The sequence below is a fragment of the Syzygium oleosum genome, unplaced genomic scaffold (assembly GCF_021117445.2).
Source record: "Syzygium oleosum isolate NSW1041296 unplaced genomic scaffold, Sole_v2.1 Sole_v2.01, whole genome shotgun sequence".
In the NCBI taxonomy this organism is placed as follows: domain Eukaryota; kingdom Viridiplantae; phylum Streptophyta; class Magnoliopsida; order Myrtales; family Myrtaceae; genus Syzygium; species Syzygium oleosum.
The window spans coordinates 19,961,867-20,033,955 of record NW_026607485.1 but is presented as its reverse complement, the minus strand read 5'-3'; the positions used below and the strand labels follow the sequence as shown (position 1 = coordinate 20,033,955).

General features: G+C 40.1%; 2 protein-coding genes, 1 non-coding gene and 2 pseudogenes across 3 annotated transcripts; 4 read left to right on the top strand and 1 right to left on the bottom strand.

Moving 5' to 3' along the window:
- Positions 1–2,113, top strand: part of LOC130135596 (uncharacterized) — a 5,300-nt pseudogene extending 3,187 nt beyond the window's left edge.
- A 16,499-nt stretch (positions 2,114–18,612) lies between these two features.
- On the top strand, positions 18,613–20,688 carry LOC115669709 (chalcone synthase 2-like). The gene is made up of 3 exons (XM_056309595.1): positions 18,613–18,761; positions 18,858–19,037; positions 19,418–20,688. The coding sequence occupies exons 2-3, from the start codon at positions 18,860–18,862 to the stop codon at positions 20,413–20,415; spliced, it is 1,176 nt and encodes a 391-aa protein (XP_056165570.1). The 5' UTR covers positions 18,613–18,761; positions 18,858–18,859; the 3' UTR covers positions 20,416–20,688.
- Positions 20,689–47,115: 26,427 nt separating this feature from the next.
- Positions 47,116–49,118, top strand: LOC115669763 (chalcone synthase 2-like). The gene is made up of 3 exons (XM_056309600.1): positions 47,116–47,264; positions 47,359–47,538; positions 47,920–49,118. Exons 2-3 carry the CDS (start codon positions 47,361–47,363, stop codon positions 48,915–48,917), a joined length of 1,176 nt encoding a protein of 391 aa, XP_056165575.1. The 5' UTR covers positions 47,116–47,264; positions 47,359–47,360; the 3' UTR covers positions 48,918–49,118.
- An 8,180-nt stretch (positions 49,119–57,298) lies between these two features.
- On the top strand, positions 57,299–62,501 carry LOC115668201 (uncharacterized; annotated as a pseudogene).
- On the bottom strand, positions 57,701–57,807 carry LOC115664481 (small nucleolar RNA R71). The gene has a single exon (XR_004003595.2). It is a non-coding gene; the product is annotated as a small nucleolar RNA R71 (small nucleolar RNA).
- Positions 62,502–72,089: the final 9,588 nt, after the last annotated feature.

Sequence of the window (72,089 nt, the reverse complement as noted above, 5' to 3'; positions counted from 1 at the left end):
CGGGCATAAGATTTCTAGAAATGGAATAGAAGTTGATCGAGCCAAAGTGGAGGTTATTGCAAAATTGCCTCCACCAACATCTGTGAAACTTGTCAGAGGATTTTTGGGGCATGCAGGATTCTACAGGCGGTTTATAAAAGATTTTTCAAAAATTGCTAGACCCCTCTCTAATCTTTTGGTAAAAGATGCACTATTTAATTTTACTGATGAATGCGTGCAGGCTTTTAACACTTTAAAGGAGAAGTTAATATTAGCACCAATTATGGCAGCACCAGAATGGGATTTACCTTTTGAGCTAATGTGTGATACTAGCGATTCTACAGTGGGAGCTGTTTTGGGATAGAAGAAGAATAGAATTTTTCAAACCATTTACTATGCCAGTCGAACCTTGTCAGGTGCACAATTGAATTATTCAACAACAGAAAAGGAACTTTTGGCAGTGGTTTTTGCTTTTGATAAATTTTGTTCTTATTTAATTGGCTCAAAAGTTATAGTTTATTCTGACCACTCTGCTCTTAAGTATCTGCTTGAAAAGAAAGAATCAAAACCACGTTTAATCAGGTGGATTCTATTGCTGCAAGAATTTGATTTGGAAATCAAAGATAAGAAGGGGACTGAAAATCTAGTTGCAGATCACTTGTCAAGAATTCCGAATTTAAAGGAAGAGGTAAGTCCAATTATGGAAGAGTTCCCTAATGAGAAAATTTTTTCCATCAAATCCACAAAAATTCCTTGGTATGCTGATTTTGTGAATTATTTGGTAAGTAATATTCTTCCTCCTGAATTGTCATATCAACAGAAGAAAAAATTCTTTTCTGATGTTAAAAATTATTTTTGGGAAGAACCTTTTTTTTTTAAGGTATGTGCAGACCAGGGCATAAGGAGATGTGTTCCAGACGAAGAAAAGGCAAATATTCTGCATCATTGTCATGACAGAGAGGCAGGTGGTCATTTAGGTGCCACCAAAACTGCAACTAAGGTTTTACAATCTGGATTTTATTGGCCCACACTTTTTAAAGATGCTTACTCCTTTGTAGCTTCGTGTGACCGGTGTCAGAGAACTGGAAATATTTCTAGAAAAAATGAGATGCCTTTAAACAACATTATTGTGTGTGAATTATTTGATATTTGGGGTATTGATTTCATGGGACCCTTTACATATTCTTGTGGTAATTTCTACATTTTAGTGGCTGTGGAGTATGTGTCTAAGTGGGTAGAAGCTGTAGCATTGCCAAAAAATGATGCTAAGGCTATTGTCAAATTCTTGAAGAAAAATATTTTTACGCGATTTGGCACTCCTAGGGCAATCATAAGTGATAGGGGGACACACTTTTGCAACAAACAGTTTGAAGCACTTTTGAGTAAGTATGGAGTCACACATAAGGTTGCAACCCCTTATCATCCTCAGACTAGTGGTCAAGTAGAGGTTTCAAATAGGGAAATCAAGAGAATTTTAGAAAAAACAGTGAATGCCTCTAGGAAAGATTGGTCAATGAAACTTGATGATGCACTTTGGGCCTATAGGACAGCATTCAAAACCCCAATTGGGATGTCTCCTTTTAGGCTAGTGTTTGGGAAGGCTTGCCATCTACCGGTGGAATTAGAGCACAAAGCATATTGGGCATTGAAATTTCTGAATTTTGACATGCAGTCTGCAGGTGAAAGAAGATTGTTGCAACTAAATGAATTGGAGGAATTTCGCAATGAGGCCTATGAAAATGCTAAGATGTACAAGGAGCGTACCAAAAGATGGCATGATAAACACATATTCAGAAGAGAGTTCGAAATTGGCCAAAAATTTTACTTTATAACTCTCGTCTTAAACTTTTTCCAGGAAAGTTACGTTCTCGATGGTCTGGTCCTTATACAGTCACACGGGTATTTCCATACGGAGCAGTTGAAGTTGCACATGACACCGAAGGCACATTTAAGGTGAACGGTCAACGTTTGAAGCCCTACTTCGAAGGTGGTTACAACAAGCAGAAGACCACTATTGAACTTCATCCTCCAGAATAGCGACATCTAAGATAGTTTGGCTGAAAACTATAAAGCAAGAGCTTCTTGGGAGGCAACCCAAGCATTTTTATTATGTTTCTTCATTAATTTTTACGTTCATTTGTTTTCAAAAAAAAACATGATTAATATTTTTTTTTATCCAGGTTAATTTTCTTTCTTGAAGGATCACCTTTTTGGAGTTTAGTCATCAAGACCATCCATGGACACATCCGACAGCAAGGGGAGTTTTCTTGTTCCTATTTTTCTTTTGTTTCTTTTGTTTTTCGCATTGAGGACAATGCTTCATTCAAGTTTGGGGGGAGACAAAATTTTGGCTCAAAATTTTTTTGCTAAATCTGAATTTGTTTTTTTGGTTGCATTCCTTGTTGTGAATTTTTGCGATTCTTAGGAAAATTTAAATTTTGTTCAAACTTGCGAATGATATGTGAGTTAATTTTGATTCTAATGATGTCGATCCACTTACTGAGCACTAGAAGTCCTTAATTTTTGAGTAGTGTGTACATCTAGAGAACATTCATGTGAAGTATGTGCTTTTCTTAGATCTCACCCAAATCTTAGAATTTGTTTGATTTTCTCTTGAGGCGAAATCCTAGGCTACATCTAACTGAAAAAATGATTTAGGCAATTTTTTGATCGATTGAACCTTTCAAGCCAACCCTATTTATTTATCCATAGTCACCCCGTTGAGCCTTAATTATTATCCAATCTTTTATTGGCACCCACGTACTTTTTAGCTTACCTTTTGCCAAATTATATCATTGTCCCACGCCCCATGAACATGTTGATTTTTTTTAGGATAAAAGTTTATTTGAGCATAATAGCAATTTGGAGGAAGGGTGGAGCATGGAAATAATTTGATTGCTATGGTTGTTTGGGGTGTATCTTCTTCAAAAAAAAAAAGAAGAAAAAGAAAAAAAAAAGAGAAAAAGAAAAAATTGCTTTTATGGTTCCCTATCCAACTTTCAATTGAGTGAGCCTTTTGGATACTCAATGGGTTGGGAATGTTCACGTTATATTAGGAGGGACTTAGGGAGGAACTCCACTATAAAGCAATGAAAAAAAAAACGAAAAAAAAAGGAGAAAGCATGATGATACGTGGTGGCAGAAAGATTATTTTGAAGATGTGAAATTGGGGATAGTGGCATATGCTCCAATTAGATCCTAGAAATCAATGTGTTCATGGGTGATTTGAGCTTAAATTTAACATTATCTCACCGTTAGCCCAGCCTTACATTACAACCTGAGGAAAGTCCTATTGATTTTTGGTTGGATGATTAGCTTACATTAGTGGAGAGAGGAATGAAAAGCAAACCTATGAGATTTGGTTATAATTATAAAGAGTTTTTGAGAGGTTGCATACCAATGTGAACTTATCTGGATTGCATATAATTCGAAAAGATGAGGACTCACACACACACTTGGATCACATAGTTAGAATTGGTTTTAACTTATTAATCTATTTCAATGTTTGGATGAAATTTTTGTATGTCTTTGAATTGTGATTTCGAGCAATTATGGAAGGAAGTCATGGAGGGGGTTGTTAGCTTAAGTATGTCTTATATCTTGCTTTTGCTCGAGGACTAGCAAAATGTTAAGTTTGGGGGTTTGATAACTCTATAAAAATAGAGTTATTTTATCTACTATAGGCAATAAATAATGCAATATTTGTTAGAATATATTTGGATTTCCTTTTATTTACTTAATTTTTCCTTGTTTATGCAGAATATTGAGATATGGAGAAAATAAGGACAATATGGCAAAAAGAAGGAAAGGAATATGCAATCCAGAGAAGAGTTAGAAGGTGGATATCACATTGAGAATTCTGCGATTTATTCCCTAATTTTATACGAAAAAGAAGCAATTGCCTTGTGAGAGGAGTCTTGGATGTTATCATATAAATATGATAACTTGGGGGAACATGGAGTTTTTTTTTTTTAGATCGTTTTTGTTTTCAGTGTTCTGAGAGTTTTTCAAGTATTTTGAAGAGAAGACAAAAGTGGTGACAAAATTGTTGTTCTTTGATTCAAGATGTTTGGTTTAATTTATATTTTCATTTTTTCTTCTATTATGTTTTAATTTTCTTTGTTAGAGCTACGATGTAGCCTAACCTTGATGATATGAATTTCATACTTTCTATGCTTTGCAAGTAATTTCATTCATGTGAGTTATATATTATTGTGCTTAATGCGTTTAGGTGACTAGCCACCACTTGAATGATCTGATGTGCATGTTTGAGACTGAGAAGTGATAATATGCAATTGCTCCTTATAATATATAACCATGATTTAAATGTGGATAGAAATATATCATGTTATTTGTGTAGCTTTCGGTGATAAGGTGGTCCAAAAGATTCATTGTAAACCGGGAATATTCACAAATTTTAATGCGCTTATGTTTATTTAAATTCACATAGAAATATAGTGAATTGATAAACTGAGTAGGTTTGCTATACCTAGAGATAGGATAGTAAATAGACTAGGAAATTCCGCTATCACATGTTTGATATTGTTCTTGTATGCATAATGATCCGAAATTCATATCTAGTGGTTATGGTGAAATCGGATGCTCTAACATATTTTACCTGATTGATTATCTACCTTTAGTTTATAAAATTTCGTTTTTAAAAATTGTCAATTTTTATTTGTTCTCAATTATATTTTGATCAGTTAGATAAATTTTAGAATTAGTCCATTTTTAATATTTAATTGGTTTATTATCATCAATCTCTGTGGGACGATACTCTTCTCATCATTATATTACTTGTTCAACACGTTCGTTGACATGTGCAGAATTTTACGAACAGCGACGACGACGACGGCGGGCTGGCAGTTTGGCGATGGGGACAACGCACGGCGGCTGGGCAATGTCGGGTCGCGGCGGACATGGCGGCGAGCGAGCTGCTTGCTTGCTCGCGCAGAGGAGGGGGAAGGCAAAAGCGATCAGCGAGGGGGCACGGCGGCGGATGGGCGGCGCAGGCGGGCGGAGGCGGATGGTCGGACGGCGACGCGACGGCCGGACGAGCGGCGCAAGGTGGACGGCGAACTGCAGATGGCAGCAAGCGGTAGCTCGTCAAAGCACCTTCGGCTGGGCAGCGACTAGACGAGCGGAGGCGGCGACGCACGAAGGCAGCTGGTCCAGGCGGAGGGCTGCACTCGCGTGCAGCTCGGGCGGACCGGCGACGAGCGGTCGTGTGGCTCGGTTGGGGTGGAGTCGAGATGGTGGCGGCTTGTTGGCGAGAAGGCGGCGTGCGGCGGCGGGTCGAACGGCGTGCGAAAATATGGATAATGACACAAATGATCTTTGAACTTTGCTTCAATATGCAATGTGGTCCATTAATTTTAGTTTAATGTGTAATGTGGTCCCCGGATTTTTTATACATGTTCAATTTAATCCCTAAATTATTTGAAAATATTCAATGCTGTCATTCCATTAATTCAAGTTCATAAATAATATTGAACATTTTCATATAGTTCAGGGACTAAATTGAACATGTACCAAAAGTTCATAGACCACATTACACATTTGGCTACGGTGTAGGGACCACATTTAACAAATTAAAAGTTTATGGACCAAATTGCACATTCAATCAAAGTTTATGAATTATTTGTGTCATTTTCCGCGAAAATATTAACATATAGAGATATGGCATCATAGGCCTAGCCACTCGAGCTAGACATAGGCGGCTTCCGCCTCTCCTCCTCCTAACTATATGCTCAAACAAATTGATGAAAGGGTTGTCATGTGTCGCAAGTTCTTTGTGAGTGTCTTGATCCGGACTTATCCAAAGCGCATTGTCCATTGTCGCTTGGGTCGAGCGCGCGTCTACGGAGCCTAGGGTTATCTTAGACTTTTTGTAATTTTCTTATTTTTCGTCATATACTTAAATGGCACCATTTCAAGCACCTGTAATGTATTCACGTGTTCAAATAAATGATGTCTGTAAAGCATTTTTTAGGGGTTCGACTACTCAACTCTCCAATTTCGATAGGGCAAAAGTACACTAGAAGTGCCATAACTTGTGTACGGCGATCACTTTGGTGCCATAACTTTTTTTCGGATTGCTTTGGTGCCAAGTCGGAGGAAAATCGATCACTTTAGTGACTCCGGCCAAAAAACTGACCTGGCATTTATACTTAAAAAAATGATCTGACTTGTACACGGTGAAAATTACGTGGCTTTTTTCGAATTTTTTAATTTTAAAAAAAAAATTGAAGCAGCGGCGAGGGAGCCCTCGTTGCTTCTTGCCAAACCCACCGCCGGGAAGGGCCGACGGTGGTGGGCGCAAGTGGTCGGTGAGGGTCGCCGGCCCTGCCGGGCCCGGCGACCCTCGCCGAGCCCAACGAAGGCCGGATTCGGCAAGGTCTCGCCTCGCCTCGCCTTGGCTGGGTGAGGCGAGACCTCGCCCAGCGAAGGCGAGGCCGCGCCTCGCCGTCGCGACCCAGGCGACGGCGAGGTCTTGCCTCGCCCAGCAAAGGCGACGGCAAGGTCTCGCCTCGCCCGGCAAAGCGACGGCGAGGTCCGCCTCGCCTTTCTTGGCGAGCGAGACTCGCCGTCGCCGGTCGCGACACGAGGTCTCGCCTCGCCGGATCCGGCCCTTGGTGGGCTCGGCGAGGGTCGCAGCCCCGGCCGGGGCCCGCGACCTCGCCGACCACTTGCACCCACCACCGCCGCCCTTCGCGGGTGGGGTGAGCAGCGGCGGCGGCGAGGCTCCCACCACGTGCGTTTTTTTAATATAATTTAATTTTTTTAAAAAATACACGTCGATGGGCTAAACGGCGTCGTTTTGGTTTTTAATGCTTGATTGGACCTCTCCGTGAGCCGTGTCGGCGTCACATCGGATTTCCGGCGAGCCACGTCAGCATTGGCACTAAAGTGATCGATTTTCAAAAAAGTTGGCACCAAAATGATCCGAAAAAAAGTTATAAATTGAGAATGCGATGCTTTTGCTCGACTTCCTAGCGCCTTGGCCCGAGTCTACAGAGGCCGGGCCTCTAAGCATCGAGGACCCGGCCCTGTTGCCAAAGGCCCAGGAATAAGAGTTGGAGTGTGCCCAAGCATAGAGTTTCTGGTCCAAGCACTGATAACTAGTTATATTTTAGAAAATGATTTCTGATTTTTTTAAAGAGGAAATTGTTTTCCTAAATTTAAACTTTGGTAGAAAAACATCTTCTGTTGACTAGGAAAACATTTTTTGTTGACTGATTTTCTTAAGTGATCGAAACACCAGAAAATGAGGAAAATATTTTCCGCAAAACAAAAGGAGTCTAAAACTACAATTGTATGATTCCATTTGCCTTTCAATCAAAATTGGCATAATCAAGATTAGAATGCTTCAATGATTAGAAGGACCACTCAAGCAAAAAGGGTTATTATCACTAAAAATTCAAAACTAGTATATATGTGCCACATTTACTCCAAATTAAATCGTATCATAAAAAATCTCAAACCGGTATATCAGTGCCACATTTACCCAAAACTAATTTTCACATCGCAAAAAATCTTTAACTGATACATCTATGTTTCATTTACCCCAAACTAATTGTCATGTCATTAAAACCCTCAAATTGATACTTGTGACAAATCTATTAAATTTATAGCAAAGTTGGCTATTTTAGTGGATTTCCGAAACGTGAGGGAGCTCTCAAGGAAAAATTAGCCGATTTTAACAATTTCCCAAATTCGGATTCATTCTCTTCAAATCTGTCTTCCCAAACAACGTTGGTTAGAAGACCCATTTATATTGAATTTCCACGTTGGATCTGATGAAACTAGCAAATATCAACTAGAGAAGGGTGAATAGGTGATTTGAATGCTAATTGATCGATTTTAATGCGGAAGTAATTGATCTCAGGTAATGTCTGAATAATGTTCAGATTTTAATCAGACTTTGAATGGCAAACAAATAAATGCGCAAAAAAAGGAGTTTTAGGGAAGAGAAAATATGCACACAGATGTATAGTGGTTCGGCTTAGATCAAGCTTACGTCCACTCTCCCACGCCGACGGTTCTGAGCTGGATTTCACTATATGATCGATCAAAAAATTACAAGTTCTGAGTGATATTCAGATGGATCACTCTATCTATCTTACAACAAGTCTCTCAAGATCACAGATTTTAGCTCGGGAAAGATAAGTAAAAACTGGTCAGAGTTTGCTCAGACTTTGGAATAGATGATTCTGGATTTCGTCTCTCTTCTTATGCTCTTCAACAATTTGTTTCCTTTTATACTCCTCCACTTCCAAACTAGCTGTTGGACAGACTTCAGAGGATCATCTTCCAATCTTCTCCTTGGACAGATTTGTATAAGAAGGATTGAGTAGCCGTTAAGTGACAGTCTAAATCTCGCTGATTCTGATTACTCATACAATCAGAACTTGGTTTTCATAAGCAAAGCTTCTCCATTTGAAAATAAACTTGTCGTGGAATTGACTGTCAATCAATTAAGGATATCCCGCAATATTAATGTTCCTTGCAAAATAGCCTTTTAAGATCGAATCAATCAAGACTTTCCATTTGTGAAACCCAAGCCAGATTACTGATTGTTGCGTTCATTCTGAGTTAGCGATAAAATCTGGATAAGGTTTGATTCTTAACTCCCTTTCAAAATTTAAGTCAAGGTGGGTTGTCCTTTCGTTTCCAATCATAGACTAAAATTCTTCAACTGCTGTATACAAAGTCTAAACTTTGTTTGTTACTATGTAGACCTTAGACTTTTCCTTCTGATCATTGTCAAGTCGGGACATCCAGAAAGTGACTTCCTGAACTTAGAAAAATTTCAAAAGTATTTGTTAGACTTACGATAACTCTTGGACAGTTTTATCAACTTCAAAATTTATAAGGAGGTTTTCTCAACAGGATCCACATCAAACTTCGATCATGTGATTTGCTTGCCACGTGTATTTCCACGTTAGTAACATAATAGGGATATTGAATGGTCGCTAACGGAGCGTAGATTTGTAACAAATGTACCGGTTTAGAAATTTTTTGTAGCAAAAAAATTAGTTTTGAGTAAATGTGAAACGAGCGTACCAGTTTGAGATTTTTGGTAATATTAACCCTTGAAAAGTGAGGTATGTTATGTTAGAATATATATTAAATTGGCCTTCGTTGACAAGTTTAAGTTTTTTAGGTTTGACATTTTAGCATGGCATTGTAATCACATTCTGCCTCAGTTTATTTCGCTTCTGCATCCACCTCGCAAATTCCACGTGCTATTCTTAATCCGGCTTGCATATGAGAGAAGGTATTGAAATATCCTATGTCATTTGACTATAAGGATTATATACTCTTTATATACATGTGATTTTCTCCAGTTATGAATTTAAGCAAAATTTCACATGATATCAGAGTAAGAGATCATGAATTCAAATCTTTCAAAGCTCCTCATTTGTCTTACCTCCCCATTATATATTTCCACGCCCTAGTACTTGGTCAAGGTTTTGGAAAAGGACATACAATTGTCATAACTTTCATATAACGTTTGTTTAAGCGCCATAACTTTTTTTATTGCATACTTGAATGTCATAACTTTCGTATGAGTTTGAGCGTCATAACTTTTTTAAAATGTTCACCACAAGTGCCGCATCACGTTGAATTTTCAACACTTGGGTGAACTTTTTTTTAAAGTTATATAGCACTCAAATAATCGATTGAAAGTTATGACATTCAAGTGAACGTTTTTTAGAAGTCATGGCACTCAAGTGATCGAAAAAAAAGTTATGCCACTCAAGTGAGTGCCATGCAAAGTTACGATTGAATTTTCTAATATTGTTGTCCTACATGCAAAAGTTCTTGTGTTTTTCGGGGATTTGGCCATAAAAAATAAGACGAGAAAAGCGTGCTTGAGATGGTTCAATCACATTAAAAGAAGACCTTCACAAACCATTAGGCTCTTAGCCTAGTGAGGCTTTCACTTGGGATCCAAATACTCAGCTCTCCTTGCCCTCGAACGAATTGATACGTGTGAGGAGATGTTGCTTCAATCGCACATTTGGATGCTTGTTTGAATTCTCCCTCAGGTACTTAGTTGGACTTATGTAGTGCCGAGGTAAGGGCCTTCCTGGCGCTTCGAGAGGGTTTACTCGTCGCAATCGACACAAACAGGACGACACAGATTTCCCTCACGCTCATAAGAAAACATGGGAGGAGACAATAGGCTCTCGCTTCGGAAAATAGCGAAGGCTATTATGCCTTCAAAGTTAACAAATGACTTGACGTAGAATAATGCCACCACTCATTTCCCTTCCATCTCAGGTAGGTTAACCCCAATCCATGAAATACCTCACTAATTTCATGGACTTAGTAAGACGTGAGCTAGAGCTCAAATCACTTACCACAAGCGGATCTAGAATTTTTTTTAGTAAGGCAAACATGATCCTCGGGAAAAGTGTCAGAAAAGTTCTAAACCTATTGTATTTGTACCAATTTAGTCCTAAACCTTTTCACGTCGTGTCAATTTAGTTCTTCCAGTTAATTTTAGTCGGATATTGTTGACATGGAAGCCGGCCGGCCTATGTGGTATGACCGGCTCTAACGTGAATACTTTTTAATAATATTTTAATATTTTTTTGATTTATTTTTTATTTTTTATTTTTCTTTTCTTTTCTTTTCTTTTCTTTTCCTTTCTTCTTCCTCCAGTCGTCGACCTCACTGGCCATGGGCAAGGCCCGATCTTGCCAGAGGCGCGAGGTCAAAGGCCGCAACCTCGCAGCCTCTATCAAGGGCTCGAGCCTCTAGCGACCGAGCAAGGCTCCACCTTGGTGGATCTGGCGAGGTCGAGCCTCGCCCAGCCATGGCGAGCCTTGTCGGCCACCTCGACCTCATCGGCCCTTGCCTTTGGCCAATCGCTGGCTCTGGCGACCAGTTGGAGGAAGATGAAAGGAAAGGGAAACAAATAAAAGAAAAGAAAGGAAAAAGAAAAAGAAATCGAAAAAAAATTAAAAAATCGAAAAAAAATATTAAAATATTATTTAAAATTGTTAACATCAATGCCGGCGGTGCCATGCAGGCTAGCCGATGTTCATGTCAGTAATATCTACCCAAAATTAGCCGAAAGGGCTGAATTGGCACTATATCAAAAAGTTTTTGACTAAATTGCTACCAAAAAAATGTTTAGGACTAAATTGGAACAAATGCAATAAGTTTAAAACTTTTATGACACTTTTCCCCATGATCCTTAATTGCCAAGAAATCACTTATCTTATATATGTCATACAAATAAAAGCAACGTTCTTACGCCTAAAACGTCCGATAAAAATTAATATTTTGTTAATCCATAACGATTATGTTCTAGGATTGGTTATTAACTTTTATCGGTCCATTTCAAGGTCGATATAGCTTAACATTACTTGAAATACTAAAAGACCTTTCAAACTAGAACTTTTATCACAACTTCGAGAGAAGCGAGTGGGGATAAGAGCCCTAGCTACTCAAAACATAAATCCGTCCTTATTGATGATCCGAACAACAGGGAAATCGAATTTATGTTGCGCGCTTAAAACCGTAAACAAATTTGTCCGTCAATCACTAAGCAACTCCATTGATTTGTCAATGAATAATATCACTAACCCTAGCTTGATAATTCATGTATTCACCTATTCAAGAACATTTTATGTTCGGGCCTGGTCGGACTAGCCCAACGGGCAACAAGCTTTGCTCATCCTCGCCCGAAAGATCTTCAAGCCTCTCGAGCCCTTCGAGTCAATCAATTCCAATATACTCTATTCTTTCATCTTTTGATTATTAAGGTTTTGGTTTTTAAATACGTGGTAATATAGACAGGGAAATTATATTTTACCAACCAATATAACATTTCTCCACAGCCCTTTTGAAAAATTCTATTTTGATATGATTGATTTGCCCTTAAAGCTCATCCACAATTACTTTCCATAAAGATTCCTAATAATTATAAAGACAAAAGTCGCCCTGCTGCCCAATTGTGCATGTTATCCAAAGAGTATAGACCTATTTTTGTTTGTCGAATCCGTGACAAAAAACCTTAGCAACTTTCCTTTTTCATCGTAAAGTGTCTTCTTTTCTTAACTTAATTGTCACTTTTGCTTTATTTGTGTGTTTTTTTGCACTCAATCATGTGATAGTATGAGGCAACCACGAAGTGATCAAGGCACATAGCTTGTCGCAAATAAAGCAATAGATTTTGATAATTACTTGAATAATTTATGTTTAAATTAGAGTCAAATGACTAATGCCTATCTTTTCCTTAGTACAATAAACTTTCCTTAATTTTGGCTATAACAATCGAATTTGCTAATGGAGAAAAGGTTAGAAATGTGTATATTACTAGAGTGAAATTGCAAATAAAGCAAAAACTTATCTTATTCCCAAATCATTTATTTATAATTTTATGTATGACTTACTCGATTAAGTGACAAGATTGTACTTAATAAATTTTTTTCTTATCAATTGCTAAAATGCATTACTTTTAATATAACCATTCAAATGACTTATTGTCGCGACCTACCCGCCGTCCCAAAGATCGGGGTTTAGGCCAAGAGGTATTTATCGATTGATGTGAACAACGATTGATTCATTTGAAAGATAAACCAAATGGTTCATTAATCCAAAGACCGAGGCACTCCCAAGCCTCACACCTCGCGCGACGAGAATTTATTTTTTATTTACGCATTTGATTGGAGTCGCCACTAGCCATGATCAAGGGTCGGCTAGAAACCCTGATCGAGACGCGGGAGTGTCGTCTCGATACGCGCGAAAATCAGAAATTCTAAAATTCGGGGACTTGATTACACTAGCGATTTAACTAGTACCCTTTCGGTACCTAAACTTGAATTTCCGCAAACTAACGTACAGGCGCCTAATCGAAAAAAACTAAGATTCCACCTAACCGTTCTAAAAACAGAAAATAACAATCAATGTATTAAAAGTGCGCAACCAGATAATCATGAAGAAAATAAACAATCAGCAACCTAGCATCGTCTCTAAAAAAAAAGACAATCAAAAGCCCTAAAGTAAAGCCCTAGTGGCTTATCCGATTTTTGAGAATTTTTTTTCATAGGGTTTTTCTCATTTTTCATTTTTTTTGAGTTTTTAACCTAAAATCTAGTGAACCCAAAACTGATTTCTGAACATTTCCTAATTTTCTGATTTTTTTTTTTGGAATTTTCCCGAATTTTTTTAATTTTTTTGGAAATTTCTGAATTTTTTAATGTTTTTTCAGATTTTTAATATTTTTTTGGATTTTTAAACATTTTCGAATTTTTTGGAATTTTTAGTATTTTTTGAATTTTTAAATATTTTTTTTAATGTTTTTATTAATAAAATAAGGATTTGGACCGGATCCCTGACCCGATCCGCCCGACCTCTGACCCGGCATTCCGACCCGCCCGGAACCCATTTTTTCCATTTCCTTTTCTTTTCTCTTTTTTCTTTTTCTTTTGTTTCTTTTTCTATTATTTTTTTTCTCTTTTGTCTTTTCTGGTCTCTTTTCCCACGAGCATTTCTGGTGTTCTCCTTCCAGAACGCTTTCTTGTTCTTCACCGAGAGCTCACCGCGAACGTCCCCTTCTTAGTGAATCGCCGGCGACCCAAACTCCGAACCGAAATCGGCTCCTTCGACTGGCGTCGATGACGAATCTGCTCGGACCGAAATCGCAACCCCACCATCACCGAACCAAAGTCCCTAAACCAGCACCATCGGCCACTAAATCGCTAACATTGGTGACACACTTTCGTTTCCTGACCATCAAACTTTCGACCTCAACAACAGACGCTAGGTATGGACAAACAGGCATGAATGCCCGGGTTGCCGCGGGCATCACCCGGCAAGGGGAATAGAGCTTCCGGCGAGGGAATGTGTACGCGCGGCCGACTCGGACGATGTGCGAATCACGAAAAAACCACATGAAAGACAGAGAAAACTTGAAGTCAGTGACAATATTGGAGCAAACCATGCGTATAGCGAAGTTTTAGAGTGCCGGTTTTGCAAAAACAGATTCGGAGTTTCATTTCGACATTTTGCCGAACAGGTGGTAGGCGGGTCGGGGAATGGAGCTACAGGACTGATTTTAACGAGATTCATGGCCTTCTTAACGTACGACGTTTAAAAAGACTAGTTTGAGTGCGAAGCAAATGTAAGCCTCCATTGACGGGGCCGGGCGGCCACCGAATAAGTTCAGTGTGCCCGGCACCCGAGAGGCAGGGGGGGAGGGAGGCAGCAAAATTAGACCGGGGCCTACCTGGTTCGGGGCTGACCGTGATGAAGCGCGGCGGCTTGAGGCTCGACAGGAGCCGGCGGCAACTAAGACGGACAACCGGTCAAAGAGGAAAAATCTTTCTTTTATGGTTCTCTCGGTCGAGCGTTTTTTTCCCCCTTTCTCGTTCGGATCCTCGTCTTCAGGAATGTCAGGATCTAGGAGTGATAAGACACGAGAAGGGTGAGTGCTGCCGGCTAGAGGACGCCGAACGGCGACGGTGGTGGTGGTTGTTCGGAGGAGATGAAGGATGAGGGGTTTGCAAGGAAGGTTCTTCCTTTTCGGAGTCCCTTCTCTGGATCTCTCTCGAGCTCACTCTCTCTCTCTCTCGATTTTCTCTCGGTTTCGGCTCCCCCTTCCCACCTGTTCTCCCCGGAGCTCTTCAAAGCTCTCCTCTCTGAAAAAGATGGCCTTCCCCCTCTCTCTCTCTCTCTCTCTCTCTCTCTCTCCCTCTCTATGCAGACTCCATTTTCCTTTTTATGAGTGCATGTACGAAGGCAACAAGAGAAAGAAAGTGTGAGAGAGCCCCTTTTTGTGTTTATTTTGACCTTTCTGCAATGGACATCCCTCCCTCTCTCTAATTTTGTGATGATGCTTCTTTTGTCCTTTCTTATCTTTGCTGCTTTTGTGAAAACGTGGATTTGAGAGAGAGAGAGAAGAAATACTCTCGTATCAGCCCAGGGAAGAGCTCTCCTTTTGTCTTTTACGTTTCTCTTTTTTTTTTACTGATTCTTTTTAATAAGAAAAATATGTCTAACAGACCCCATTAATGTCAATGCATCTAATGTCTATATGCCATGTGATTAAATGAAAATTATTCATGTTTAGGCGTCAAAATTTACCCCCCCTTAGTTTATGTGATTAACCTAAAACGGATAAGCAAAAATTAGGTGTCAACACTTATCTAATTAATTTACATGGAAAAATGGAAAAGACAAAATAAATATTATTCATAACACGTTCTTTATAGTTTAAAGAATAGCTTATTTAATTTAAGTGATAAACGGCCATTAGTAAAGATATTCCCTTTATTTTCAGGTAAATTCGATAAAAAAGAAATACAATAGATTTTGATATATACTTGAATAATTTATGTTTAAATTAGAGTGAAATTGAAAAACACGGGCTTCTTTATGCTTTTTAAAGAATAACTTCTGATAGAAGTATTCAGACAGACATATATTGTTTAAATAAGCAAAAAGCGAACAATAAAAAACGGTAGAAACGGGAAAAGTAAGGGTTGTAGCTAAATCCACCCAAACTTTGGCTCCATACACACCTTAAGAAGTTAGAATGAGAAATATACCCTCTCTATCCGTCTTTCTTTCTGCTCGCACCTCCCCATGCTTATGGATGGACGGTATTGCCGAGCACTCACCAACTCGGATCAAGCTCGATTTAGGTGACTACATCTATTGACCTTGATCCCAGCAATCACGGTTAGGGATGTGCATCGGTCCGGTCCATTCGGAAACCGGACCGAACCGCCTGATTCTGGGTGATTTCCGAAGGGGATCGGTCCGGTTCCCGATTCCACATAAGGGACCGGACCGCCCGGACGGCTAATATTTCTTAATTTTTTTTATATTTTTTATTCTGAAGCAAACTTTAATTAGTAAATTGTTTTTCTTTTATTGTTGGAAACTTCCACTTATTGGGAATAGAAGAAATGATAAAAAAAAGAAGATAAGAAATCACTGGTTCCGAGACCAACCCTGAAACTGGACGAGACCAGTCGGTACGGTCCGATCCAATTCTAGGACCGGGTGGGCAGATTCCCGGTTCGACAAACTAGGAATCAACCTTGCCTGATTCAGTTCTAGGTTCCTAGGTGGGAACCAATCCACCCAGGAACCGATCATCCCTAATCACGATGGTGCGAGCTTGAAACTTGACGCTGTAGGGGTAGAGATGGGAAAGCAGCCCAAAAACAACCATCTCCAAGTCGCGAGGAGAGAGAAATGCAGGGTCTATGCATGTAAAATGTGTTAAATAAAGAAATGAGACGGTGGGACTTATAATTCGGATACATTTTCATTTTCATTTCATAGAGTATGTATGCAGCCAAAATATGGGTGGATTTAGCGCGACCTAAGAAGTAACTGTAGACTTCTTTTAACTGTTCACTCGATTTGGTATAAGGGCATTTTTATCTTTATAATTTTCAAGAGTATTCATGAAGAATATGCATGAGTTTCAAGGGCAAATCAATCCAATCAAAATAGAGATTTCCACAAAGTTGTGTCACAATATTATTTAGTTGTGGAAAGTTAGATAGGATGCTAATAGAATGGAAAGTTCACGAGTCACCTAGCGATAATCAGTTGCTTGCTAGATCTAATCAACCTTAAGCTAGACTTGCTCAACCAAATTGGCTGAATTGGCAGTGATTGTACATACATGAGACATCCGAGGAAAGTTCAACCAGAACTTGAGAAAGGCAACGGCTATGTGACCGTGAATTGTACGGCTATAGATGAGCTCGTTGCAATTTTAGCACAAATCATCAGTGTTCTGGTTGAGGGCATTGTATCCACACCGACGTCATTAAGATTACATTACTGCATCAATATAGCATTCCATAATTTCAATCTATGTTTCAATTTCAAATATGCTCCTTTGCACTTCATTTTTTTGGGGGGTTTCTGAACTAATGTTTGAGAAGCTCGACTTTAATCATAATGCAAAATGGTGGTCTGCAACATTTCCATCTTTTTGTTTCACCAACTCGTGTAGAATAGGGAAGGAGAGTCTGCTCAGTGGTGAGTAGATTGGCAGAAGTCAAATCAAGAGATTTTGGACCCCTCTCCTCCGGGACCAACTCTCTCCAATAGCTTAATTAGGTTGGTAGTTACCGGCCTTACCATTATCACACCATAAGTCCTAGCCCGAAAGTACCAGCCAACTCTCTTCCCATCGTCGCGCCATATTCGAGTTTTCCCTCCCTAGTTTGTATTTTACTTCTCATTATGCAAATGAATCGTGTCTTGCATCGCCGGACCTGAACTCCGAGAGACTATCAAGGTAAGCACCCGATATCATCTAAATGGCTTTTGATAAATTAATCGAAATAACAGACTTAACCAATTTTATTTATAGAAACATCTGATATTAGTTTATGTTGTCGACATCTGTTGTTGTCAAGATAATTGGAAGATACCGGCACAAAGGGGTGCGGCATATAGACCTTCATTTACCAAATCCATCTTGGGGACTTGTATGAACCAACTCCATATTCATGTATCATGCATGCTAATGGACTTAAAGATAAACTCCTAATTTGTCTTAATCAACTGAAAATGCAAGTCAAAACACACATTCCCTTGGTGTTTAGTCCAAATTTCGGGTCACGACAAACATTACCAGCCTGCTCATAGATTTAGCATCTGCACGTAACCATCTACACTCAATTTGAAGTGATCTATGCAAGTCGTTCTCTAAAATAATGAGCAAAGGTGGAAGTTCCTGTTCATGATGCTTTTTCCTCTTCCTAATGACTAGGAAACTGCCCTAGCTTAAGTCAGGTGATACCTCCCTAGATCCTCATTGGGCTTCCCTCGCCGACCTCTACTAGCCGGGAGTGTCCATACTTTTCTACACCCTAGGCTCTGATACCAACCAACTTGAAGTTGCACGCGCAGCAGCTAAAACTAAGAGCTTAAACTATCATAATATAACGTGCGCCGTGAGTTTAATATCTTAGCAAGACCAAGAGTATCATCTAACCTCGGACATACCTATTAAGTATATCAATAGAGGGAAAAAAGTCAAAGACAGGTGATAGCACGATTCTTATCACAGCCGAATCATGTGTATAGGTGTATAATCGAGCTGATTCGGGTTGATGCACTACCAAATTCGAGCTCGACTCAACTCAACTCACATACTTGGTGCTCGAAGCTAGATTCGAGCTCGATTGAGTATTAATTATCCTACTCGAGCTTGATTCAATTAGAGAATCCAGGTGCTCGAACTCGACCCGATTGAATTTAATTGGAATCAACTTATAAAGTTTTATAAGCTCGAATGTAATTTCAAGTATCTTGCCCCTTTTTTTATAATAATTTAAAATTTCAATAAAATAGTGAAAACTCGATTAGGGTCGTGGGCCTACCTAGTTGAATGTCAACAAGCTCGTGCTCACCTATACAAGATACTCGAGTGGCTCGAACTCGATCTCAACTCGAAATCAAGTGAGTCGATCTCTAGTAGACATCGGGCCGAGCCGGAGCTGTCGCTGAGTAATTTGACTCGATTTCACTCTTGTGCATGGAGCTGACAATGAGTAGTGTATCGTTATGAACTTTATGTTCACAGAATCAGATTAAAATGGCATTTGTGATGGACAAGTGATTACGAGCACGCGCGTGTCACGTGACAATAAGGTCCCGAAGTCATATCACGAGACACGCACGTGAAGCCCAACCACCACCCCTCAGCCTCTCTTGAATATAAATCCCACCCCTCTCCCAAAGTTCACCTGTGCCACCACACGCCCAAAGAGAATCACTTGCAGCAACCCGGTCCACCACCGCCTCCTCCGTCGTGACCGCTCCACCGACCCTCGCCGTCTCTCGCTCTCTCGAAACCACCCCCCTCCCTGGGAAGAAAAGAAAAATGGTGAGCGTCGAGGAATTCTGCCGTGCCCAGAAATCACAAGGCCCTGCCACGATCCTGGCCATCGGAACGGCGAACCCCCCAAACGTTTACGAGCAGAGCACGTTCCCAGATTATTTTTTTCGAATCACCAAGTCCGAACACATGACACAGCTGAAAAGCAAGTTCAAGCGCATGTGTACGTATAGTTTAAAGCATACCTACATTGATGCACTTTTAAACAAATTTTTTTTTTTGTGGTGCCCTCGTCATTTACCATCATATAAGAATTTGGGCGGCTTCACCTTTTTGTGCATGGCACTTACTAACACCGTAGATAGCAGGGACTAGAGATTAGTGGATACATACATGCTTAGATACGAAATTAGGGAACGAAAGTCGAAGCAAATCAACCATTGTTTTGATGGAACTTTTTTGATGCCGGGATCGGTTTTTTCTTTCTTTTCCAGTAATAACTTGTGGGGATTGCGTCTTTCACCGTCGTGTATGAATAATTTGATCGGTCCATAAAGAAGAAGACCACCATGACGTCGATCTGTGTTCGGTGTATATGTTTAGGTGAAGGGTCCAAGATCAAGAAGAGGTACCTGCACTTGACGGAGGAGATGGTGAAAGAGCACTCGAACATGTGTTCGTCCACGGAACCCTCCTTGGATGTAAGGCAAGACATTTTGGCGGTGGAAGTGCCGAAGCTAGGGAAAGAAGCAGCAGCCAAGGCCATCAAGGAATGGGGGCAGCCCAAGTCCGAGATCACCCACCTGGTGTTCTGCACCTACGGCGGCAACGACATGCCGGGCTGCGACTACCAGCTCACCAAGCTCTTGGGCCTCCGCCCAACCGTCAAGCGGTTCATGATGTACCAGGTGGGTTGCTACGGTGGCGGCATGGTCGTCCGCCTCGCCAAGGACCTCGCCGAGAACAACAAGGGGGCTCGCGTCCTCGTCGTGTGCGCCGAGATCACCATGGCCGCCTTCCACGGGCCCAACGAGGCCTTCATGGACAACCTCCTGGGCCACGCCCTGTTCGGCGACGGCGCCTCCGCGCTCATCGTGGGCTCAGACCCCGTCCCGGAAATCGAGAGGCCCCTGTACGAGATTATCTCCGCGTCCCAGACCCTCATCCCCAACAGCGAGGGCGCCATCAGCGGACACGTCCGCCAGATCGGGCTCACCATCAACCTCCTAAAGGACGTTCCGACCTTTATCTCTAAGAACGTTGAGAAGTGCATGACGGACGCATTCCACCCTCTGGGCATCACGGACTGGAACTCGCTCTTCTACGTCGCGCACCCCGGCGGGCCCGCGATCCTCAACGAAGTCGAGGCCAAGTTGAAGCTCAAGCCCGAGAAGATGGACCGGTCGAGGTACGTGCTCGGTGAGTATGGCAACATGTCTAGCGCGTGCGTCTTCTTCGTATTGGACGAGATGAGGAAGAAATCGGTTAAGGAAGGGCTCAAGACCACCGGAGACGGGCTCGAATGGGGGGTGCTCTTCGGATTTGGTCCTGGCGTCACCGTCGAGACCGTCGTCCTCCGCAGCGTGGGCTTGTCCGCTTAGGGCTTCGCGTTGGATCCAGCCTCGCCTGCCTGCCTGCCTCTTCCATCTATCCCTATTTCCACTTACGATATGTTGTTAATCATGTCTTTTCGATGTTATTCCAAAACCTTTTCGGTGTATGTTTTGGATCGTGATGCGATGGGGAGTGACCGTTCAATGTTGTAAGTTGCACCCCATCTTTAACTATCAATGCACTTATGTTATGTATCAACCAAGAGTCCATATTCGCCTCGAAATTAATAATACATTTCCATATGAAACAAGGACTTTCTTCGACCGCATGGCAAGCATGATTCTAGTGTTTTCCACGACTCGATAGATTCCTATTGAAAGAAAAAGATATCATTATTAAGAAAATGTTTTCTAGACCGTTAATTTCTCACGAAACAAACCGACCTTTAATCCTCCTCAACCGTTTGACATCTTCTATATTGTCTTCTCAATCGCGTCTCTCTACTTTGTTTTATGCTATAGACTACAGATTGATCGATGCAGTCTACTTCCATACTCAGGTTTATCGACTCCCTAATATACAATACAATGAAGCAATATCCTTTAGTTCCCCGCACAAGAAGGAGCTGGTAAACGACTAGTAAAGTTATGGAATTAGTTACATTAATAGAGATTACGTCTAATTGATCTCTCATTAACCTAACAAGCTGAGTTGGCAAAACCTCATGCACGTAGTTGGCAAAATAGGACTTCAACGCACGTGAAACTTGAGAAGTCATCGGTAAAATCGGTTGCCTTTGTCTCTATTTGTTTCACAAAAAATAAATGATTTGGAAAACAATTTCCTAAAAATAATCGCTTAAAACAATTAGTCTATGGAAAATATTTTCATTATCGATAACAATTTATGTCTAAATAATTTCGCGAACAATGAAAATATTTTTCATTTATTCATTTTTTGTATTCCTTGAAAGGATAAACATACTCCTTGAAATTTCAGAGCTATTGAAATTAGAATAAAAATGTGCTTATGCTTTACATAATGATCAATAATATGTGGAATTTCTCATTCTTGAATGAGTCTTTAACTCTGCTAGAGTCAGAGCTGTTGAGATTACCAAATTCATCTATATGAGTTGAATTAAGATCCCATAATGCCACATGATTATATCCTCCAATTTATCATCTTTGTTTTGAGCAGGAGAAGGGATATTATAATATTATAGATTTTGATAGGAACCCTAGTTACGAGCTCCATTTTGTTATTATTTTTTCAAATATTAAGAAATATGTTGGTATTCATGTTGAAGCATCAAATATTAACAAAAAAATTGTTATTGTGATTGTCAACGAATATGTAAAATGAATGTGGCCATTCAAATTAATATTCTCGGCCTATGTTTTTCTTAGAACCGAGTACGGAGGTACTTACCTTTGAGATGCAGATGTTAATTGTAAATGATGGTCAATTGCTGACACTACAAAAAAACAAGGGATTAGTGACGAATTTTGCGACGAAAAATTTGGCAAAATCCGTCGCTAATCGAATTTGCGACGAAATTAGCGACGGAAAAAATTCTGTCGCTAATTTGGCGTCGAAAAATTTTGCGACGGAAAAAAATTCGTCGCAAATTAGCCACGAACTTTATAAGTCGCAAATTAGCCACGAACTTTATCCGTCGCAAAATTCGTCGCAAATTAGCCACGAACTTTATTCGTCGCAAAATTCGTCGGAAATTTCGTCGCAAAATTCGTCACAAATTTCGTCACAAATTAGCCACAAACTTTATTCGTCGCAAATTAGCCACGAACTTTATCCGTCGCAAAATTCATCGCAAATTAGCAACGAACTTTATTCGTCAGAAAATTCGTCGCAAATTAGCCACGAACTTTATTCGTCGCAAAATTTATTCGTCGCAAAATTCGTCGAAAAATTGGTCGCAAAATTGGTCGCTACTTATTCGTCGCAAAATTCATCGCAAATTAGCCACAAACTGTATTGGTCGCAAAATTCGTCGCTAAATATTCGTCGCAAATTATACGCCATTTGGGCCATCAAATCTTGTCCATAGCAATAGCTACGCTTTTAATGAACATCATGTAATACATTCAAAACAATCAAAGGACACGAGACAACCATAGATTCCGCTTCAGAAACAGAAAACGAACAAACCAGACACAATGCCATATAATTGAAAAATATAACTGAAGGAAAGATGCTAGTCCGCAAAAAATAATGATATATGCAAAGTTGCAAAGTCTGACATGATTCTATTTGATATCCAATCTTATAATACATTCAAAACATTCAAAGGAGGCGGGACAACCATAGATTCTGCTTCAAAAACGAAAAATTGACAAACCAGACACAAGATTGGGCAACTTTGGTACTCGGCAGGACACCAGAAGCAGTCACTTTTGTCGACACTTGATGAAATGTGGAACTAGGTATAAAAAAACAAGTAGGAGGGTTAACAAAAAAAACATTTCAGGACGAACATCAATATTCTTACATATGAATATGAGTCAACTTTGATATCCACTATAGTTTTTTCACCCTTGTAAACCGTATTTCTGTCACCTATGAAAAATTAGATCCTTCTCCAAACAGCATTCAACAGTTTAATGACTTAGAGAGGTGAATTTTTTTTGGTAAGGTATTAGAGAGGTGAATTACCAACACCAATTCCCAGAAAGAGAGGACTCAAAGTCAATTAAGGCATGTATTTCTACAATGTTCAAATATCATGATTTTTTGTAACAAGCATGTCATCCTGGGATCTCTAAATTTTCAGTTTTTCGCAAGCAAAGAACCTAGTTGTAAGAAAGTTGTGCACAAAAAGTAATTGTAGGGCAGGAACATATTGGGCAAACTGCACTTATGACATAAAAGATTGTGAAGCAAGCTTACCCCCGATTTTGGGAATTTTAACTAGAAATGACGGAGAAAATCATCATCATCATCATCAATCTCAGCATCATTGTGTCGCTGATCATTGTGCCCATCACCTATTGGATTGGTGAGAGGTACAGGAGGAACCTCATTGTGATCGAGGTTGAGGTGTCGCATAACGATTTGCATTTGTTGTTTCAAGTCATTTATTTCTTTGTCCTTCTGATGCGGTTGCATCCGAAAACCCCCAACATGTAGAAAACCCCCAAGCTGGTGAGAACTCAACTTCAAGCCTAGCTTTATTAATTGGAGAATGCAGCTTGAAGAATGGGTACTATGTACTTCATTGGGTCAAAGAAAGTGATTGAATTGAAGCCCAATAGGAGTTGTATCAATGGGAGGTCGAGTGGAGCTGTTCTCGTGCACTTTGGATACCTTTTGGTAATTTTACTTGGTGGCTACGGTTGAAGTACGAGATTGCACAACGAGATTGCACAAGATTCATTCTAGTTTCCTATTTTGAAGATTTTATTTAGATTCCTATTTTAAGAGTTATGTTGATTCCCTTTTGGTTGTTTCCTATTTTGAAGTCTTATCTTGGGTTATTTCCTATTCTGGGATTTCCTCTTAGGTTTGTTTCCTAATTTGTTGTTTCCTATCTTAAGTCCTAGTTTCTCTTTAAATAAGGGTTCGGCCTACATTGTAAGGCGTTGGTGAATGAATAAGAATTCCTCTGAGTGAGTTGATTCAAATTTTTAGGCATCTTTATCCTAAGAAAGTGGTTTCTCTTTGGTGGTGAGCCGAAGGTCCTTTATCCTTGAGTTGGTGGCGTTGCCTTTATGCTCTCGGTGGTGAACCTATTCAAACTCAATCGAATCTGTGGTTGGTGGTGCGCCTTTAGACCGTGGTGAAGATTGTTCTATCCCTCTCAGTGAAGATCCTTGGTTGGTGGTCTAATCTTTACGCCTTGGTTCCTAATCGAATCTTTACTTTATTTGCTGTTTGGATGCTTTGTGGAATCACTCGCCCACGCACGCATCAAATTGGTATCAAAGCACAGGTTAGTTCATCTTGAGTGATTCCTTTGCTGTTTCACACATCAATTCGCAACATGGAAGGTGATGTTCCAAGAGGCATGACCTTGGAGCAAGCGCACGACGAAAGGAGAGATCGTGCCATCGAGGGTCTCCAAAGACAGATGGAGCGCTTATTTGAGCGCCTAGACCGACCCGCAAGAAATCCTTTCGCCCGTCAACACCGAGATGAGTCCGAGTCTCGAAGTGCCCATGGAGATTCAGAATCCGATGAAGAAGATTCAAGTGCTTCAGAACCTCAAGCACGGAGGAGAAGAGGACGGCATACACGAGATGACCGTGACATCAAAGTTGAACTTCCTGAATTTGCCGGTAATCTTAATCCTGATGAATTTGTTGAGTGGATGCACGCTATTGAGCGAATGTTCGAATTCAAGTCCTACTCGGATGAGAAGAAGTGCAAGGTTGCTATCTTGAAGTTAACAAAGTATGCTTCACTATGGTGGGAGAATGTGAAGAACCAGCGAGTTAGGGAAGGCAAGAGCAAAATCCGTTCTTGGGAAAAACTCAAGAAACTCATGAAGAAGAGATTTTTGCCCGATCATTATAGTCAAGATCTTTTCCTCAAGATGAATACTCTCAAACAAGAAGGATTGAGCGTTGAAGAATACATCCGGGAATTTGAACAAATCATGATGAGATGTGATATTCCAGAATTGCCAGAACAAAGCATTGCTCGGTTCCTTGGTGGCTTGAACAAAGATATTGCTGATTTGGTTGAACTTCAACCTTATTGGGCCTTTGAAGATGTTTGCAAATTAGCCATGAAGGTTGAAAAGCAACAAAAGCGCAACAAGGCCTCAACAACCAGATTTGCGCCAAAAGGAACATCCTTCTTTAAGGGTGCTTCTTCTACCAAGCCGGAAGGACCAACAAAGAACAAGGGCAGAGAGAAAGCAATTTCGGAACCTACTAAAGGGTTCTCGGCCAGAACTGAAGGTGACAAAAGAAAGTGCTTCAAGTGCCAAGGCTATGGACACTTCCAAGCTAATTGCCCAAATCGGCGAGTTATGACTCTTCAAGAAATTGATGAGATCAATTCATCACTTCAAGAAGCTGAAGATGATGCTGAATCCGATGGAATTGAAGAGAACGTTATGGAGGTTGCTGATGATGGTGAACTATTGGTGATCCGGAGAGCTTTGCACGCCATAATTTCTCCTAAGGATGATGGACAAAGGGAGAACATCTTTCACACCCGTTGCACCATTAACGGGAAGGTGTGTTCAACCATCATTGATGGAGGGAGCTGCACCAATGTTGCGTCGACTACCTTGGTTGACAAATTGAAGTTGCCAACGTCCAAACATCCTGAGCCATATAAACTTCAATGGCTTAGCAAAGGAAGCGATCTCAAGGTAACCAAACAAGCCTTAATTTCGTTATCAATTGGAAAGAACTATCAAGATCAGGTTTTGTGTGATGTTATCCCTATGGATGCATGCCACTTATTGTTGGGTAGACCATGGCAATATGATAGGAAGGCTGTTCATGATGGACATAAAAATACTTATTCGTTTAACAAGGATAAGAAGTGCATTACTCTCACACCTTTGCATCCGACTCATATACTTAAATCTCAACCTGGGGAGGGAAACACTAGTAAGGAAAATCTGTTCTTGAGTGAAACACGGGTTGAGAGAGCTATTAGCAAGCAGAAGAATGTGTTTGCTTTGCTAGTGGTTGAAAAGAGTGAGTTAGAGCGTCCCATACACCCCAAAATACGTTCTTTGTTAAGAGACTATGCAGATGTGTTCCCGGAGGATCTACCACCCGGATTACCTCCAATTAGAGGCATTGAACATCACATCGACTTGCTGCCCGGTGCCACTTTACCAAACAAGGCGGCTTATCGATGCAATCCGGAGGAAACCAAAGAGCTGCAAAGACAAGTGGGTGAGCTCATCAAGAAAGGGTATGTTCGAGAAAGCATGAGCCCATGTTCCGTCCCGGCTCTACTTGTCCCCAAGAAGGATGGTACATACCGCATGTGCGTTGATAGCCGAGCAATCAACAACATTACCATTAAATATAGGTATCCTATTCCTAGACTTGATGATATGCTTGATGAGCTATATGGTTCTATTATCTTTTCAAAGATAGATTTGCGAAGTGGATATCACCAGATTCGAATGAGAGATGGTGATGAATGGAAGACGGCCTTTAAAACCAAGGGAGGACTTTATGAGTGGATGGTTATGCCATTCGGACTATCTAATGCCCCTAGTACTTTCATGAGGTTGATGAATGAAGTTCTTCGACCTTATATTGGTCACTTTGTTGTTGTTTACTTTGATGACATTCTTGTGTACAGCAAAAGCGAAAAGGAACATGTTTCTCACTTGAAACAGATTTTTGAAGTCTTAAGGCAACAAAAGCTCTATGGAAAGATGGAGAAGTGCCAATTCTTTTCTTCTAGCCTTGTCTTCCTTGGATATGTTGTTTCAGGAGATGGAATTTCCGTTGATCAATCAAAGGTGGAAGCAATCAAGTCTTGGCCAATTCCTAAGTCAATTTCTGATGTGAGGAGCTTCCATGGACTTGCTTCATTCTATCGTAGGTTTGTGAAGAACTTCAGCACTATTTTGGCCCCTCTCACGGAGTGCTTGAAGAATAAATCATTTGAATGGACAAAGGCTGCTCATAATGCTTTTGAAGCAATCAAACAGAAGTTATGTGAGTCTCCTATACTTGCTCTCCCTGATTTTAACAAGGTGTTTGAAGTTGAATGTGATGCAAGTGGAGTTGGAGTTGGAGCTGTCCTAGTCCAAGAACAAAGGCCATTAGCTTACTTTAGTGAAAAGTTGGCGGATTCAAAGAAGAACTACTCAACTTATGATAAGGAGTTCTATGCCATTGTTAGAGCTCTTGATCATTGGAGTCATTATTTGAGGCCAAAACAATTTGTTCTTCATTCTGATCATGAGGCATTGAAATACATTAGTGGTCAACACAAGTTGAATTCGAGACATGCTAAATGGGTAGAATTTCTTCAATCCTTCTCATTTGTTTCTAAATATAAACCTGGCCATACTAATGTTGTTGCGGATGCTTTGTCAAGAAAATATGCTATGCTTGCTGTATTGGACTCTAGAATCCTTGGATTTCAATCAATGAAGGGATTATATTCTGAGGATGAAGACTTCTCTCCAATCCTTGAGAATTGCAAGCATGGAGCTCAAGGTACATATTCTGTCCAAGATGGTTTTCTTTTTAAAGGAAATCGCCTATGTATACCAAAGAGTTCTTTTAGAGAGCTCTTGATCCGAGAAGCGCATGGAGGAGGCCTAGCTGGTCACTTTGGTATCAACAAGACACTTGAGGTCCTCCAAGAGCACTTCTATTGGCCAAAGATGAATGGAGATGTACATGCTGTCATCTCGAGGTGCGCAACTTGTCAAAGAGCCAAAAGTCACTTTCATCAAGGCTTGTACACACCACTTCCTGTCCCACTTCAGCCTTGGGAAGATGTGAGCATGGACTTCATTGTTGCTCTTCCACGCACTCAAAGAGGGAAAGATGCGGTCATGGTGGTGGTTGATAGGTTCTCTAAGATGGCTCATTTTGTACCATGCCACAAGGCCGATGATGCATCTCATATTGCTGATTTGTACTTCAAAGAGGTTATCCGTCTTCATGGAGTACCTAAGACTATTGTTTCTGATCGTGACTCCAAGTTCTTAAGTTACTTTTGGAAGACATTGTGGGGAAAGCTTGGAACAAGACTCTTATTCAGCACGGCTTGTCATCCCCAAACCGATGGTCAAACGGAGGTAACCAACCGTACTTTAACCACTCTACTTCGTGGTTTGGTGAGTAAGTCTTTAAAGGATTGGGATTTGAAGCTTGCGCATGCTGAATTTGCTTATAATCGATCTCCTAGTTATACTACGGGACGATCACCATTTGAAGTTGTTTATGGCATTAATCCTCTCACTCCAATTGATTTGATTCCTATTCCATCTAACTCTCAAGTGAATTTTGATGGAAAAGAAAGGGCTGAATCTATGAAGAAGCTCCATGAACAAATTCGTGCAAAGATTGAAAAGGCTAATGAGACTTATAAGAGGAAAGCAAATCAGCATCGCAAAGGAATCCATTTCAATCCAGGTGACCTTGTGTGGTTACACTTAAGGAAGGAAAGATTTCCTTCTCGCCGCAAGAACAAGCTCATGTCAAGGTCAGATGGTCCATTTAAAGTTCTTGAACGTGTTGGCAATAATGCATACAAGATTGAGCTTCCTGGAGATTATGGAGTCTCGGCCACTTTCAATGTGGGGGACCTTGCACCATATTTAGAAGATGAAGACCTTGGAAGATTTGAGGGCAAATCTTTTCAACCTGGGGAGAATGATGCGGTTGCATCCGAAAACCCCCAACATGTAGAAAACCCCCAAGCTGGTGAGAACTCAACTTCAAGCCTAGCTTTATTAATTGGAGAATGCAGCTTGAAGAATGGGTACTATGTACTTCATTGGGTCAAAGAAAGTGGTTGAATTGAAGCCCAATAGGAGTTGTATCAATGGGAGGTCGAGTGGAGCTGTTCTCGTGCACTTTGGATACCTTTTGGTAATTTTACTTGGTGGCTACGGTTGAAGTACGAGATTGCACAACGAGATTGCACAAGATTCATTCTAGTTTCCTATTTTGAAGATTTTATTTAGATTCCTATTTTAAGAGTTATGTTGATTCCCTTTTGGTTGTTTCCTATTTTGAAGTCTTATCTTGGGTTATTTCCTATTCTGGGATTTCCTCTTAGGTTTGTTTCCTAATTTGTTGTTTCCTATCTTAAGTCCTAGTTTCTCTTTAAATAAGGGTTCGGCCTACATTGTAAGGCGTTGGTGAATGAATAAGAATTCCTCTGAGTGAGTTGATTCAAATTTTTAGGCATCTTTATCCTAAGAAAGTGGTTTCTCTTTGGTGGTGAGCCGAAGGTCCTTTATCCTTGAGTTGGTGGCGTTGCCTTTATGCTCTCGATGGTGAACCTATTCAAACTCAATCGAATCTGTGGCTGGTGGTGCGCCTTTAGGCCGTGGTGAAGATTGTTCTATCCCTCTCAGTGAAGATCCTTGGTTGGTGGTCTAATCTTTACGCCTTGGTTCCTAATCGAATCTTTACTTTATTTGCTGTTTGGATGCTTTGTGGAATCACTCGCCCACGCACGCATCACCTTCTCTACGAGTATATTTTTCAATTGGTTCAATTCTTGGGTCATTTGCTCCTCAAGTCGTGTCCTACTTGGAACAGCCGCATTGGAGGATGAAGTTGCAGCATGATTCGTCGTGTATACTCTTGACAAGGATCCCATCCCAAATATTTTTCCTTTTTTCATCCCACCCGTTGCCTCCACCCATAATGCCATACTGTCAATTGATGGCTCAGACGCAGCAACACCATCAGCACCACTAGCATTGCTCATTAAAAGTTCATCATATTTTTCCTACATTAACAATATAGATGAAAATAAAATAACTTCATATATATAACTACCATAAATATTAAAAGCATTCATGGTTTTCATTCTAGTTTCCATAAAGTCCAAAGTATAACCTTACATGCCTTAATAGCTTTTGCTCGATCGCCAGTCCATGTCTTATCTTTTTTTTGAAATGTGCGTTCAAATGTAGCTGCAAATGTCGGTTCCATCCCCAATTCATGTCCCTACAAAATGTAAACATGAGTAATTGAATTAAATTAACTTATAACTTATTTAACAGACTTACCATTCGTTTTCGATGCTCCCTAATGTTGATAGAGCCCCCAGCATATGTGGCAGACCCTTCACTAGAACTAGAAGATCGATTCTTTTTATTCTGCTCACTGATTTGCTTATTCTTTTCAGTTTGCCAAATTCTGTTAATTTCCGTCCAATTGTCAGCTGTAATGAAAGCCGGCTTGACTTGCTTGATCTTCGCTCTATTCATCACATTTCGTATGTGATCACTAACTTTTTTCTTAAAGATTCTTCTCACTTCATTCTCTTCCTCTTCATCCCACCTGAACTTCCGCTGCAATCAATACAAAAACAACTGAAAGTTATTATAATGATCACATATCCATTACCATGCACCAGACAATTCGGCGATAGATTTTGTAAAGTTCATCTCGGGGAAAATATCCGGTCCCTTTAGTACCGAAAACTAAAGAGTTGTTCTGGTCCCTTTACATCATTCTTGACCATCAATATACTACATCGAACTTAGTTGGTGAGAAAATAGAATATCTAAAACTTACCTTGAACTCATTCCACCATAAATCTTTCACTTCTTGTAGAGCACTGGTGTAATTAATATACTGCCCCATCCAATAGTTTTTGACTATTTTATTCAGTTCCCTCACAACAAACGTAGCATCCGTGAATCTGCAAACATACGGATATTGTGCAACATCGACAATTCAGTTGACATCCATATCTAAAATCATAAATATTACATATCCTTAAAAAAATGAAGTACTGACGAATCTCCAAATGGGCATATCATGAATCGGTTATCTTCTTCACCTGTGTTTCCCTCATTATTCGATTGTTGCGTTGAATAATAAGGTGGAACGGAATGAGATAGATTTGAAGGAGATGGAACTGAAGGAGATTCAGTTCGCATGTGTCCAAGTCCCCTGACATATTCTTGAGTGTTTGAGGGAGGGCCAACGTGTCCATATTGTCCATCAGCATATAGTGGTTGAGGGTTAGATGAAAGGGCAGGGGAAAAGGAAAGGGACGGGGACGAGGACGAGGAAGGGGTTGGTCTTCTATGCATGTGACCTCCACGTTTATACTGACAAGTAGGAAGGTTGGACAAATATGTAAAAAAATATGAATACGTATTACGGACACATAATGACGAACATGACGAAGCTTACCATTTTGTTTCAGAAGCAGAAAATGTATCTTCTTAATTAGCCAATGCCGAGTGTTTATGACGTACAATTTCCTACGAACAAATATACTATAAATCGCACTCATTTTGATATCAAACATCAATATATGATCATGATATGCCATGCTAAGCCAACAATAGCCATAATTACCCACACGATCCACTTTCAAACCACACGATCATTCAACAAGTACAAGATCAACCATGAAACATCAATTTTCAGCCACATGATCTTCGTTCTCGGCCACACCATTATCAATCAACCCACATGATCGCGCCATAGTTAACCAATCAGCCACAATTAAGAAAATCAACCACGCGATTAAACTAATTAACCATACGACTGGCATTAAACAACTAAGGGTGCGAATGGTAACCATTCTGCTCCAGAAAGCAAATTCTTGCCAGAAATTGATTTCTGGAATTCTTGCCAGAAATTGATTTATGGAGGAGAAATCTGTTTGGTAAAATATGACTAATTTTGCTCAAGAAATTGATTTCTAGAACAGAAATCTGTTTTGATTTGTTGATTTTTTTTGCACCTAAAAAAATTAAAATTTTACTCAAAGTGGGTGGCCACAGGTATTATAAGCCATTCTGTGAAGTTTTGAAATTTGTTATTTTTTTAATTTTTTTTGGGCACCTAAAAAAATTTAAATTTTACTCAAAGTGGGTGGCCACAGGTATTCTAAGCCATTTTGTGAAGTTTTGAAATTTTTTATTTTTTTAAATTTTTAATTTTTTTGGGCATCTCAAAAAATTTAAATTTTACTCAAAGTGGGTGGCCACAGGTATTATAAGCCATTATGTGAAGTTTTAAAATTTTTGATTTTTTCAATTTTTTTGAGCACCTAAAAAAATTTAAATTTCACTCAAAGTGGGTGGCCACAGGTATTCTAAGCCATTTTCTGAATTTTTTAAATTTTTAAATTTTTTTATTTTTTTTGTCACCTCAAAAAATTTAAATTTTACTCAAAGTGGGTGGCTACAGATATTCTAAGCCATTTTGTGAAGTTTTGCAATTTTTTATTTTATTTTTATTTTTTTGGGCAGCTCAAAAAATTTAAATTTCACTCAAAGTGGGTGCCCACAGGTATTTTAAACCATTTTGTGAAGTTTTGAAAATTTAGATTTTTTTATTATTTTTTTTGGGCACCTCAATAAATTTAAATTTCACTCAAAGTGGGTGGCCACATGTGTTCTAAGCCATTCTGTGAAGTTTTGAAATTTTTGAATTTTTTTTATTTTTTTTAAAAAAAATTCACCAAATTTCATATTTTCCCGAAACCTGACTTTTTTTTTATTTTCCGGAAATTTTTATGAATTTTTCAATTTTTATGCAATTTCTGAAAAAAAAACACTTAATCAATCACACGATCGTCATTCTGTTCCGGAATGCATTCCATGCGCACCCTAATCAACCACACGATCGTCATTGAACGCTTAATCGGCCACATGATCGACAAATTAACCAGGCGAACATCGATCAAAGCCACATGCAATCTTGAAATCAGCCCCTCACTTAGCCAACCAATCCGACACTAAACAATCCCTAAACAAGTCCGATTAATACATATTATACTAAGTAGGGTTTAGGGAGTCGCTTACTTGGTTCAAGGCCAAGAAAAACCAAACGATGGGACAAAATGGCCGATCGGCCAGTGGCGGGCTCGGCGCGGGCGCGGGCGCAAGTGGCGACTAGTCGGCCAAGCGCTCGGCACGGCCGGGCGAGCGGCTGGGCAAGAGGCTAAGCCACAGGCGAAGGCTCGGCCACGGCGAGCCGCTGAGTGCGCAGCGACGGCGGCGGCTCGGGCGGCGACGGGCGACGGCTCGCGCGGCGACGAGCGAGCGAGCGAGGAGGCTCGGCCAGAACAGGGGAACTCGGCGCGACGGCATTGGGTGGTCAGGCTGGGCGGCGACGGCGTCGGGCGGCTGGCGGGCGGGCGGTGGGCGGCGACGGCTACAAGCTCCGGCGAGGCGCGCGCGCGAGCCGGGTGGCGGCGAGCTCGGCCGGGCAAGCGGCGAGCACGCGGGCGGAGCGTCGACACTCGCGGCTGCGAGCTGCCGGGCGCGCAGGCGACGACGACGACGGCGGGCTGGCGGTTTGGCGATGGGGACAACGCACGACGGCTTGGCAGAGTCGGGTCGCGGCGGACACTGCGGCGAGCAAACTGCTACTTGCTCACGGAGGGGAGGGGGAAGGCAGTCGGCAGAGGGGGGCACGGCGGCGGACGGGCGGCGCAGCTGGGCGGAGGCGGACGGTCGGATAGCGACGCGACGACCGGACGAACGGCGGCACAAGGTGGACGGCGAACGGCAGATGGCAACAAGCAGTAGCTCGTCAGCGCCTTCGAGCTGGGGCAGCGACTAGACGAGCGGAGGCGGCGACGCACGGCGATGGCGGCTGGTCCAGGCGGAGGGCTGCACTCGCGTGCAGCTCGGGCGGACCGGCGACGGGCGGTCGCGTGGCTCGGTTGGGGTGGAGTTGAGATGGTGGCGGCTTGTTGGCGAGAAGGCGGCGTGCTGCGGCGGGTCGAACGGCGTGCGAAAATATGGATAATGACACAAATGATCCTTGAACTTTGCTTCAATATGCAATGTGGTCCATTAATTTTAGTTTAATGTGTAATGTGGTCCCTGGATTTTTTATACATGTTCAATTTAATCCCTAAATTATATGAAAATATTCAATGCTGTCATTCCATTAATTCAAGTTCATAAATAATATTGAACATTTTTCATATAGTTCAGGGACTAAATTGAACATGTACCAAAAGTTCATAGACCACATTACACATTTAACAAATTAAAAGTTTATGGACCAAATTGCACATTCGATCAAAGTTTATGAATTATTTGTGTCATTTTCCCGCGAAAATATTAACATATAGAGATATGGCATCATAGGCCTAGCCACTCGAGCTAGACACAGGCGGGCTTCCGCCCTCTCCTCCTAAATATATGCTCAAACAAATTTATGAAAGGGTTGTCATGTGTCGCAAGTTCTTCGTGAGTGTCTTGATCCGGACTTATCCAAAGCGCATTGTCCATTGTCGCTTGGGTCGAGCGCGCGTCTACGGAGCCTAGGGTTATCTTAGACTTTTTGTAATTTTCTTATTTTTCATATACTTAAATGGCACCATTTCAAGCACTTGTAATGTATTCTCGTGTTCAAATAAATGATGTCTGTAAAGCATTTTTTAGGGGTTCGACTACTCAACTCTCCAATTCTGATAGTCCCTTAATGTATGCGAACTTACAGATTAATGGCACAATCACATGGGCTATGGTTAATTCAGGTGCAACCCACAACTTTGTGGATGCAATTTCTATATGGTGTTATCTCAAACATTTGTAATGTCTAGTCGTGCTAGTATGGATGATATCTGTAAAGCTTTTTAGGGGTTTAACTAGTCAAATTCTCCTATGCAAATAGTCCTTTAATGTGAATTATATAAATCATTGATTGATACAATTGAGTGGCATATTTTCTTACTGACTCGTCTTAGTTCATTGCTTTCTTACGAATGATCCTGCCAACTGTATGTGTGCCTTAGCATCGGAACATCTTGCGCTTGATTTTGCTGGTGTGCTACTCATGACCGAAGGAATAGTACATGCGGAACAGTCCTTTATATTGGCCAATGGCCCAAATCATAACATAATGCTCTGTTATAGCCAATTGAGTCCTGACCTTTTAAAAGGGTTGTAATGAAATCCTAATCCCACCTTTGACGATGATTTGGTTGCCTGAAAATGCCATATCCAAATTTTATCTTCACAAATTCAACTGTGATTGATAACAGTCCAAGAATGATATGTATCTGAATTTGGTTGATTATTGAATGGTGATGAGGACATTTAAAATCGACCTAGAACTAAGGCTTCCTTTGTTTCGTAGAAAATGTGACAATTCTGGAAACGTTTTTCGAGAAATCATTTTTTTGGAAAATAATAATATTTTTTAGTGTTTGGCTAAAATCTGCAAATGAATTGGAAAATATTTTCTGTCGTTTGGTAAAGAAAATCTCATTTGATTTCTTAAATAGACATACACTATTCGGGTACTAGTGACTTATGCATGAGTGGTCAAGGTATTCGACATGAGCACTAGGGTCTCAAGCCCAGATCCCCAACTCCCCGGTACAAGCACGGCACAGGTCTTAGGTCCACTGGAACTGAGCTTGAGAATGCGGTGCTTTTGCTCGACTTCCTAGCGCCTTGGCCCGAGTCTACAGAGGCCGGGCCTCTAAGCGTCGAGGACCCGACCCCGTTGCCAAAGGCCCAGGAATAAGAGTTGGAGTGTGCCCAAGCATAGAGTTTCTGGTCCAAGCACTGATACCTAGTTATATTTTAGAAAATGATTTCTGATTTTTTAAAGAGGAAATCGTTTTCCTAAATTTAAACTTTGGTAGAAAAACCTCTTCTGTTGACTAGGAAAACATTTTCTGTTGACTGATTTTCTTAAGTGATCCAAACACCAGAAAATGAGGAAAATGTTTTCCGCAAAACAAAAGGAGCCTAAAACTACAATTGTATGATTCCATTTGCCTTTCAAACAAAATTGGCATAATCAAGATTAGAATGCTTCAATGATTAGAAGGACCACTCAAGCAAAAAGGGTTATTATCACAAAAAATTCAAAACTAGTATATATGTGCCACATTTACTCCAAATTAAATCGTATCATAAAAAATCTCAAACCGGTATATTAGTGCCACATTTACCCAAAACTATTTTTCACATCGCAAAAAATCTTTAACTGATACATCTATGTTTCATTTACCCCAAACTAATTGTCATGTCATAAAAACCCTCAAATTAATACTTGTGACAAATCTATTAAATTTATAGCAAAGTTGGCTATTTTAGTGGATTTCCGAAACGTGATGGAGCTCTTAAGGAAAAATTAGCCGATTTTAACAATTTCCCAAATTCGGATTCATTCTCTTCAAATCTGTCTTCCCAAACAACGTTGGTTAGAAGACCCATTTATATTGAATTTCCACGTTGGATCTGATGAAACTAGCAAATATCAGCTAGAGAAGGGTGAATAGGTGATTTGAATGCTAATTGATCAATTTTAATGCGGAAGTAATTGATCTCAGGTAATGTCTGAACAATGTTCAGATTTTAATCAGACTTTGAATGGCAAACAAATAAATGCGCAAAAAAAGGAGTTTTAGGGAAGAGAAAATATGCACACAGATGTATAGTGGTTCGGCTTAGATCAAGCTTACGTCCACTCTCCCACGCTGACAGTTTACGGGCTGGATTTCACTATATGATCGATCAAAAAATTACAAGTTCTGAGTGATATTCAGATGGATCACTCTATCTCTCTTACAACAAGTCTCTCAAGATCACAGATTTTAGTTCAGGAAAGATAAGTAAAAACTGGTCAGAGTTTGCTCAGACTTTAGAATAGATGATTCTGGATTTCGTCTCTCTTCTTCTGCTCTTCAACAATTTGTTTCCTTTTATACTCCTCCACTTCCAAACTAACTGTTGGACAGACTTCAGAGGATCATCTTCCAATCTTCTCCTTGGACAGATTTGTATAAGAAAGATTGAGTAGCCGTTAAGTGACAAAGTATAAATCTCGCTGATTCTGATTACTCAGACAATCGGAACTTGGTTTTCATAAGCAAAGCTTCTCCATTTGAAAATAAACTTGTCGTGGAATTGACTGTCAATCAATTAAGGATATCCCGCAATATTAATGTTCCTTGCAAAATAGCCTTTTAAAATCAAATCAATCAAGACTTTCCACTTGTGAAACCCAAGCCAGATTATTGATTGTTGCGTTCATTCTGAGTTAGCGATAAAATCTGGATAAGGTTTGATTCTTGACTCCCCTTCAAAATTTAAGTCAATGTGGGTTGTCCTTTCGTTTCCAATCATAGACTAAAATTCTTCAACTGCTGTATACAAAGTCTAAACTTTGTTTGTTACTATGTAGACCTTAGACTTTTCCTTCTGATCATTGTAAAGTCGGGACATCCAGAAAGTGACTTCCTGAACTTAGAAAAATTTCAAAAGTATTTGTTAGACTTACGATAACTCTTGGACAGTTTTATCAACTTCAAAATTTATAAGGAGGTTTTCTCAACAGGATCCACATCAGATTTCGATCATGTGATTTGCTTGCCGCGTGTATTTCCACATTAGTAACATAATAGGGATATTGAATGGTAGCTAACAGAGCGTAGATTTGTCACATGTGTACTAGTTTAGAAATTTTTTGTAACAAAAAAATTAGTTTTGAGTAAATGTGAAACGAGCGTACCAGTTTGAGATTTTTGGTAATATTAACCCTTGAAAAGTGAGGTATGTTATGTTAGAATATATATTAAATTGGCCTTCATTGAAAAGTTTAAGTTTTTTAGGTTTGACATTTTAGCATGGCATTGTAATCACATTCTGCCTCAGTTTATTTCGCTTCTGCATCCACCTCGCAAATTCCACGTGCTATTCTTAATCCGGCTTGCATATGAGAGAAGGTATTGAAATATCCTATGTCATTTGACTATAAGGTTTATATACTCTTTATATACATGTGATTTTCTCCAGTTATGAATTTAAGCAAAATTTCACATGATATCAGAGTAAGAGATCATGAATCAAATCTTTCAAAGCTCCTCATTTGTCTTACCTCCCCATTATATATTTCCACGCCCTAGTACTTGGTCAAGGTTTTGGAAAAGGACATACAATTGTCATAACTTTCATATAACGTTTGTTTAAGCGCCATAACTTTTTTTATTGCATACTTGAATGTCATAACTTTCGTATGAATCTGAGCGTCATAACTTTTTTAAAATGTTCACCACAAGTGCTGCACCACGTTGAATTTTCAACACTTGGGTGAACTTTTTTTTAAAGTTATAGCACTCAAATAATCGATTGAAAGTTATGACATTCAAGTGAACGTTTTTTAGAAGTCATGGCACTCAAGTGATAGAAAAAAAAGTTATGCCACTCAAGTGAGTACCATGCAAAGTTACGATTGAATTTTCTAATATTTTTGTCCTACATGCAAAAGTTCTTGTGTTTTTCGGGGATTTGGCCATAAAAAATAAGACGAGAAAAGCGTGCTTGAGATGGTTCAATCACGTTAAAAGAAGACCTTCACAAACCATTAGGCTCTTAGCCCAGTAAGGCTTTCACTTGGGATCCAAATACTCAGCTCTCCTTGCCCTCGAACGAATTGATACGTGTGAGGAGGTGTTGCTTCAATCGCACATTTGGATGCTTGTTTGAATTCTCCCTCGGGTACTTAGTTGGACTTATGTAGTGCCGAGGTAAGGGCCTTCCTGGCGCTTCGAGAGGGTTTACTCGTCGCAATCGACACAAACAGGACGGCACAGATTTCCCTCACGATCATAAGAAAACATGGGAGGAGACAATAGGCTCTCGCTTCGGAAAATAGCGAAGGCTATTACGCCCTCAAAGTTAACAAATGACTTGACGTAGAATAATGCCACCACTCATTTCCCTTCCATCTCAGGTAGGTTAACCCCAATCCATGAAATACCTCACTAATTTCATGGACTTAGTAAGACGTGAGCTAGAGCTCAAATCACTTACCACAAGTGGATCTAGAATTTTTTTTAGTAAGGCAAACATGATCCTCGGGAAAAGTGTCAGAAAAGTTCTAAACCTATTGCATTTGTGCCAATTTAGTCCTAAACCTTTTCACGTCGTGTCAATTTAGTTCTTCCAGTTAATTTTAGTCGGATATTGTTGACATGGAAGCCGGCCGGCCTATGTGGTATGACCGGCTCTAACGTAGATACTTTTTAATAATATTTTAATATTTTTTTGATTTATTTTTATTTTTTATTTTTCTTTTCTTTTCTTTTCTTTTCTTTTCTTTTCCTTTCTTCTTCCTCCAGTCGTCAACCTCACTGGCCATGGGCAAGGCCCGATCTTGCCAGAGGCGCGAGGTCAAAGGCCGCAACCTCGCGGCCTCTATCAAGGGCTCGAGCCTCTAGCTGCCGGGCAAGGCTCCACCTTGGTGGATCTGGCGAGGTCGAGCCTCGCCCAGCCATGGCGAGCCTTGTCGGCCACCTCGACCTCATCGGCCCTTGCCTTTGGCCAATCGCTGGCTCTGGCGACCAGTTGGAGGAAGATGAAAGGAAAGGGAAACAAATAAAAGAAAAGAAAGGAAAAAGAAAAAGAAATCGAAAAAAAATTAAAAAATCGAAAAAAATATTAAAATATTATTTAAAATTGTTAACATCAATGTCGGCAGTGCCACGCAGGCTGGCCGATGTTCATGTCAGTAATATCTACTCAAAATTAGCCGAAAGGACTGAATTGGCACTATATCAAAAAGTTTACGACTAAATTGCTACCAAAAATATATTTAGGATTAAATTGAAACAAATGCAATATGTTTAAAACTTTTATGACACTTTTCCCCATGATCCTTAATTGCCAAGAAATCACTTATCTTATATATGTCTTACAAATAAAAGCAACGTTCTTACGCCTAAAACGTCCGATAAAAATTAATATTTTGTTAATCCATAACGATTATGTTCTAGGATTGGTTATTAACTTTTATCGGTCCATTTCAAGGTCGATATAGCTTAACATTACTTGAAATACTAAAAGACCTTTCAAACTAGAACTTTTATCACAACTTCGAGAGAAGCAAGTGGGGATAAGAGCCCTGGCTACTCAAAACATAAATCCGTCCTTATTGATGATCCGAACAACGGGGAAATCGAATTTATATTGCGCGCTTAAAACAGTAAACAAATTTGTCCGTCAATCACTAAGCAACTCCATCGATTTGTCAATGAATAATATCACTAACCCTAGCTTGATAATTCATGTATTCACCTATTCAAGAACATTTTATGTTCGGGCCTGGTCGGACTAGCCCAACGGGCAACAAGCTTTGCTCATCCTCGCCCGAAAGATCTTCAAGCCTCTCGAGCCCTTCGAGTCAATCAATTCCAATATACTCTATTCTTTCATCTTTTGATTATTAAGGTTTTGGTTTTTAAATACGTGGTAATATAGACGGGGAAATTATATTTTACCAACCAATATAACATTTCTCCACAGCCCTTTTGAAAAATTCTATTTTGATATGATTGATTTGCCCTTAAAGCTCATCCACAATTACTTTCCATAAAGATTCCTAATAATTATAAAGACAAAAGTCGCCCTGCTGCCCAATTGTGCATGTTATCCAAAGAGTATAGACCTATTTTTGTTTGTCGAATCCATGACAAAAAACCTTAGCAACTTTCCTTTTTCATCATAAAGTGTCTTCTTTTCTTAACTTAATTGTCACTTTTGCTTAATTTGTGTGTTTTTTTGCACTCAATCATGTGATAGTATGAGGCAACCACGAAGTGATCAAGGCACATAGCTTGCCGCAAATAAAGCAATAGATTTTGATATTTACTGGAATAATTTATGTTTAAATTAGAGTCAAATGACTAATGCCTATCTTTTCCTTAGTACAATAAACTTTCCTTAATTTTGGCTATAACAATCGAATTTGCTAATTGAGAAAAAGTTAGAAATGTGTATCTTACTAGAGTGAAATTGCAAATAAAGCAAAAACTTATCTTATTCCCAAATCATTTATTTATAATTTTATGTATGACTTACTCGATTAAGTGACAAGATTGTACTTAATAAATTTTGTTCTTATCAATTGCTAAAATGCATTACTTTTAATATAACCATTCAAATGACTTATTGTCGCGACCTACCCGCCGTCCCAAAGATCGGGGTTTAGGCCAAGAGGTATTTATCGATGGATGTGAACAACGATTGATTCATTTGAAAGATAAACCAAATGGTTCATTAATCCAAAGACCGAGGCACTCCCAAGCCTCACACCTTGCGCGACGAGAATTTTTTTTTTATTTACGCATTTGATTGGAGTCGCCACCAGCCATGATCAAGGGTCGGCTAGAAACCCTGATCGAGACGCGAGAGTGTCGTCTCGATACGCGCGAAAACCAAATATTCTAAAATTCGAGGACTTGATTACACTAGCGATTTAACTAGTGCCCTTTCGGTACCTAAACTTGAATTTCCGCAAACTAACGTACCGGGCAGCCTAATCGAAAAAACTAAGATTCCACCTAATCGTTCTAAAAATAGAAAATAACAATCAATGTATTAAAAGTGCGCAACCAGATAATCAAGAAGAAAATAAACAATCAGCAACCTAGCATCGTCTCTAAAAAAAAAGACAATCAAAAGCCCTAAAGTAAAGCCCTAATGGTTTATCCGATTTTTTAGAATTTTTTTTCAGAGGGTTTTTCTCATTTTTTTTTTTTAGTTTTTAACCTAAAATCTAGTGAACCCAAAACTGATTTCTGAACATTTCCTAATTTTCTGATGTTTTTTGGAATTTTCCCGAATTTTTTTCAATTTTTTTGGAATTTTCTGAATTTTTTAATGTTTTTTTAATGTTTTTTCAGATTTTTAATAATTTTTTTGGATTTTTAAACATTTTCGAATTTTTTGGAATTTTTAATATTTTTTGAATTTTTAAATATTTTTTTTAATGTTTTTATTAATAAAATAAGGATTTGGACCGGATCCTGACCCGATCCGCCCGACCTCTGACCCGGCATTCCGACCCGCCCGGAACCCATTTTTTCCATTTCCTTTTCTTTTCTCTTTTTTCTTTTTCTTTTTCTTTTGTTTCTTTTTCTATTATTTTTTTTCTCTTTTGTCTTTTCTGGTCTCTTTTCCCACGAGCATTTCTGGTGTTCTTCTTCCAGAACGCTTTCTTGTTCTTCACCGAGAGATCACCGCGAACGTCCCCTTCTTAGTGAATCGCCGGCGACCCAAACTCCGAACCGAAATCGGCTCCTTCGACTGCCGTCGATGACGAATCTGCTCGGACCGAAATCGCAACCCCACCATCACCGAACCAAAGTCCCTAAACCAGCACCATCGGCCACTAAATCGCTAACATTGGTGACACACTTTCGTTTCCTGACCATCAAACTTTCGACCTCAGCAACAGAAGCTAGGTATGGACAAACAGGCATGAATACACGTAAAATAGAGATAGAGGGCTAACGGTTGCCGCGGGCATCACCCGGCAAGGGGAATAGAGCTTCCGGCGAGGGAATGTGTACGCGCGGCCGACTCGGACGATGTGCGAATCACGAAAAAACCACATGAAAGACAGAGAAAACTTGAAGTCAGTGACAATATTGGAGCAAACCATGCGTATAGCGAAGTTTTAGAGTGCCGGTTTTGCAAAAACAGATTCGGAGTTTCATTTCGACATTTTGCCGAACAGGTGGTAGGCGGGTCGGGGAATGGAGCTACAGGACTGATTTTAACGAGATTCATGGCCTTCTTAACGTACGACGTTTAAAAAGACTAGTTTGAGTGCGAAGCAAATGTAAGCCTCCATTGACGGGGCCGGGCGGCCACCGAATAAGTTCAGTGTGCCCGGCACCCGAGAGGCAGGGGGGAGGGAGGCAGCAAAATTAGACCGGGGCCTACCTGGTTCGGGGCTGACCGTGATGAAGCGCGGCGGCTTGAGGCTCGACAGGAGCCGGCGGCAACTAAGACGGACAACCGGTCAAAGAGGAAAAATCTTTCTTTTATGGTTCTCTCGGTCGAGCGTTTTTTTCCCCCTTTCTCGTTCGGATCCTCGTCTTCAGGAATGTCAGGATCTAGGAGTGATAAGACACGAGAAGGGTGAGTGCTGCCGGCTAGAGGACGCCGAACGGCGACGGTGGTGGTGGTTGTTCGGAGGAGATGAAGGATGAGGGGTTTGCAAGGAAGGTTCTTCCTTTTCGGAGTCCCTTCTCTGGATCTCTCTCGAGCTCACTCTCTCTCTCTCTCGATTTTCTCTCGGTTTCGGCTCCCCCTTCCCACCTGTTCTCCCCGGAGCTCTTCAAAGCTCTCCTCTCTGAAAAAGATGGCCTTCCCCCTCTCTCTCTCTCTCTCTCTCTCTCTCCCTCTCTATGCAGACTCCATTTTCCTTTTTTATGAGTGCATGTACGAAGGCAACAAGAGAAAGAAAGTGTGAGAGAGCCCCTTTTTGTGTTTATTTTGACCTTTCTGCAATGGACATCCCTCCCTCTCTCTAATTTTGTGATGATGCTTCTTTTGTCCTTTCTTATCTTTGCTGCTTTTGTGAAAACGTGGATTTGAGAGAGAGAGAGAAGAAATACTCTCGTATCAGCCCAGGGAAGAGCTCTCCTTTTGTCTTTTACGTTTCTCTTTTTTTTTTACTGATTCTTTTTAATAAGAAAAATATGTCTAACAGACCCCATTAATGTCAATGCATCTAATGTCTATATGCCATGTGATTAAATGAAAATTATTCATGTTTAGGCGTCAAAATTTACCCCCCCTTAGTTTATGTGATTAACCTAAAACGGATAAGCAAAAATTAGGTGTCAACACTTATCTAATTAATTTACATGGAAAAATGGAAAGGGCAAAATAAATATTATTCATAACACGTTATTTATAGTTTAAAGAATAGCTTATTTAATTTAAGTGATAAACGGCCATTAGTAAAGATATTCCCTTTATTTTCAGGTAAATTCGATAAAAAAGAAATACAATAGATTTTGATATATACTTGAATAATTTATGTTTAAATTAGAGTGAAATTGAAAAACACGGGCTTCTTTATGCTTTTTAAAGAATAACTTCTGATAGAAGTATTCAGACAGACAGATATTGTTTAAATAAGCAAAAAGCGAACAATAAAAAATGGTAGAAACGGGAAAAGTAAGGGCTGTAGCTAAATCCACCCAAACTTTGGCTCCATACACACCTTAAGAAGTTAGAATGAGAAATATACCCTCTCTATCCGTCTTTCTTTCTTCGCACCTCCCCGTGCTCATGGATGGACGGTATTGCCGAGCACTCACCAACTCGGATCAAGCTCCATTTAGGTGACTACATCTATTGGCCTTGATCCCAGCAATCACGGTTAGGGATGTGCATCGGTCCCGGTCCATTCGGAAATCAGACCGAACCGCCTAATTCTGGGTGATTTCCGAAGGGGATCGGTCCGGTTCCCGATTCCACATAAGGGACCGGACCGCCCGGACGGCTAATATTTCTTATTTTTTTTTATATTTTTTATTCTGAAGCAAACTTTAATTAGTAAATTGTTTTTCTTTTATTGTTGGAAACTTCCACTTATTGGGAATAGAAGAAATGATAAAAAAAGAAGATAAGAAATCACTGGTTCCGAGACCAACCCTGAAACTGGACGAGACCAGTCGTTACGGTCCGATCCAATTCTAGGACCGGGTGGGCAGATTCCCGGTTCGACAAACTAGGAATCAACCTTGCCTGATTCGGTTCTAGGTTCCTAGGTGGGAACCAATCCACCCAGGAACCGATCATCCCTAATCACGATGGTGCGAGCTTGAAACTTGACGCTGTAGGGGTAGAGATGGGAAAGCAGCCCAAAAACAACCATCTCCAAGTCGCGAGGAGAGAGAAATGCAGGGTCTATGCATGTAAAATGTGTTAAATAAAGAAATGAGACGGTGGGACTTATAATTCGGATACATTTTCATTTTCATTTCATAGAGTATGTATGCAGCCAAAATATGGGTGGATTTAGCGCGACCTAAGAAGTAACTGTAGACTTCTTTTAACTGTTCACTCGATTTGGTATAAGGGCATTTTTATCTTTATAATTTTCAAGAGTATTCATGAAGAATATGCATGAGTTTCAAGGGCAAATCAATCCAATCAAAATAGAGATTTCCACAAAGTTGTGTCACAATATTATTTAGTTGTGGAAAGTTAGATAGGATGCTAATAGAATGGAAAGTTCACGAGTCACCTAGCGATAATCAGTTGCTTGCTAGATCTAATCAACCTTAAGCTAGACTTGCTCAACCAAATTGGCTGAATTGGCAGTGATTGTACATACATGAGACATCCGAGGAAAGTTCAACCAGAACTTGAGAAAGGCAACGGCTATGTGACCATGAATTGTACGGCTATAGATGAGCTCGTTGCAATTTTAGCACAAATCATCAGTGTTCTGGTTGAGGGCATTGTATCCACACCGACGTCATTAAGATGACATTACTGCATCAATATAGCATTCCATAATTTCAATCTATGTTTCAATTTCAAATATGCTCCTTTGCACTTCATTTTTTTGGGGAGTTTTTGAACTAATGTTTGAGAAGCTCGACTTTAACCATAATGCAAAATGGTGGTCTGCAACATTTCCATCTTTTTGTTTCACCAACTCGTGTAGAATAGGGAAGGAGAGTCTGCTCAGTGGTGAGTAGATTGACAGAAGTCAAATCAAGAGATTTTGGACCCCTCTCCTCCGGGACCAACTCTCTCCAATAGCTTAATTAGGTTGGTAGTTACATGCCTTACCATTATCACACCATAAGTCCTAGCCCGAAAGTACCAGCCAACTCTCTTCCCATCGTCGCGCCATATTCGAGTTTTCCCTCCCTAGTTTGTATTTTACTTCTCATTGTGCAAATGAATCGTGTCTTGCATCGCCGAACCTGAACTCCGAGAGACTATCAAGGTAAGCACCCGATCTCATCTAAATGGCTTTTGATAAATTAATCGAAATAACAGACTTAACCAATTTTATTTATAGAAAGATCTGATATTAGTTTATGTTATCGACATCTGTTGTTGTCAAGATAATTGGAAGATACTGGCACAAAGGGGTGCGGCATATAGACCTTCATTTACCAAATCCATCTTGGGGAGTTGTATGAACCAACTCCATATTCATGTATCATGCATGCTAATGGACTTAAAGATAAACTCCTAATTTGTCTTAATCAACTGAAAATGCAAGTCAAAACACACATTCCCTTGGTGTTTAGTCCAAATTTCGGGTCACGACAAACATTACCAACCTGCTCATAGATTTAGCATCCGCACGTAACCATCTACACTCAATTTGAAGTGATCTATGCAAGTCGTTCTCTAAAATAATGAGCAAAGGTGGAAGTTCCTGTTCATGATGCTTTTTCCTCTTCCTAATGACTAGGAAACTGCCCTAGCTTAAGTCAGGTGATACCTCCCTAGATCCTCATTGGGCTTCCCTCGCCAACCTCTACTAGCCGGGAGTGTCCATACTTTTCTACACCCTAGGCTCTGATACCAACCAACTTGAAGTTGCACGCGCAGCAGCTAAAACTAAGAGCTTAAACTATCATAATATTGCGTGCACCGTGAGTTTAATATCTTAGCAAGACCAAGAGTATCATCTAACCTCGGACATACCTATTAAGTATATCAATAGAGGGAAAAAAGTCAAAGACCGGTGATAGCACGATTCTTATCACAGCCAAATCATGTGTATAGGTGTATAATCGAGCCGATTCGGATTGATGCACTACCAAAATCGAGCTCGACTCAACTCAACTCAGATACTCGGTGCTCGAAGCTAGATTCGAGCTCGATTGAGTATTAATTATCCAACTCGAGCTTGATTCAATTAGAGAATCCAGGTGCTCGAACTCGACCCGATTGAATTTAATTGAAATCAACTTATAAAGTTTTATAAGCTCGAATGTAATTTCAAGTATCTTGCCCCTTTTTATAATAATTTAAAATTTCAATAAAATAGTGAAAACTCGATTAGGGTCGTGAGCCTACCTAGTTGAATGTCAACAAGCTCGTGCTCACCTATACAAGATACTCGAGTAGCTCGAACGCGATCTCAACTCGAAATCAAGTGAGTCGATCTCTAGTAGACATCGGGCCGAGCCGGAGCTGTCGCTGAGTAATTTGACTCGATTTCACTCTTGTGCATGGAGCTGACAATGAGTAGTGTATCGTTATGAACTTTATGTTCACAGAATCAGATTAAAATGGCATTTGTGATGGACAAGTGATTACGAGCACGCGCGTGTCACGTGACAATAAGGTCCCGAAGTCATATCACGAGACACGCACGTGAAGCCCAACCACCACCCCTCAGCCTCTCTTGAATATAAATCCCACCCCTCTCCCAAAGTTCACCTGTGCCACCACACGCCCAAAGAGAATCACTTGCAGCAACCCGGTCCACCACCGCCTCCTCCGTCGTGACCGCTCCACCGACCCTCGCCGTCTCTCGCTCTCTTGAAACCCCACCCCCCCGGGAAGAAAAGAAAAATGGTGAGCGTCGAGGAATTCTGCCGTGCCCAGAAATCACAAGGCCCTGCCACGATCCTGGCCATCGGAACGGCGAACCCCCCAAACGTTTACGAGCAGAGCACGTTCCCAGATTATTTTTTTCGAATCACCAAGTCCGAACACATGACACAGCTGAAAAGCAAGTTCAAGCGCATGTGTACGTATAGTTTAAAGCATACCTACATTGATGCACTTTTAAACAATTTTTTTTTTTTTGTGGTGCCCTCGTCATTTACCATCATATAAGAATTTGGGCGGCTTCACCTTTTTGTGCATGGCACTTACAAACACCGTAGATAGCAGGGACTAGAGATTAGTGGATACATACATGCTTAGATACGAAATTAGGGAACGAAAGTCGAAGCAAATCAACAATTGTTTTGATGGAACTTTTTGATGCCGGGATCGGTTTTTTTCTTTCTTTTCCGGTAATAACTTGTGGGGATTGCGTCTTTCACCGTCGTGTATGAATAATTTGATCGGTCCATAAAGAAGAAGACCACCATGACATCGATCTGTGTTCGGTGTATATGTTTAGGTGAAGGGTCCAAGATCAAGAAGAGGTACCTGCACTTGACGGAGGAGATGGTGAAAGAGCACTCGAACATGTGTTCGTCCACGGAACCCTCCTTGGATGTAAGGCAAGACATTTTGGCGGTGGAAGTGCCGAAGCTAGGGAAAGAAGCAGCAGCCAAGGCCATCAAGGAATGGGGGCAGCCCAAGTCCGAGATCACCCACCTGGTGTTCTGCACCTACGGCGGCAACGACATGCCGGGCTGCGACTACCAGCTCACCAAGCTCTTGGGCCTCCGCCCAACCGTCAAGCGGTTCATGATGTACCAGGTGGGTTGCTACGGTGGCGGCATGGTCGTCCGCCTCGCCAAGGACCTCGCCGAGAACAACAAGGGGGCTCGCGTCCTCGTCGTGTGCGCCGAGATCACCATGGCCGCCTTCCACGGGCCCAACGAGGCCTTCATGGACAACCTCCTGGGCCACGCCCTGTTCGGCGACGGCGCCTCCGCGCTCATCGTGGGCTCAGACCCTGTCCCGGAAATCGAGAGGCCCTTGTACGAGATTGTCTCCGCGTCCCAGACCCTCATCCCCAACAGCGAGGGCGCCATCAGCGGACACGTCCGCCAGATCGGGCTCACCATCAACCTCCTAAAGGACGTTCCGGCCTTTATCTCTAAGAACGTTGAGAAGTGCATGACGGACGCATTCCACCCTCTGGGCATCACGGACTGGAACTCGCTCTTCTACGTCGCGCACCCCGGCGGGCCCGCGATCCTCAACGAAGTCGAGACCAAGTTGAAGCTCAAGCCCGAGAAGATGGACCGGTCGAGGTACGTGCTCGGTGAGTATGGCAACATGTCTAGCGCATGCGTCTTCTTCGTATTGGACGAGATTAGGAAGAAATCGGTTAAGGAAGGGCTCAAGACCACCGGAGACGGGCTCGAATGGGGGGTGCTCTTCGGATTCGGTCCTGGCATCACCGTCGAGACCGTCGTCCTCCGCAGCGTGGGCTTGTCCGCTTAGGGCTTCGCGTCGGATCCAGCCTCGCCTGCCTGCCTGCCTCTTCCATCAATCCCTATTTCCACTTACGATATGTTGTTAATCATGTCTTTTCGATGTTATTCCAAAACCTTTTCGGTGTATGTTTTGGATCGTGATGCGATGGGGAGTGACCGTTCGATGTTGTAAGTTGCACGCCATCTTTAACTATCAATGCACTTATGTTATGTATCAACCGAGGTCCATATTCGCCTCGAAATTAATAATACATTTCCATATGAAACAAGGACTTTCTTCGACCGCATGGCAAGCATGATTCTAGTGTTTTCCACGACTTGATAGATTCCTATTGAAAGAAAAAGATATCGTTATTAAGAAAATGTTTTCTAGACCGTTAAGTTCTCACGAAACAAACCGACCTTTAATCCTCCTTCAACCGTTTGGCATCTTCTATATTGTCTTCTCAATCGCGTCTCTCTACTTTGTTTTATGCTATAGACTACAGATTGATCGATACAGTCTACTTCCATACTCAGGTTTATCGACTCCCTAATATACAATACAATGAAGCAATATCCTTTAGTTCCCCGCACAAGAAGGAGCTGGTAAACGACTAGTAAAGTTGCGGAATTAGTTACATTAATAGAGATTACGTCTCATTGATCTCTCATTAACCTAACAAGCTGAGTTGGCAAAACCTCATGCACGTAGTTGGCAAAATAGGACTTCAACGCACGTGAAACTTGAGAAGTCATCGGTAAAATCGGTTGCCTTTGTCTCTATTTGTTTCACAAAAAATAAATGATTTGGAAAACAATTTCCTAAAAATAATCGCTTAAAATAATTAGTCTATGGAAAATATTTTCATTATCGATAACAATTTATGTCTAAATATTTTCGCGAACAATGAAAATATTTTTCATTTATTCATTTTTTGTATTCCTTGAAAGGATAAACATACTCATTGAACCACCCGCCTGGGTGGCGCTGCTGGAGCGCGCACTCTTCCTCTCGCAAAAGGTTGAGTGTTCGAATCCCGGGTGCCGCCGGGTGACTTAACCGGTGCACGTGTGTGGTGGCTAGCACGTGTCACCCCCAAGGTTTACCTTCCGGCTGTCGGCCGTGCGGGGGTTCCCTAGGTCATCAAAAAAAAAAAAAAACATACTCCTTGAAATTTCAGAGCTACTGAAATTAGAATAAAAATGTGCTTATGCTTTACATAATGATCAATAATACGTGGAATTTCTCATTCTTGAATGAGTCTTTAACTCTGCTAGAGTCAAAGCTCTTGAGATTACCAAATTCATCTATATGAGTTGAATTAAGATCCCATAATGCCACATGATTATATCCTCCAATTTATCATCTTTGTTTTGAGCATGAGAAGGGATATTATAATATTATAGATTTTGATAGGAACCCTAGTTACGAGCTCCATTTTGTTATTATTTTTTCAAATATTAAGAAATATGTTGGTATTCATGTTGAAGCATCAAATATTAACAAAAAAATTGTTATTGTGGTTGTCGACGAATATGTAAAATGAATGTGGCCATTCAAATTAATATTCTCGGCCTATGTTTTTTTTAGAACCGAGTACGGAGGTACTTACCTTTGAGATGCAGATGTTAATTGTAAACGATGGTCAATTGCTGACACTACAAAAAAACAAGGGATTAGCGATGAATTTTGCGACGAAAAATTTGGAAAAATCCGTCGCTAATTCGGCGTCGCAAAATTTTGCGACGGAAAAAAATTCGTCGCAAATTAGCCACAAACTTTATTCGTCGCAAATTAGCCACGAACTTTATTCGTCGCAAAATTCGTCGGAAATTTCGTCGCAAAATTCGTCACAAAGTTCGTCGCAAATTAGCCACAAACTTTATTCGTCGCAAAATTCGTCGCAAATTAGCCACGAACTTTTTATCCGTCGCAAAATTCATCGCAAATTAGCCACGAACTTTATTCGTCGGAAAATTCGTCGCAAATTAGCCACGAACTTTATTCATCGCAAAATTGATCGCAAAATTGGTCGCTACTTATTCGTCGCAAAATTCATCGCAAATTAGCCACGAACTGTATTGGTCGCAAAATTCGTCGCTAAATATTCGTCGCAAATTATACGCCATCTGGGCCATCAAATCTTGTCCATAGCAATAGCTACGCATTAATGAACATCATGTAATACATTCAAAACAATCAAAGGACACGAGACAACCGTAGATTTCGCTTTAGAAACAGAAAACGAACAAACCAGACACAATGCCATATAATTGAAAAATATAACTGAAGGAAAGATGCTAGTCCGCAAAAAATAATGATATATGCAAAGTTGCAAAGTCTGACATGATGCTATTTGATATCCAATCTTATAATACATTCAAAACGTTCAAAGGAGGCGGGACAACCATAGATTCTGCTTCAAAAACGAAAAATCGACAAACCAGACACAAGATTGGGCAGCTTTGGTACTCGGCAGGACACCAGAAGCAGTCACTTTTGTCGACACCTGATGAAATGTGGATACATAAATAAAAATATTCAATCAGTCCAGAATATAAAAGAAGCGTTTATGCATGGATATGGAACTAGGTATAAAAAAACAAGTAGGAGGGTTAACAAAAAAAACATTTCAGGACGAACATCAATGTTCTTACATATGAATATGAGTCAACTTTGATATCCACCGTAGTTTTTTCACCCTTGTAAACCGTATTTCTGTCACCTACAAAAAATTAGATCCTTCTCCAAACAGCATTCAACAGTTTAATGACTTAGAGAGGTGAATTTTTTTTGTAAGGTATTAGAGAGGTGAATTACCAACACCAATTCCTAGAAAGAGAGGACTCAAAGTCAATTAAGGCATGTATTTCTACAATGTTCAAATATCATGATTTTTTGTAACAAGCATGTCATCCTGGGATCTCTAAATTTTCAGTTTTTCGCAAGCAAAGAACCTAGTTGTAAGAAAGTTGTGCACAGAAAGTAATTGTAGGGCAGGAACGTATTGGGCAAACTGCACTTATGGCACAAAAGATTGTGAAGCAAGCTTACCCCCGATTTTGAGAATTTTAACTAGAAATGACGGAGAAAATCATCATCATCATCAGCAATCTCAGCATCATTGTGTCGCTCATCATTGTGCCCATCACCTATTGGATTGGTGGGAGGTACAGGAGGAATCTCATTATGATCGAGGTTGAGGTGTCGCATAACAATTTGCATTTGTTGTTTCAAGTCATTTATTTCTTTGTCCTTCTCTACTTGTATATTTTTCAGTTGGTTCAATTCTTGGGTCATTTGCTCCTCAAGTCGTGTCCTCCTTGGAACAGTCGCATTGGAGGATGAAGTTGCAGTATGATTCGTCGTGTATACTCTTGACAATGATCCCATCACAAATATTTTTCCTTTTTTCATCCCACCCGTTGCCTCCACCCATAATGCCATACTGTTAATTGATGGCTCAGACGCAGCAACACCATCAGCACCACTAGCATTGCTCATTAAAAGTTCATCATATTTTTCCTACATTAACAATATAGATGAAAATAAAATAACTTCATATATATAACTACCATAAATATTAAAAGCATTCACGGTTTTCATTCTAGTTTCCATAAAGTCCAAAGTATAACCTTACATGCCTTAATAGCTTTTGCTCGATCGGCAGTCCATGTCTTATCTTTTTTTTGAAATGTGCATTCAAATGTAGCTGCAAATGTCGGTTCCGTCCCCAATTCATGTGCCTACAAAATGTAAACATGAGTAATTGAATTAAATTAACTTATAACTTATTTAACAGACTTACCATTCGTTTTCGATGCTCCCTAATGTTGATAGAGCCCCCAGCATATGTGGCAGACCCTTCACTAGAACTAGAAGATCGATTCTTTTTATTCTGCTCACTGATTTGCTTATTCTTTTCAGTTTGCCAAATTCTGTTAATTTCCGTCCAATTGTCAGCTGTAATGAAAGCCGGCTTCACTTGCTTGATCTTCGCTCTATTCATCACATTTCGTATGTGATCACTGACTTTTTTCTTAAAGATTCTTCTCACTTCATTCTCTTCCTCTTCATCCCACCTGAACTTCCGCTGCAATCAATACAAAAACAACTGAAAGTTATTATGATGGTCACATATCCATTACCATGCACCAGACAATTCGGCGATAGATTTTGTAAAGTTCATCTCGGGGAAAATATCTGGTCCCTTTAGTATCGAAAAATAAAGAGTTGTTCTGGTCCCTTTACATCATTCTTGACCATCAATATACTACACCGAACTTAGTTGGTGAGAAAATAGAATATCTAAAACTTACCTTGAACTCATTCCACCACAAATCTTTCACTTCTTGTGGAGCACTGTTGTAATTAATATACTGCCCCATCCAATAGTTTTTTACTGTTTTATTCAGTTCTCTCACAACAAACGTAGCATCCGTGAATCTGCAAACATACGGATATTGTGCAACATCGACAATTCAGTTGACATCCATATCTAAAATCATAAATACTACATATGCTTAAAAAAATGAAGTACTTACGAATCTCCAAATGGGCATATCATGAATCGGTTATCTTCTTCACCTGTGTTTCCCTCATTATTCGATTGTTGCGCTGAATAATAAGGTGGAACGGAATGAGATGGATTTGAAGGAGATGGAACTGAAGGAGATTCAGTTCGCATGTGTCCAAGTCCCCTAACATATTCTTGAGTGTTGGAGGAAGGGCCAACGTGTCCATATTGTCCATCAGCATATAGTGGTTGAGGGTTAGATGAAAGGGCAGGGGAAGAGGAAAGGGACGGGGACGAGGACGAGGAAGGGCTTGGTCTTCTATGTATGTGACCTCTACGTTTATACTGATAAGTAGGAAGGTTGGACAAATATGTAAAAAAATATGAACACGTATTACGGACACATAATGACGTACATGACGAAGCTTACCATTTTATTTCAGAAGCAGAAAATGTATCCTCTTAATTAGCCAATGCCGAGTGTTTATGACGTACAATTTTCTACGAACAAATATACAATGAATCGCACTCATTTTGATATCAAACATCAATATATGATCATGATATGCCATGCTAAGCCAACAATAGCCATAATTACCCACACGATCCACTTTCAAACCACACGATCATTCAACAAGTACAAGATCAACCATGAAACATCAATTTTCAGCCACATGATCTTCGTTCTCGGCCACACCATTATCAATCAACCCACACGATCGGGCCATAGTTAACCAATCAGCCACAATTAAGCAAATCAACCACGCGATTAAACTAATTAACCATACGATTGGCATTAAACAACTAAGGGTGCGAATGGTAACCATTCTGCTCCAGAAAGCAAATTCTTGCTAGAAATTGATTTCTGGAATTCTTGCCATAAATTGATTTATGGAGGAGAAATATGTTTGGTAAAACATGACTAATTTTGCTCCAGAAATTGATTTCTGGAACAGAAATCTGTTTTGATTTGTTGACTTTTTTTGCACCTAAAAAAATTTAAATTTTACTCAAAGTGGGTGGCCACAGGTATTATAAGCCATTCCGTGAAGTTTTGAAATTTTTGATTTTTTTAATTTTTTTTGGGCACCTAAAAAATTTAAATTTCACTCAAAGTGGGTGGCCACAGGTATTCTAAGCCATTTTTTGAAGTTTAGAAATTTTTATTTTTTTATTTTTTTGGGCACCTCAAAATATTTAAATTTTACTCAAAGTGGGTGGCCACAGGTATTATAAGCCATTATGTGAAGTTTTAAAATTTTTGATTTTTTTAATTTTTTTGGGCACCTAAAAAATTTAAATTTCACTCAAAGTGGGTGGCCACAGGTATTCTAAGCCATTTTGTGAAGTTTTGAATTTTTTTATTTTTTTATTTTTTTTGTCACCTCAAAAAATTTAAATTTTACTCAAAGTGGGTGGCTACACGTATTCTAAGCCATTTTGTGAAGTTTTACAATTTTTTATTTTATTTTTATTTTTTTGGGCAGCTCAAAAAATTTAAATTTCACTCAAAGTGGGTGCCTACAGGTATTTTAAGCCATTTTGTGAAGTTTTGAAAATTTTGATTTTTTTATTATTTTTCTTTGTTTTTGGGCACCTCAAAAAATTTAAATTTCACTCAAAGTGGGTGGCCACATGTGTTCTAAGCCATTCTGTGAAGTTTTGAAATTTTTGAATTTTTTTATTTTTTTAAAAAAAAATTCACCAAATTTAATATTTTCCCGAAATCTGATTTTTTTTTATTTTCTGAAAATTTTATGAATTTTTCAATTTTTATGCAATTTCTGAAAAAAAAAACGCTTAATCAATCACACGATCGTCATTCTGTTCCGGAATGCATTCCATGCGCACCCTAATCAACCACACGATCGTCATTGAACGATTAATCGGCCACATGATCGACAAATTAACCAGGCGAACATCGATCAAAGCCACATGCAATCCTGAAATCAGCCCCTAACTTAGCCAACCAATTCGACGCTAAACAATCCCTAAACAAGTCCGATTAATACCTATTATACTAAGTAGGGTTTAGGGAGTCGCTTACTTGGTTCAAGGCCAAGAAAAACCAAACGATGGGACAAAATGGCTGGTCGACCAGTGGCGGGCTCGGCGCGGGCGCGGGCGCAAGTGGCGACTAGTCGGCCAGTCGCTCGGCACGGCGCTCAGCCACGGCCGGGCGAACGGCAGGGCAAGAGGCTAGGCCACGGGCGACGGCTTGGCCACGGGCGAGCTGCCGGGCGTGCGAAGCGGCAACAGCGGCTCGCGGCAATGACGGCAGCGCACGGCTCGGCGGCGGCGGCAGCGCCGAGCGAGGAGGCTCGGCCGGCAACAGGGGAACTCAGGCGGCGAGCGATGGCATCGGGCGGTGGCGGGCGGCGACGGCGTCGGGCGGTTCTTCTGGCGGCTGGTGGGCGGCGCGGCGGCCGGCGAGCTCCTCGCGAGGCGCCTTGCGAGCCGGGTGGCGGCGAGCTCGACCAGGCGAGCGGCGAGCACGCGGGCGGAGCGGCGACACTCGCGGCTGCAAGCTGCCGGGCGTGCAGGCGACTGATAACTCTATAAAAATAGAGTTATTTTATCTACTCTAGGCAATAAATAATGCAATATTTGTTAGAATATATTTGGATTTCCTTTTATTTACTTAATTTTTCCTTGTTTATGCAGAATATTGAGATATGGAGAAAATCAGAAAAATATGGCAAAAAGAAGGAAAGGAATATGCAATCCAGAGAAGAGTTAGAAGGTGGATATCACATTGAGAATTCTGCGATTTATTCCCTAATTTTATACGAAAAAGAAGCAATTGCCTTGTGAGAGGAGTCTTGGATGTTATCATATAAATATGATAACTTAGGGGAACATGGAGTTTTTTTTTAGATCGTTTTTGTTTTCAGTGTTCTGAGAGTTTTTCAAGTATTTTGAAGAGAAGACAAAAGTGGTGACAAAATTGTTGTTCTTTGATTCAAGATGTTTGGTTTAATTTATATTTTTATTTTTTCTTCTATTATGTTCTAATTTTCTTTGTTAGAGCTACGATGTAGCCTAACCTTGATGATATGAATTTCATACTTTCTATGCTTTGCAAGTAATTTCATTCATGTTGTTGTGCTTAATGCGTTTAGGTGACTAGCCACCACTTGAATGATCTGATGTGCATGTTTGAGACTGAGAAGTGATAATATGCAATTGCTCCTTATAATATATAACCATGATTTAAATGTGGATAGAAATATACCATGTTATTTGTGTAGCTTTCGGTGATAAGGTGGTCCAAAAGATTCATTGTAAACCGGGAATATTCACAAATTTTAATGCGCTTATGTTTATTTAAATTCACATAGAAATATAGTGAATTGATAAACTGAGTAGGTTTGCTATACCTAGAGATAGGATAGTAAATAGACTAGGAAATTTCGCTATCACATGTTTGATATTGTTCTTGTATGCATAATGATCCGAAATTCATATCTAGTGGTTATGGTGAAATCGGATGCTCTAACATATTTTACCTGATTGATTATCTGCCTTTAGTTTATAAAATTTCGTTTTTAAAAATTGTCAATTTGTATTTGTTCTCAATTATATTTTGATCAGTTAGATAAATTTTAGAATTAGTCCATTTTTAATATTTAATTGATTTATTATCATCAATCTCTGTGGGACGATACTCTTCTCATCATTATATTACTTGTTCAACACGTTCGTTGACACGTGCAGAATTTTACGAACAAGTTTTTGGCGCCGTTGCCGGGGAAAGAGGAATTCGACTCTGTACAAGAATTGGGTGGAATATTGCATGACTCGAAGCCAACAGGGAGAACTTGAGAAGTTTGATCCTGAAATTGAGCGCACTTTTCTAAGGCGACGACGAGAGCAAAACAACAACACCATGGCTGAAAACCAGCAGGGAGAAGAAAATCCAAGGAGGACTTTGAAGGATTATGCTGCACCTACGGTCCAAGGATCAACATCAAGCATTAGGAGGCCAACCATACAAGCTAACAATTTCGAAATTAAGCCTTCCCTAATTCAGATGCTTCAAAACGCAGTCCAATTCAGTGGATTACCGAATGATGATCCTAATATCCATTTAGATGCTTTTCTTGAAATTTGTGACACTATAAAATATAATGGCGTTACTGATGATGCCATTAGATTGAGATTATTCCCTTTTTCCTTGCGTGATAAAGCTAAGACGTGGTTAACTTCTCTTCCTGCAGGATCTATCACGACTTGGAATGACATGGCTCAAAAATTCCTTAGTAAGTACCTTCCTCCTGCTAAGTCTGCCAAGATGCGTAACGATATTACTTCTTTTGTACAGATGGATGGTGAATCTCTGTACGAAGCTTGGGAGAGGTTTAAAGAACTACTAAGGCGTTGCTCGCATCATGGCCTACCAGTTTGGATGCAAGTGCATACATTCTATAATGGAGTGATGCCGAATTTGAGGTCTACCATTGATGCCGCAGCTGGAGGGATGTTGAACAATAAATCGCCTGAGGAAGCCTTTGATCTTTTGGAGGAGATGGCGGCTAATAGCTACCAATGGCCGATTGAGAGGCTATCTGCTAGAAAGTCGAGTGGAATTCATGAAGTCGGTGTCAATACTACCATTGCCGCAGAGTTTGCTGCTTTAAACAAAAAGATCGACTCAGTGTTGAAGATTCAAGGCCCGACTTGTGAATTTTGCAATGGAAGCCATGCTAGCACCGAATGTCAGGTAGGTAATCCTTTCACACATCCTCCTGAAAATACTAACTTTGTTGGAAATTTTAGCAGGCCTCCCCAGAACAATCCATATTCAAACACCTATAATCCTGGATGGCGAAACCACCCGAATTTCTCCTGGAGCAACCAAAATCAGCAAGGGCCGAGACCACCACCACCATCATTTAGGCCGCCTGAGGAGAAACAACACAATCACCTTGAGGAGATGGTTACTAAGCTAGCTCAAACAACTCAAGACTTCATTAAAAGTACTGATGTGAGGTTCCAAAATCAGGAGGCATCCATTCGAAATCTGGAGAAGCAGGTTGGCCAGTTAGCTAACCATTTGTCTGAAAGACCGTATGGTACCCTTCCGAGCAACACTGAGAAGAATCCAGTTGAGAATGCAAAAGCAATCACCTTGAGGAGTGGAAAAAAAGTTAGCAGAAATTTGTCTAATGAAGCAACAAGAAAGAAGAAAGAAATCGAACCACCCGGAGCCGACGCACCCGAAATTGAACCCTCCAAAGCTGATCCACCTCGAAGCAAGTTATTTCCGGACAATCCAAAGCCATATGTGCCGCCAATTCCATACCCGGAAAGACTTCAGCAACACAAAATAGATAAGCAGTTCTCTAAATTCCTTGATGTTTTTAAGAAATTGCACATTAATATTCTTTTTGCAGATGCCTTAGCCCAGATGCCTAGTTATGCGAAATTTTTGAAGGAAATTTTGGCAAACAAATGGAAATTGGAAGATTATGAGACTGTGAAGCTTAATGAGGAATGTTCAGCTATTTTGCAGAATAAGTTACCACCAAAGTTGAAAGATCCAGGGAGTTTTACTATTCCTTGTACTATTGGTAATTCTTATTTTGATAAGGCATTGTATGATTTAGGTGCAAGTATTAATCTAATGCCTTATTCTGTTTTTAGGAAATTAGGTTTGGGGGAAGCAAAAGCTACCACCGTATCTCTTCAGTTAGCCGATCGATCGATCAAATACCCAAGAGGCATAGTGGAGGATGTTCTAGTTAAGGTTGACAAGTTTATTTTTCCTGCAGATTTCATTGTCTTAGAGATGGAGGAGGATTTCGAGGTCCCGATCATCCTAGGCCAACCTTTTCTAGCAACAGGGAGAGCTCTAATTGATGTGCAACAAGGAAAATTAATTCTTAGAGTTCAAGATGACCGAGTCACCTTTGATGTGTTCAAAGCCATGAAATATCCTGCTGAGCCGAATGAATGTTTGAGAGTCGATGCAGTTGATAGGCTTGTGGAACCAATTTTTAGTAAAGCCACAATTGAAGACTCGTTAGAGGCATGCTTGGTTTGGCCAAGCAAAGAAGAAGCCAAAGCTATAGAGGTCGAGCAGTACACGAAATTTTTGGAAGCAAATCCACCTCTTCCGAGATTTAGACCACCGAAATTCGAAGAATTGGGATCGAATTTGAAGAAACCGAAACCCTCTATTGAAGAACCACCAATTCTAGAACTCAAATCTTTACCATCTCATCTTAAATATGCTTTTCTTGATGGAGTGTCCTCTCTTCTAGTAATTATTTCTTCTTCTTTGACAGGTGTGATGGAGGAAAAGTTACTCCGAGTCCTGAGAGATCATAAAGGAGCAATAGGATGGACCATTGCAAATATTAAAGGAATAAGCCCCTCGATATGCATGCATAAAATATTGATGGAAGAGCAATTCAAACCGATCATCCAACCCCAAAGGAGGCTCAATCCAAAAATGCAGGAGGTGGTGAAGGCTGAGGTAATTAAGCTACTTGATGCAGGGATCATCTATCCTATCTCTGACAGTGCTTGGGTAAGTCCTGTGCAAGTTGTTCCAAAAAAAGGAGGTATGACTGTTCAGAAAATGACAATAATGAATTGATTCCTACTAGGACAGTTACCGGATGGCGTGTGTGCATGAATTACAGAAAATTGAATGATGCCACTAGAAAAGATCATTTTCCTTTACCATTTATTGATCAGATGTTGGAAAGACTTGCAGGACATGAGTTTTATTGCTTTCTTGATGGATATTCAGGGTATAATCAGATTCCTATTGCACCAGAAGATCAAGAAAAAACTACTTTCACTTGTCCTTATGGTACTTTTGCTTTTAGAAGAATGCCCTTTGGTCTTTGTAATGCACCAGCTACTTTTCAGAGATGCATGATGGCTATTTTTTTTTATATGGTTGAAAAATATATTGAGATTTTTATGGATGATTTTTCTGTTTTTGGCTCATCATTTGACTCTAGTTTAAATAATTTGGCTTTAGTCTTACAAAGATGTGAGGAGACTAACTTTGTTTTAAAATGGGAGAAGTGTCATTTTATGGTACAGGAAGGAATAGTGCTCGGGCATAAGATTTCTAGAAATGGAATAGAAGTCGATCGAGCCAAAGTGGAGGTTATTGCAAAATTGCCTCCACCAACATCTGTGAAACTTGTCAGAGGATTTTTGGGGCATGCAGGATTCTACAGGCGGTTTATAAAAGATTTTTCAAAAATTGCTAGACCCCTATCTAATCTTTTGGTAAAAGATGCACTATTTAATTTTACTGATGAATGCGTGCAGGCTTTTAACACTTTAAAGGAGAAGTTAATATTAGCACCAATTATGGCAGCACCAGAATGGGATTTACCTTTTGAGCTAATGTGTGATACTAGCGATTCTACAGTGGGAGCTGTTTTGGGACAGAAGAAGAATAGAATTTTTCAAACCATTTACTATGCCAGTCGAACCTTGTCAGGTGCACAATTGAATTATTCAACAACAGAAAAGGAACTTTTGGCAGTGGTTTTTGCTTTTGATAAATTTCGTTCTTATTTAATTGGCTCAAAAGTTATAGTTTATTCTGACCACTCTGCTCTTAAGTATCTGCTTGAAAAGAAAGAATCAAAACCACGTTTAATCAGGTGGATTCTATTGCTGCAAGAATTTGATTTGGAAATCAAAGATAAGAAGGGGACTGAAAATCTAGTTGCAGATCACTTGTCAAGAATTCCGAATTTAAAGGAAGAGGTAAGTCCAATTATGGAAGAGTTCCCTAATGAGAAAATTTTTTCCATCAAATCCACAAAAATTCCTTGGTACGCTGATTTTGTGAATTATTTGGTAAGTAATATTCTTCCTCCTGAATTGTCATATCAACAGAAGAAAAAATTCTTTTCTGATGTTAAAAATTATTTTTGGGACGAACCTTTTTTTTTTAAGATATGTGCAGACCAGGTCATAAGGAGATGTGTTCCAGACGAAGAAAAGGCAAATATTCTACATCATTGTCATGACAGAGAGGCAGGTGGTCATTTAGGTGCCACCAAAACTGCAACTAAGGTTTTACAATCTGGATTTTATTGGCCCACACTTTTTAAAGATGCTTACTCCTTTGTAGCTTCGTGTGACCGGTGTCAGAGAACTGGAAATATTTCTAGAAAAAATGAGATGCCTTTAAACAACATTATTGTGTGTGAATTATTTGATATTTGGGGTATTGATTTCATGGGACCCTTTACATATTCTTGTGGTAATTTCTACATTTTAGTGGCTGTGGAGTATGTGTCTAAGTGGGTAGAAGCTGTAGCATTGCCAAAAAATGATGCTAAGGCTATTGTCAAATTCTTGAAGAAAAATATTTTTACGCGATTTGGCACTCCTAGGGCAATCATAAGTGATAGGGGGACACACTTTTGCAACAAACAGTTTGAAGCACTTTTGAGTAAGTATGGAGTCACACATAAGGTTGCAACCCCTTATCATCCTCAGACTAGTGGTCAAGTAGAGGTTTCAAATAGGGAAATCAAGAGAATTTTAGAAAAAACAGTGAATGCCTCTAGGAAAGATTGGTCAATGAAACTTGATGATGCACTTTGGGCCTATAGGACAGCATTCAAAACCCCAATTGGGATGTCTCCTTTTAGGCTAGTGTTTGGGAAGGCTTGTCATCTACCGGTGGAATTAGAGCACAAAGCATATTGGGCATTGAAATTTCTGAATTTTGACATGCAGTCTGCAGGTGAAAGAAGATTGTTGCAACTAAATGAATTGGAGGAATTTCGCAATGAGGCCTATGAAAATGCTAAGATGTACAAGGAGCGTACCAAAAGATGGCATGATAAACACATATTCAGAAGAGAGTTCGAAATTGGCCAAAAATTTTACTTTATAACTCTCGTCTTAAACTTTTTCCAGGAAAGTTACGTTCTCGATGGTCTGGTCCTTATACAGTCACACGGGTATTTCCATACGGAGCAGTTGAAGTTGCACATGACACCGAAGGCACATTTAAGGTGAACGATCAACGTTTGAAGCCCTACTTCGAAGGTGGTTACAACAAGCAGAAGACCACTATTGAACTTCATCCTCCAGAATAGCGACATCTAAGATAGTTTGGCTGAAAACTATAAAGCAAGAGCTTCTTGGGAGGCAACCCAAGCATTTTTATTATGTTTCTTCATTAATTTTTACGTTCATTTATTTTCAAAAAAAAAACATGATTAATATTTTTTTTATCCAGGTTAATTTTCTTTCTTGAAGGATCACCTTTTTGGAGTTTAGTCATCAAGACCATCCATGGACACATCCGACAGCAAGGGGAGTTTTCTTGTTCCTATTTTTCTTTTGTTTCTTTTGTTTTTCGCATTGAGGACAATGCTTCATTCAAGTTTGGGGGGAGACAAAATTTTGGCTCAAAATTTTTTTGCTAAATCTGAATTTGTTTTTTTGGTTGCATTCCTTGTTGTGAATTTTTGCGATTCTTAGGAAAATTTAAATTTTGTTCAAACTTGCGAATGATATGTGAGTTAATTTTGATTCTGATGATGTCGATCCACTTACTGAGCACTAGAAGTCCTTAATTTTTTAGTAGTGTGTACATCTAGAGAACATTCATGTGAAGTATGTGCTTTTCTTAGATCTCACCCAAATCTTAGAATTTGTTTGATTTTCTCTTGAGGCAAAATCCTAGGCTACATCTAACTGAGAAAATGATTTAGGCAATTTTTTGATCGATTGAACCTTTCAAGCCAACCCTATTTATTTATCCATAGTCACCCCGTTGAGCCTTAATTATTATCCAATCTTTTATTGGCACCCACGTACTTTTTAGCTTACCTTTTGCCAAATTATATCATTGTCCCACGCCCCATGAACATGTTGATTTTTTTTAGGATAAAAGTTTATTTGAGCATAATAGCAATTTGGAGGAAGGGTGGAGCATGGAAATAATTTGATTGCTATGGTTGTTTGGGGTGTATCTTCTTCAAAAAAAAAAAAAGAAGAAAAAGAAAAAAAAAAGAGAAAAAGAAAAAATTGCTTTTATGGTTCCCTATCCAACTTTCAATTGAGTGAGTCTTTTGGATACTCAATGGGTTGGGAATGTTCACGTTATATTAGGAGGGACTTATGGAGGAACTCCACTATAAAGCAATGAAAAAAAAAAAGAAAAAAAAAAGGAGAAAGCATGATGATACGTGGTGGCAGAAAGATTATTTTGAAGATGTGAAATTGGGGATAGTGGCATATGCTCCAATTAGATCCTAGAAATCAATGTGTTCATGGGTGATTTGAGCTTAAATTTAACATTATCTCACCGTTAGCCCAGCCTTACATTACAACCTGAGGAAAGTCCTATTGATTTTTGGTTGGATGATTAGCTTACATTAGTGGAGAGAGGAATGAAAAGCAAACCTATGAGATTTGGTTATAATTATAAAGAGTTTTTGAGAGGTTGCATACCAATGTGAACTTATCTGGATTGCATATAATTCGAAAAGATGAGGACTCACACACACACTTGGATCACATAGTTAGAATTGGTTTTAACTTATTAATCTATTTCAATGTTTGGATGAAATTTTTGTATGTCTTTGAATTGTGATTTCGAGCACTTATGGAAGGAAGTCATGGAGGGGGTTGTTAGCTTAAGTATGTCTTATATCTTGCTTTTGCTCGAGGACTAGCAAAATGTTAAGTTTGGGGGTTTGATAACTCTATAAAAATAGAGTTATTTTATCTACTATAGGCAATAAATAATGCAATATTTGTTAGAATATATTTGGATTTCCTTTTATTTACTTAATTTTTCCTTGTTTATGCAAAATATTGAGATATGGAGAAAATAAGGACAATATGGCAAAAAGAAGGAAAGGAATATGCAATCCAGAGAAGAGTTAGAAGGTGGATATCACATTGAGAATTCTGCGATTTATTCCCTAATTTTATACGAAAAAGAAGCAATTGTCTTGTGAGAGGAGTCTTGGATGTTATCATATAAATATGATAACTTGGGGGAACATGGAGTTTTTTTTTTTAGATCGTTTTTGTTTTCAGTGTTCTGAGAGTTTTTCAAGTATTTTGAAGAGAAGACAAAAGTGGTGACAAAATTGTTGTTCTTTGATTCAAGATGTTTGGTTTAATTTATATTTTCGTTTTTTCTTCTATTATGTTTTAATTTTCTTTGTTAGAGCTACGATGTAGCCTAACCTTGATGATATGAATTTCATACTTTCTATGCTTTGCAAGTAATTTCATTCATGTGAGTTATATATTATTGTGCTTAATGCGTTTAGGTGACTAGCCACCACTTGAATGATCTGATGTGCATGTTTGAGACTGAGAAGTGATAATATGCAATTGCTCCTTATAATATATAACCATGATTTAAATGTGGATAGAAATATATCATGTTATTTGTGTAGCTTTCGGTGATAAGGTGGTCCAAAAGATTCATTGTAAACCGGGAATATTCACAAATTTTAATGCGCTTATGTTTATTTAAATTCACATAGGAATATAGTGAATTGATAAACTGAGTAGGTTTGCTATACCTAGAGATAGGATAGTAAATAGACTAGGAAATTCCGCTATCACATGTTTGATATTGTTCTTGTATGCATAATGATCCGAAATTCATATCTAGTGGTTATGGTGAAATCGGATGCTCTAACATATTTTACCTGATTGATTATCTACCTTTAGTTTATAAAATTTCGTTTTTAAAAATTGTCAATTTTTATTTGTTCTCAATTATATTTTGATCAGTTAGATAAATTTTAGAATTAGTCCATTTTTAATATTTAATTGGTTTATTATCATCAATCTCTGTGGGACGATACTCTTCTCATCATTATATTACTTGTTCAACACGTTCGTTGACATGTGCAGAATTTTACGAACAGCGACGACGACGACGGCGGGCTGGCAGTTTGGCGATGGGGACAACGCACGGCGGCTGGGCAATGTCGGGTCGCGGCGGACACGGCGGCGAGCGAGCTACTGCTTGCTCGCAGAGGGGAGGGGGAAGGCAGTCGGCAGAGGGGGGCACGGCGGCGGATGGGCGGCGCAGCTGGGCGGAGGCGGATGGTCGGACGGCGACGCGACGGCCGGACGAACGGCGGCGCAAGGTGGACGGCGAACTGCAGATGGCAGCAAGCAGTAGCTCGTCAGCACCTTCGAGCTGGGGCAGCGACTAGACAAGCGGAGGCGGCGACGCACGAAGGCAGCTGGTCCAGGCGAAGGGCTGCACTCGCGTGCAGCTCGGGCGGACCGGCGATGGGCGATCGTGTGGCTCGGTTGGGGTGGAGTCGAGATGGTGGCGGCTTGTTGGCGAGAAGGCGGCGTGCGGCGGCGGGTCGAACGGCGTGCGAAAATATGGATAATGACACAAATGATCCTTGAACTTTGCTTCAATGTGCAATGTGGTCCATTAATTTTAGTTTAATGTGTAATGTGGTCCCCGGATTTTTTATACATGTTCAATTTAATCCCTAAATTATTTGAAAATATTCAATGCTGTCATTCCATTAATTCAAGTTCATAAATAATATTGAACATTTTCATATAGTTCAGGGACTAAATTGAACATGTACCAAAAGTTCATAGACCACATTACACATTTGGCTACGGTGTAGGGACCACATTTAACAAATTAAAAGTTTATGGACCAAATTGCACATTCAATCAAAGTTTATGAATTATTTGTGTCATTTTCCCGCGAAAATATTAACATATAGAGATATGGCATCATAGGCCTAGCCACTCGAGCTAGACATAGGCAGGCTTCCGCCCTCTCCTCCTCCTAACTATATGCTCAAACAAATTGATGAAAGGGTTGTCATGTGTCGCAAGTTCTTTGTGAGTGTCTTGATCCGGACTTATCCAAAGCGCATTGTCCATTGTCGCTTGGGTCGAGCGCGCGTCTACGGAGCCTAGGGTTATCTTAGACTTTTTGTAATTTTCTTATTTTTCGTCATATACTTAAATGGCACCATTTCAAGCACCTGTAATGTATTCACGTGTTCAAATAAATGATGTCTGTAAAGCATTTTTTAGGGGTTCGACTACTCAACTCTCCAATTTCGATAGGGCAAAAGTACACTAGAAGTGCCATAACTTGTGTACGGCGATCACTTTGGTGCCATAACTTTTTTTCGGATTACTTTGGTGCCAAGTCGGAGGAAAATCGATCACTTTAGTGACGCCGGCCAAAAAACTGACCTGGCATTTATACTAAAAAAAAATGATCTGACTTGTACACGGTGAAAATTACGTGGCTTTTTTCGAATTTTTTAATTTTAAAAAAAAATTGAAGCAGCGGCCAGGGAGCCCTCGTTGCTGCTGCCGCCAACCCACCGCCGGGAAGGGCCGACGGTGGTGGGCGCAGTGGTTGGCGAGGGTCGCCGGCCCCTGCCCGGGGCCCGGCGACCCTCGCCGAACCCAACGAAGGCCGGATTCGGCAAGGTCTCGCCTCGCCTTGGCTGGGTGAGGCGAGACCTCGCCCAGCGAAGGCGAGGCTGCGCCTCGCCGTCGCGACCCAGGCGACGGCGAGGTCTTGCCTCACCCAGCAAAGGCGACGGCGAGGTCTCGCCTCGCCCAGCAAAGGCGACGGCGAGGTCTCGCCTCGCCCAGCAAAGGCGACGGCGAGGTCTCGCCTCGCCCAGCAAAGGCGACGGCGAGGTCTCGCCTCGCCCAGCAAAGGCGACGGCGAGGTCTCGCCTCGCCCAGCAAAGGCGACGGCGAGGTCTCGCCTCGCCCAGCAAAGGCGACGGCGAGGTCTGGCCTCGCCTTTGCTAGGCGAGGCGAGACCTCGCCGTCGCCCTGGGTCGCGACACGAGGTCTCGCCTCGCCGGATCCGACCCTTGGTGGGCTCGGCGAGGGTCGCCAAGCCCCGGCCAGGGGCCCGCGACCCTCGCCGACCACTGCACCCACCACCGCCGGCCCTTCCCGGCGGTGGTGGGTTGGCGGCAGCAGCGGCGAGGGCTCCCTCGCCACTGTTGCAGGTTTTTTTTTTAATATAATTTAATTTTTTTAAAAAAAAATACACGTCAGTGGGCTAAACGGCGTCGTTTTTGGTTTTTAATGCTGACTGGACCTCTCCGGCGAGCCGTGTCAGCATCACATCGGATTTCCGGCGAGCCACGTCAGCATTGGCACTAAAGTGATCGATTTTCAAAAAAGTTGGCACCAAAATGATCCGAAAAAAAGTTATGGCTTGAGAATGCGGTGCTTTTGCTCGACTTCCTAGCGCCTTGGCCCGAGTCTACAGAGGCCGGGCCTCTAAGCGTCGAGGACCCGGCCCCGTTGCCAAAGGCCCAGGAATAAGAGTTGGAGTGTGCCCAAGCATAGAGTTTCTGGTCCAAGCACTGATAACTAGTTATATTTTGGAAAATGATTTCTGATTTTTTTAAAGAGGAAATTGTTTTCCTAAATTTAAACTTTGGTAGAAAAACATCTTCTGTTGACTAGGAAAACATTTTTTGTTGACTGATTTTCTTAAGTGATCGAAACACCAGAAAATGAGGAAAATATTTTCCGCAAAACAAAAGGAGTCTAAAACTACAATTGTATGATTCCATTTGCCTTTCAATCAAAATTGGCATAATCAAGATTAGAATGCTTCAATGATTAGAAGGACCACTCAAGCAAAAAGGGTTATTATCACTAAAAATTCAAAACTAGTATATATGTGCCACATTTACTCCAAATTAAATCGTATCATAAAAAATCTCAAACCGGTATATCAGTGCCACATTTACCCAAAACTGATTTTCACATCGCAAAAAATCTTTAACTAATACATCTATGTTTCATTTACCCCAAACTAATTGTCATGTCATTAAAACCCTCAAATTGATACTTGTGACAAATCTATTAAATTTATAGCAAAGTTGGCTATTTTAGTGGATTTCCGAAACGTGAGGGAGCTCTCAAGGAAAAATTAGCCGATTTTAACAATTTCCCAAATTCGGATTCATTCTCTTCAAATCTGTCTTCCCAAACAACGTTGGTTAGAAGACCCATTTATATTGAATTTCCACGTTGGATCTGATGAAACTAGCAAATATCAGCTAGAGAAGGGTGAATAGGTGATTTGAATGCTAATTGATCGATTTTAATGCGGAAGTAATTGATCTCAGGTAATGTCTGAATAATGTTCAGATTTTAATCAGACTTTGAATGGCAAACAAATAAATGCACAAAAAAAGGAGTTTTAGGGAAGAGAAAATATGCACACAGATGTATAGTGGTTCGGCTTAGATCAAGCTTACGTCCACTCTCCCACGCTGACAGTTTACAGGCTGGATTTCACTATATGATCGATCAAAAAATTACAAGTTCTGAGTGATATTCAGATGGATCACTCTATCTATCTTACAACAAGTCTCTCAAGATCACAGATTTTAGCTCGGGAAAGATAAGTAAAAACTGGTCAGAGTTTGCTCAGACTTTGGAATAGATGATTCTGGATTTCGTCTCTCTTCTTATGCTCTTCAACAATTTGTTTCCTTTTATACTCCTCCACTTCCAAACTAGCTGTTGGACAGACTTCAGAGGATCATCTTCCAATCTTCTCCTTGGACAGATTTGTATAAGAAGGATTGAGTAGCCGTTAAGTGACAGTCTAAATCTCGCTGATTCTGATTACTCATACAATCAGAACTTGGTTTTCATAAGCAAAGCTTCTCCATTTGAAAATAAACTTGTCGTGGAATTGACTGTCAATCAATTAAGGATATCCCGCAATATTAATGTTCCTTGCAAAATAGCCTTTTAAGATCGAATCAATCAAGACTTTCCATTTGTGAAACCCAAGCCAGATTACTGATTGTTGCGTTCATTCTGAGTTAGCGATAAAATCTGGATAAGGTTTGATTCTTAACTCCCTTTCAAAATTTAAGTCAAGGTGGGTTGTCCTTTCGTTTCCAATCATAGACTAAAATTCTTCAACTGCTGTATACAAAGTCTAAACTTTGTTTGTTACTATGTAGACCTTAGACTTTTCCTTCTGATCATTGTAAAGTCGGGACATCCAGAAAGTGACTTCCTGAACTTAGAAAAATTTCAAAAGTATTTGTTAGACTTACGATAACTCTTGGACAGTTTTATCAACTTCAAAATTTATAAGGAGGTTTTCTCAACAGGATCCACATCAAACTTCGATCATGTGATTTGCTTGCCACGTGTATTTCCACGTTAGTAACATAATAGGGATATTGAATGGTCGCTAACGGAGCGTAGATTTGTAACAAGTGTACCGGTTTAGAAATTTTTTGTAGCAAAAAAATTAGTTTTGAGTAAATGTGAAACGAGCGTACCAGTTTGAGATTTTTGGTAATATTAACCCTTGAAAAGTGAGTTATGTTATGTTAGAATATATATTAAATTGGCCTTCGTTGACAAGTTTAAGTTTTTTAGGTTTGACATTTTAGCATGGCATTGTAATCACATTCTGCCTCAGTTTATTTCGCTTCTGCATCCACCTCGCAAATTCCACGTGCTATTCTTAATCCGGCTTGCATATGAGAGAAGGTATTGAAATATCCTATGTCATTTGACTATAAGGTTTATATACTCTTTATATACATGTGATTTTCTCCAGTTATGAATTTAAGCAAAATTTCACATGATATCAGAGTAAGAGATCATGAATTCAAATCTTTCAAAGCTCCTCATTTGTCTTACCTCCCCATTATATATTTCCACGCCCTAGTACTTGGTCAAGGTTTTGGAAAAGGACATACAATTGTCATAACTTTCATATAACGTTTGTTTAAGCGCCATAACTTTTTTTATTGCATACTTGAATGTCATAACTTTCGTATGAGTTTGAGCGTCATAACTTTTTTAAAATGTTCACCACAAGTGCCGCATCACGTTGAATTTTCAACACTTGGGTGAACTTTTTTTTAAAGTTATATAGCACTCAAATAATCGATTGAAAGTTATGACATTCAAGTGAACGTTTTTTAGAAGTCATGGCACTCAAGTGATCGAAAAAAAAGCTATGCCACTCAAGTGAGTGCCGTGCAAAGTTACGATTGAATTTTCTAATATTTTTGTCCTACATGCAAAAGTTCTTGTGTTTTTCGGGGATTTGGCCATAAAAAATAAGACGAGAAAAGCGTGCTTGAGATGGTTCAATCACATTAAAAGAAGACCTTCACAAACCATTAGGCTCTTAGCCTAGTGAGGCTTTCACTTGGGATCCAAATACTCAGCTCTCCTTGCCCTCGAACGAATTGATACGTGTGAGGAGATGTTGCTTCAATCGCACATTTGGATGCTTGTTTGAATTCTCCCTCAGGTACTTAGTTGGACTTATGTAGTGCCGAGGTAAGGGCCTTCCTGGCGCTTCGAGAGGGTTTACTCGTCGCAATCGACACAAACAGGACGACACAGATTTCCCTCACGCTCATAAGAAAACATGGGAGGAGACAATAGGCTCTCGCTTCGGAAAATAGCGAAGGCTATTATGCCCTCAAAGTTAACAAATGACTTGACGTAGAATAATGCCACCACTCATTTCCCTTCCATCTCAGGTAGGTTAACCCCAATCCATGAAATACCTCACTAATTTCATGGACTTAGTAAGACGTGAGCTAGAGCTCAAATCACTTACCACAAGCGGATCTAGAATTTTTTTTAGTAAGGCAAACATGATCCTCGGGAAAAGTGTCAGAAAAGTTCTAAACCTATTGTATTTGTGCCAATTTAGTCCTAAACCTTTTCACGTCGTGTCAATTTAGTTCTTCCAGTTAATTTTAGTCGGATATTGTTGACATGGAAGCCGGCCGGTCTATGTGGTATGACCGGCTCTAACGTGAATACTTTTTAATAATATTTTAATATTTTTTTGATTTATTTTTTATTTTTTATTTTTCTTTTCTTTTCTTTTCTTTTCTTTTCCTTTCTTCTTCCTCCAGTCGTCGACCTCACTGGCCATGGGCAAGGCCCGATCTTGCCAGAGGCGCGAGGTCAAAGGCCGCAACCTCGCAGCCTCTATCAAGGGCTCGAGCCTCTAGCGGCCGGGCAAGGCTCCACCTTGGTGGATCTGGCGAGGTCGAGCCTCGCCCAGCCATGGCGAGCCTTGTCGGCCACCTCGACCTCATCGGCCCTTGCCTTTGGCCAATCGCTGGCTCTGGCGACCAGTTGGAGGAAGATGAAAGGAAAGGGAAACAAATAAAAGAAAAGAAAGGAAAAAGAAAAAGAAATCGAAAAAAAATTAAAAAATCGAAAAAAATATTAAAATATTATTTAAAATTGTTAACATCAATGCCGGCGGTGCCATGCAGGCTGGCCGATGTTCATGTCAGTAATATCTACCCAAAATTAGCCGAAAGGGCTGAATTGGCACTATATCAAAAAGTTTTTGACTAAATTGCTACCAAAAAAATGTTTAGGACTAAATTGGAACAAATGCAATAAGTTTAAAACTTTTATGACACTTTTCCCCATGATCCTTAATTGCCAAGAAATCACTTATCTTATATATGTCTTACAAATAAAAGCAACGTTCTTACGCCTAAAACGTCCGATAAAAATTAATATTTTGTTAATCCATAACGATTATGTTCTAGGATTGGTTATTAACTTTTATCGGTCCATTTCAAGGTCGATATAGCTTAACATTACTTGAAATACTAAAAGACCTTTCAAACTAGAACTTTTATCACAACTTCGAG

Excerpts from the sequence above, each read along its gene's own strand:
- LOC115669709 (XM_056309595.1), top strand. The coding sequence starts at position 18,860 with ATGGTGAGCGTCGAGGAATTCTGCCGTGCCCAGAAATCACAAGGCCCT. Across the intron at positions 19,038-19,417 it reads AAGCAAGTTCAAGCGCATGT|GTGAAGGGTCCAAGATCAAG; the intron begins GTACGTATAGTT and ends GTATATGTTTAG.
- LOC115669763 (XM_056309600.1), top strand. The coding sequence starts at position 47,361 with ATGGTGAGCGTCGAGGAATTCTGCCGTGCCCAGAAATCACAAGGCCCT. Across the intron at positions 47,539-47,919 it reads AAGCAAGTTCAAGCGCATGT|GTGAAGGGTCCAAGATCAAG; the intron begins GTACGTATAGTT and ends GTATATGTTTAG.